We start from the raw sequence: 50,522 nt of genomic DNA, 5'->3' as shown, positions 1-50,522 counted from the left end.
AAACACTTCAATTTAAAAATGTCGACTACGCCACTCTGATTTCTTGCGGAGTCAGAGAACTCAGTCCACAGAACGTTTGGACTAATTTTCTGTATAAATTATGCTCCCAAATCTATCATCTGCTAGGAGTTAAGGGAATAAAGACCAACCCATACCACCCACAGAATGATGGGCTAGTGGAACATTTTAATCAGACTTTAAAGAACATGCTGTGGAAATACGTGTCTGCAACGGGAGGTGATTGGTATCTATGACTCCCATTTCTACTCGTTACCTACAGAGATGTTGCTCAGGCTTCCACTAGCTATTCTCCATTTGAACTTTTATATGTTTGCCAGGTGAGAGATCCTTTGGATGTAAGAATGGGAAGGAGATCAGGCGCAGCAGCCTCAAGGAGTATGAGAGACAGATTGCAACAATTAACCATGTTAGTAAGGCACAGAAAGAACAGAAGGGTTGGTATGACCATTCTGCTATGAGTCGTAGTTTTATGCCTGGAGAGAAAGTGCTGTTACTTTTATCCACACGCGAAAGCAGTCTATAAGGCAAATGGCAGGGCACCTATAAAGTGCTGCGTAGGTTGGCACCTGTAACGTATGAAATGTATAGACCAGACAGATGTAATAAGAGACGCGAAAATCAAGTGAATTTGTTGAAGTCTTGGGTGCCCAGGGAGGAGGCACCAATGGATCACTTGCTGGTGAGAGCCATAGCTGAAGAAGAGGATGTGACTGAGCAATACTTCCTGACGTCTTTGGTAAGACAACCAGAGGTGGACTCATCACATATCTCTGACAATCAGAGGAAAGAGTCAACAGACTGTATACCACTGGGGTTGTTTAGTGATGTCGTGGGACGTACCAATCTCACACAACATAATTTTGTGATTAAATCGACAAAGCCAATCCATCAGACAAGCTCCCGAATTCCAGCTAAACTATTGCCCTCACTTGAGAATGAAGTTAAGTCCATGCTAGAGATGGGGGTCACAGAATCATCGTGGAGTGAATGGTGTAGCCCCTTCGTATTAGTTCCAAAAAAAGACGATGGTCTCCGCTTTTGCATCGATTTAACTGAGATAAATGCTATATCCACTTTTGACACTTATCCAATGTCTCACGTGGATGAACTTATAGAGCACCTGGGAAAAGCCAAGTATCTTACAACCTTAGAAACGAAGCCACCATGCCACAAACAGGAATCAAGGAGTCTTGCTCCCACCCAGGGCCGGCCCGAGGTACAGGCAGACTAGGTGGTTGCCTAGGGCCTTACATAAATAATAATAAAAAACAAACAAACAATCAATATATATACACTCACCTAAAGGATTATTAGGAACACCATACTAATACTGTGTTTGACCCCCTTTCGCCTTCAGAACTGCCTTAATTCTACGTGGCATTGATTCAACAAGGTGCTGAAAGCATTCTTTAGAAATGTTGGCCCATATTGATAGGATAGCATCTTGCAGTTGATGGAGATTTGTGGGATGCACATCCAGGGCACGAAGCTCCCGTTCCACCACATCCCAAAGATGCTCTATTGGGTTGAGATCTGGTGACTGTGGGGGCCAGTTTAGTACAGTGAACTCATTGTCATGTTCAAGAAACCAATTTGAAATGATTCGACCTTTGTGACATGGTGCATTATCCTGCTGGAAGTAGCCATCAGAGGATGGGTACATGGTGGTCATAAAGGGATGGACATGGTCAGAAACAATGCTCAGGTAGGCCGTGGCATTTAAACGATGCCCAATTGGCACTAAGGGGCCTAAAGTGTGCCAAGAAAACATCCCCCACACCATTACACCACCACCACCAGCCTGCACAGTGGTAACAAGGCATGATGGATCCATGTTCTCATTCTGTTTACGACAAATTCTGACTCTACCATCTGAATGGCTCAACAGAAATCGAGATTCATCAGACCAGGCAACATTTTTCCAGTCTTCAACTGTCCAATTTTGGTGAGCTTGTGCAAATTGTAGCCTCTTTTTCCTATTTGTAGTGGAGATGAGTGGTACCCGGTGGGGTGTTCTGCTGTTGTAGCCCATCCGCCTCAAGGTTGTACGTGTTGTGGCTTCACAAATGCTTTGCTGCATACCTCGGTTGTAACGAGTGCTTATTTCAGTCAAAGTTGCTCTTCTATCAGCTTGAATCAGTCGGCCCATTCTCCTCTGACCTCTAGCATCAACAAGGCATTTTCGCCCACAGGACTGCCGCATACTGGATGTTTTTCCCTTTTCACACCATTCTTTGTAAACCCTAGAAATGGTTGTGCGTGAAAATCCCAGTAACTGAGCAGTATTGTGAAATACTCAGACCGGCCCGTCTGGCACCAACAACCATGCCACGCTCAAAATTGCTTAAATCACCTTTCTTTCCCATTCAGACATTCAGTTTGCAGTTCAGGAGATTGTCTTGACCAGGACCACACCCCTAAATGCATTGAAGCAACTGCCATGTGATTGGTTGGTTAGATAATTGCATTAATGAGAAATTGAACGGGTGTTCCTAATAATCCTTTAGGTGAGTGTATATATATATATATATATATATATATGGCACAATATGCCGGCTGCTAGCGGAGTGACTGAGATGCAGAGCAAACTGCCTAAAACGTGCACAAGTGCGGGAGGGGTGGAGGTTACAGCACTGCTGCTGAGGCGAGCGCTGGATGGATGGATGAGTTTCTAGTAGTGTTCAAATCTCCCTTATGATACACATGCAGCTCCTATAGTCTCTAAATACATTGAGCTGGGAGGGTTTATTTTGTCAACATTATTTTTTCATTGCAATTTTTATCTCATGTCTTTATTTCCAGTTGCTGTACTGACTCAGTTTACATGACCATGTATACATAATTTGTTTCCTATTACTGTTTTGCCATGATATGATATATGATTTAGTGTGTTGTGCTTTCTTTAACCCATGTATGTGATAACAAATGGTAGGCCAGGGGTGGAGTTACTTACCCCCTCTCCTATACTGTTCATTGTGGTCATTGTGCCGTGAGCTAGAAAGGTCTGCCTTTCTGAAACATTGAAACTAACAAGTCCATAGTGCAGCACTGTTAGGTATTCTGTTTTTGTTTTCATTTTGTGTACTTGGTGTGATTTGAAGACCTCAGTACAGTTAGACATTTTTTTTCTGTGCTGGAATGAAAGAAGACTGTCACCCGTGACACCTAGTGAACAATTTAATCAGTGATAAAATGAACTTCTGTCAGTCTGTGACATTTACTATATGGAGGAAATCTAGATTCATAGGTTTTACTAAATTCGTTTTCTTCAGTTGTTTCTTTGTATTATTAGGGTGTGTTTTTATAGCATATTTTATTCCCCATAATTGTAAACAGTTTTAGCTTTGTTTTAAGTGTCAGTGTGTCTCTCCCTTCACAATGGTCATTCTCCCAAGTTACTTTGTGACAACCCTGACAATCACATTTTTTGTAAAATTAATTTATTCATGCTTCTAAAGAACCTTATGTTGCAGGGGGTGCAGGGCAGTGTGGCTGTGTGTAATATTAGGTGTGTGTGGGGGGACTTCTTTTATACTGATTATTTAATTTATTGGTTTGGTTTATTATTTTGTTTTCACTGATTGTATCTTTATTTCTTGTATTATACATTCTTTTACTTTCAATGAGCACGTTTTGCATTCACTATGCACATTCCACGCTGTGGCATGCACACATCCCAGCACACCTCACCTCATTGGACGATCCCCTCCTGAGCAATCATCCAAACACTTTCCAACCAATCACCTCCCTGCTCCAGACTAAAGAACTTGGCTTAAAAGTAGCCAACCTGCATTGTGAGAGGGAGACTGAGGAGAGCATGCAGGGACCAGGGTATATAAGTTGAGTATTTGGACTGATTGCTAACTTATTCAGAATGCACCGTTCAGCCTCTGTTGGCTGCCGGGGTCAGAGCCTTGTCCTGTTCACCTGCAAGGGAAATGCTTAATCACAGGAGAATTATTATTTTGGAGACTGCTGCTGTGCTGTCCTATTTTGCAGGGTCGGTAGAGAAGGGAGGGTCCTGCAGAGCAGTGCTGGTGACGAGAATGGGCCTGTGATGTTGTGCCTATGGGAGGGAGACCGGCTGGGAGAAAGGAGAGCTGAGGGACGTACATCATAAGCTCAGCTGGTGGTGTACGTTTCTACTCATCCAGCTTTATCCGTGTAACAGTCCCTCTGAGTCTCCATGGTCTCTCTCCCTTTCCTTGAGGGTCGTGGTGCCCCCGTAGTGGACCTACATCGCAGCAGGGACCCACTCCCCTACGGAAGCCGAGGAGTGTAAAAGCAAAACAAACTCGTTAATGGGACGTTGCAGAAACCAGAGAAGAGAAAGGGGTGGTAACTTTTGAAAAACATCCGCAACCAGTGGAGATCGAGGGGTGGTAACATTTGAAAAATGTCAACAGCATTAATAAAAAAACAGATGAATCCCAGAGAAAACCGCAGCAACACTTGGAAAACGCGTGGTGGAAATGGAGTCCTGTGGCAGGCAAAGCAACAGTAAAAAAAACAACAAAACAAAGAGGACTTGTTTTAAACTTGCTTTTGATAGATGCATAAATATTCGTAAGCATTACAAATGCAACCCCTGACAAATTGCAAATTGTGCAATGGTGGTCAAAAATGTTCCCCTCAGTTTGCGAATTTACTGTGTGGCGTGTTACCCAGACAGACTTCATGCAAGCACATGGTGATGGTTCAATACATTCACATGCCACATCAGTACATTTTGGGTGTTCTGTAGCATCCATAGACTACTAAACAATACAGTCTAATAGGCTAAAGTAGTGAATTTGAAACTTTAAAATGTGTATGTGTTACAAAGTTTCTGGCGGGATGAATATAAAGAAAGCTTTGTATATAATGTATGTATTTTACTGTTATTTCCATATGTTTTAAACGGTTCGAAGCATTTTGAATGGTTCTGAAGTAATTTCCAAATTTGTCAGAGGTTGCATTTGTAATGCTTACTAATAGGTGTGTATCTATCAATATACAACTTTAAAACAAGTCCTCTTTGTTTTTTTTACTGTTGCTTTGCCCGCCACAGAATCCTCCACACGTTTTCTAAGTGTTGCTGCGGTTCTCTCTGAGATGTCTGTTGTTTTTTAATGCCGTTAACATGTTTCAGGTGTTTCCACCCCTTTCTCTCCACTGCTTGATGTTTTTTAAGTTACCGCCCCTCCCTCTCCTGGTTGCAGCAACTCCTTTTTCTGATGCTGCTGATGTGTTTCAAATGTTTCCACACCTTTCTCTTCTCTGGTTGCTGCAACGTCCTGATAACGAGTTTGTTTTGCTTTTGCACCTCTCGGCTTCTGTACTCCACAGTCCCGGGAGGGACATTTATTGGGACACAGTGGAACCTGAGGACTTTTGTTGGCCTGAGTGTGGGAAACCGGACAGTACCTGCTTTGTTCTTTCCTTGGACTTGGTAGATGGAACCCTGTTTTTATATAAGCCACCTGTAGGGATGGGATTAGTTTAGTGTTTTAGTGGGTTTTAATTAGCTTTTATTAGTTTTAGAATAGAGGTTGGGTGGACCCATTTTTGTCCCTTTTGTTTTTAGTTGCGTAAAACGCAACCTGTAACTAGCAGAGGGTGTGGACTGTGTGGACTTTGTGCCCCATCCCTCTGGATTTGTGTACTGTGTACAATAAACTTTTGTAACTGTGAAGTGGTGCCTGTGCTGTGTGTGTCTGGGGTTGTCTGCCAGACCTGTGTGGGGAGAGTGAGAGAGGGGTTTAGTGAGTTCCTACCCATCACTTTAAAGTAAATGGGGAGCGGTGTATGTGGATCCTGGTGGTTGCCTCTTGCTGCCAGTGCCACACTTGTATATCATGTCTATGTTGCAAACTACCAGGTAAATATGAAGGTAACATTAAAAAAGGAATGTAATTATATATGTAAATGTCTACCAATTAAGAAAATATTGAATTTGAAAACCAATTCAAAGTGCCATCTACAATATAAACATATATTTATTTTTTAAAGCGGTATGCCTTCAATTTGCAAATAACGTTTCAGTCTTTATTACATTTTAACTTTGTATATTTAATTAAAATTGCTGCCAACTCGCCAACGGGCAAAACAAACCTAAAAATCTTTCACCATGGCTAAACACTTAATGTAACTGCACAGGACACCGTAGTCAGTGCTACGTTCAATTAAATGTTTACTACCAATATGGACCCTAGCAACAATTTATAAGAATCTGGGCTGGATGCGCTAGGAAGGCAAATCAGAGTTTTGTAAATACAGGCTAGTTCCGTTCAGTCCAGACCCTCCCCACACTCTAGCAAATAAAATGCAAGGTGTTTAATTAACTGTAAACATTTAAAAATACAAACCGTTTGAAATTCCCCTTTAAAAAAACATGATGTCGCCACATAGTTGGATGCACTTGGAATCAAACCAGTTCAATTAAATGAAATGACAAAGATGGAAAATAAGAACACCAATATATATATATATATATATATATATATATATATATATATATATATATATATATATATATATTCCTGTTTTATTACAGATTCTTTTAGGCAGACATTCAGGAAAAGGCATTTAAAAATGGGAGCAGAAATAAGTCAGATCTGGGGACGCCATGAGTGGTGGGCCCAAGTGCAAGGTGCAGCGGATAGTCAGGATGGACAAGATGTTAAAGCCGGTGAACAGGAGCAATTGGGGTAAGACAGTTTGTAGTCAAAAAGCAGGCAGGTGGTCAAGAGATTAGGCAAACAGGCTGATCTGGGGAATCCATGAATTGTAGTCAAAAAGGAATGCAAGGGACTGGTACACGACAAGGCAAACACTGAAAATCAGGCCCGGACAGTATTCTAGCCACCAGGATGGACTGCTGCAGCAGCTCCATGTGCTTCTGCCACACCTTGGAGGTCCAGAACCCCTTCTCCTCCTCCTCCGTCAAGCCCTCTGGCTGAGCCTCCAGCAGCACAGCCTCGGGGATGGAGGAGAGGGATGAGCAGCTGGGCCTTAACGGCGTTGGTATGGGCACAGTCTGTGGCTCCATCTTCTCCTGGACTTGTACTTGTGTGGAATCATCAGGGGGGCCACAGTCACCATTTCCATATCATTGGTAACAACAAAACCAACCTCCATGGGTTCGTGAACTACCACTTCATCAACCTCCATTGGTTCTTCTTTCTGGGCATCGGTTGTTTTGAATTGTCCAAAAAAGGTCCTAATTTTCTGGGTTACAAGAACACCACTCATCTTGGCACTCTCAGTAAGTTCGGACTTGTTGACAATGAGAAGATGTGTCTCTCAATGTAAGTTCGCTGTACAGAGTGGTCGACAATAAGAAGACATTGGAAGCTTAGTAAAGTTGTTGCCATGCCATGTAACTCCGCCATGTTAGAATAAGGAAGTGATGTCACACAGTTTCGCTCTGGACAATGACAATGCAGGATTTAGATCATTCCTACCTTCATCTGTATGGCATATTACAACTAACTTTATTAACCCTAGAATACCGAATTTGTAATCCTAGCCAATGCCAAAATGTCAAACTGATCTGGAAAAGCTCCTCTGGTTTGATGTGGTTGATGCCTTTCATGATTTTGAAGACTTGAATCAAGCCCCCACGTAGTCTCCCAAGTCCCAAGTGGACTTTTGTGTTACCTGCATGTATTACCTTGCACTTGTCCTCATTGAATTTCATCTGCCAGGTGTCGGCCCACAACTGAATATTATCTAAGTCCCTTTGAATAGCCTGTGCTGCCGAGATTGTATCTGCTGAGCCGCCTATTTTAGTATCATCTGCAAATTTGATAGCATAATAAATGTTTGTCCTTTGAGTGCATTTATTCATATATATACACTCACCTAAAGGATTATTAGGAACACCTGTTCAATTTCTCATGAATGCAATTATCTAATCAACCAATCACATGGCAGTTGCTTCAATGCATTTAGGGGTGTGGTCCTGGTCAAGACAATCTCCTGAACTCCAAACTGAATGTCTGAATGGGAAAGAAAGGTGATTTAAGCAATTTTGAGCGTGGCATGGTTGTTGGTGCCAGACGGGCCGGTCTGAGTATTTCACAATGTGCTCAGTTACTGGGATTTTCACGCACAACCATTTCTAGGGTTTACAAAGAATGGTGTGAAAAGGGAAAAACATCCAGTATGCGGCAGTCCTGTGGGCGAAAATGCCTTGTTGATGCTAGAGGTCAGAGGAGAATGGGCCGACTGATTCAAGCTGATAGAAGAGCAACTTTGACTGAAATAACCACTCGTTACAACCGAGGTATGCAGCAAAGCATTTGTGAAGCCACAACACGTACAACCTTGAGGCGGATGGGCTACAACAGCAGAAGACCCCACCGGGTACCACTCATCTCCACTACAAATAGGAAAAAGAGGCTACAATTTGCACAAGCTCACCAAAATGGGACAGTTGAAGACTGGAAAAATGTTGCCTGGTCTGATGAGTCTCGATTTCTGTTGAGACATTCAGATGGTAGAGTCAGATTTTGGCGTAAAAAGAATGAGAACATGGATCCATCATGCCTTGTTACCACTGTGCAGGCTGGTGGTGGTGGTGTAATGGTGTGGGGGATGTTTTCTTGGCACACTTTAGGCCCCTTAGTGCCAATTGGGCATCGTTTAAATGCCACGGCCTACCTGAGCATTGTTTCTGACCATGTCCATCCCTTTATGACCACCATGTACCCATCCTCTGATGGCTACTTCCAGCAGGATAATGCACCATGTCACAAAGGTCGAATCATTTCAAATTGGTTTCTTGAACATGACAATGAGTTCACTGTACTAAACTGGCCCCCACAGTCACCAGATCTCAACCCAATAGAGCATCTTTGGGATGTGATGGAACGGGAGCTTCGTGCCCTGGATGTGCATCCCAAAAATCTCCATCAACTGCAAGATGCTATCCTATCAATATGGGCCAACATTTCTAAAGAATGCTTTCAGCACCTTGTTGAATCAATGCCACGTAGAATTAAGGCAGTTCTGAAGGCGGAAGGGGGTCAAACACAGTATTAGTATGGAGTTCCTAATAATCCTTTAGGTGAGTGTACACACTAATTTGAATTGCTACATTCATATATGTATATATTGTATTTGTATATGTATATATTCTAGTCTGGATAATATATGTCTGTGCGGTCGGGTACAAACCTAAACCACAGACCACGAGCTCTGAGCAGGTGTTCCTGCCACCGACACAGACACAGCACTGCACTTACACAATACAACAATCTTAAAAAAAAAAAACATATGATAATCATAAGAATTAAAATTTGAATGTTTTCATATTTGTAATGTAAAATACTAAACCCAATAAACAGTTTTATTAAAGCACTAATTTACAGCTCATTTTAAATACGTTTGATGAATCAGTTACATAAAATATCATAGCATGGGACTGACTTCACAACAAATCATTAAGAACAAGACAAATAATAAAAAGATACAATATATGTCACTATTTTGACACTTCTTCATTGACATTGTGGGGGTGTGTGTCGGTTCATGTGAGTGTGTATGTGAGACCAGGTCTGTTTCTAGCCTTTTGGGGGCCCTCCTCACTATAGCCCACTTGGCACAACATCAAACTAACACAGGCTTAAGCCTACCGTCTTGTAAACATTTGTATGAGCACACATATGTATGAACAAACATACAATGTACAAATATACATGTGAAGACTGAGGAGGGACCTGTTAGCAGCAACATCTTCATGTTAACAAAAGTCTGGAACACAATTGGACAAGCACAATTGCATTATGATATCTGACCAATAGATGGCACTGTATGGAACTGTAACACAATACAAACACTGATCTGAAGAACTGACAAGGTAACACAAAGTTATTAAAAGCTTAATAGTTTAATATCTTAATAGATGTTTATTACACACTTTGCAGGTTTAAATAAGTCCAGATCCTTGATGCTGCAGAACTAGGTAGCAGTGTTATAGCAGAGATATACAGTCAGGCAAAACAAATGAAAAGACTGTGACCCTACATCTTGACAGCACTTAGCTTTCACCGTCCAGGATGTATGAAGTCACTTACTGTACTTGTGTAAATTGTAAATTGGAATTTGTAAAATGTATTATTTTGAATTGCTGTTTTAGCTAAATTCAATTTGTAATGATTGATGCCTTGTACTTCACTGTATTTTTGCACTTTGTTTGCACTTATGTTGTAAGTCGCCCTGGATAAGGACGTCTGCTAAGAAATAAAAATAATAATAAAAAAGAAAAAAGCTCTTGCAGATCCTATTCTAGGTAAAAGTCAATATAGATGCAAATACACAGCCACCATGTTATAATAAAACACTATATGGTGGCAGGTAAGGTGAACTGTCCTGTTAAAGAAATGCAAAAAAAAACATACAGCCAGCCAGCTATCTAATGTAGCGACACATTTAATGTCATGGTCATTACTCAAACATGTTGTGTTATGTTCTTGGGAGACACATTATCTTCCTTAAAACACAGAAGTTACACAAGTTCTTTAACCCATTTAAACATTGGTAGCTTTCTAAACATGAAGCTACAGAGAAACAACATACTACATGCAACTATAACTAAAATAAATGTTTCCTTTGCCTCCTTTCAGCTGTATTTTACCCACTGCGAGAAAAACAGAAGTTTGCACTAGACAAACGTTCATACTGCCTAGGAGATTCACAACATATTTTACAGTGTTTCACATTTTACAATGCGTTCTTACAGTTTATTCAACATTCAATGATTCGTTTAGCAGAATGAATAGACCTTTTTGTTTGTTAAACTATTCCGATCAGTGATATTTCAGTGGAATGTATAGACTTGTTCGTAATGGATATTATTTGTGAATTTCACAATGGAGTTTTTTTCAGTAGTATTAAACAGGATTCCCCCACTGTCTGAATAAACAGTAAGTGGCAGCGCTCTCAGATGTGTCTTAGAATATAAGGATTGTATTACAGCAAAAAATAAAGCACTTTGTTGTAATGGTCTTTAGAGGGCAGTCTCCTATCAGAAAGACAACAAAAACACTGATGTAGGATCTGTCACTCACAAAGTCAGATCCAGGACAACTCGGGAAGAATGTGATCGACAAGCTTGAATAGCAGTGTTTGTCAGGCAAGCGGTTCACAATGTTTAGATTTGGGAGGAGGCTGTCTCACTGTTGTTGGACCATTGGGAACCCAAGAATATACACCATACAATCAAATAGAGAAACAGAAACAATATATGGTCACAGAATTAATCCAGCTGTGCATTTTCACTCTCCTGTCCAAAGAGTTGAACTATTTTAACCCCAAAACACCCAATACCTTCAATCTGCCCCACATTGCGCTTTTTGGAGTCAAAATGAATTATTCTATGCAATACAAACAAACTCCGATAGATGGTGCTGAAGCCTAGCAGCCTACACTCTGTGCTGAATACGCTGCTGTACTTCAGCATTTCTCAGAGAGGTCCTAACCTGATCTGCTGTGTACGGGCCGGCTCCATCGTGCCTGTCCCATCTAGCACAAGCCTTTAGTAGAAGCCACGCTTATTTAGGGATAGGGGGAACTACGGGACCTTATTATATTATGGCATATCATGGTATTACATGCTAGATATTATTGTCATGACTTGTTCTATTATACGTTAATCTTGTGGAAAGGAAAAGGGCTGATTATGTAGCTCAATTAAGTTAATTGATTATGGAAATAAATGGATGTCCTTGTGGCTGGGGCAGAGTATACAGAAGAGTGGCTTTTCCTCTCAGGGGGCAGACGGACGTGGCTAGATAGGCAGTAGGAACACAGGGCTTTTTCAGGTGTGCCTTAATGATCTATATATTTGCACATAATGTTTGTTCTTTCAGTTTTGGGAAGCCTTTAATAATGTATATTTCTTTTACAAAAGTATTTTGTGACTATGACATTTACTTGCGAATATGTTATTGAGCTGGGGGACTCCCCACACAACTTCCCCAGAGCAGGATCGCTTTATCTCAGCACACCAACACAGCAGGCATAAGTAAGAAATAACACCCGTTTATTTTTACAATGCTTTAACACATCACTCAATATGGAGCCCAGGGCAGGAAGTCTGAAGCTGCCACACTTACACAAAGGGGGCACAATAAAAAGAATAACTAGACTTTCCCAGTAGCAAAAGATTAAGAAATCAATTAGAAAAGTATTTAAAATATCAATAAAATATGCCTTTAATATTCGCTGGGCTAAGCTAAAATGAATAAAAAATACTTCTCTTTTTCTTCCCCCCGCGTATCACCCCGTCCAATAATAACTCCGGGAGTTTCATGCAGGGGCTGAACCCGGTCACACTGGGGAGACACAAACACAGACAGGTCAGTAACACTAACAGATTATAAAACTTTGGTCCAGTATTTCTGACTCCAGTAGACTGGCTTCTTCCACAGGTACTACGCAGCAAACAGGTAAGTAAGATGACGTATTTAATGAGAACTTTCTTTCCAGATACACGACAGCAGCAACGTCCAGTGTGCCAGTCCCCGCCCACAGGTAAGTAGTTCAGTGAATTATATATAATACACCGAACTAAAGTCAGGCAGTAGGCTGGACAATAAGCACAAGTGTCCCAACACTGCAGGTGGAAACAAGACAAAAGGGTAATACTGGTGTTGGGACGATTGCTGTAGGGAACTCTGTCCTGTACGCCACTTACATCTACCTGCTCTGGAGGCACGTCGCTCTCTTGATTACCACACTACTGCGGCTTAGACAGCTCTGTGCTGCGCCACAGTAAAGCAATAATGCCAAGCTCTGCTTCCCCGGGTAGACTTTACTGCCCTGCTCTCCACTCCCCCTGCTCTGGCCATGCTGTTTCAATGACCTTGAACAAATGGATGGGATCTGTCGAACAGATCTGTAGATCTGCTGCTATCTGTTTATAAAGCCCTTCAAAGAGAGGCAAATCATTATACAAGTTGGGCTGGTAAAATTAGGCAACCAACCAGGTGGGTTTCTGTCGCAGGCGGTGCTGACTCTGCAAATCACCAAAAACCCACGTGCAAATGTAATTATATACTCAGTGCAACTGCAATAAGGAAACTGAAATCAAAAGTAAACAATTAAGTGAAGAAAAAACATACAATTGAAAGAAAGTATAACAACCAATACTTATAAGAAATGGAAACACACAATGTAATAAGAAGTTTGAAAACCCTGAGTTGTGCCGTCTGTGACACCCACTCCATAACTCCATGAAAAAGTACAGGTCCGAGGACTGAGCCCTGTGGTTCTCTGTAACCTCAGTTCAGTTTGAGTGGTTTTCATTGATCTGTACATATTGGATCTGTTTGACAGATATGATTTAAACCAGGACAGCACATTGTGAGACAGGCCAACAATGTTTTCTAAGTGGTGTATCAAGATTTGGTGGTCAAGCCACATTGAAGTCTAGTAAAATAATAATCATGGTTTGTTTGATACTGCTCAATTTTGTGCTCAGTGATTTTGTTGTTACGATATATGAATAGTATCTCTGTGCCAAGCTTGTTTGGCACAATAAAGCAGGGCTCTGTAACATGACACGTGCTCTTTGTAGCACTGAACATACTGAGTGCTCTCTGACCTTTACTGTTTACTGTGATTTGTGCATATTGTTTTATGCTGTTGCCCTTGTGATATCTTGTTTAAGAGGCACTTTCCATGATGGCTTGCTGTCCTGTCTGGGATGTGCCCTGCCTTGCACCCCATGTCTGCCAGGTTAGTCTTATTTATTATTTTATTGTCCAGGATGTATTTTATTGTATTCACTTGTGTAAATTGGAATTTGTAAAATGTATTATGCTTTGAATTGCTTTGTATTATGTCAATCTGATTTTGTAATGTTTGATGCCTTGTATTGAACTGTATTATTGCACTGGATAAGGGTGTCTGCCAATAAATAATAATAATTATGGAAAGGAACCTACTCCTTCTTCTCCACATCTTCCAGGCGACTATGACCGCAGCCCCCAGCAGGAGCACAAGTCCACATGCTATTAGGAGTCCGAGCAAGATTTGACCGCTGCAATGGCAGGAGAAATAGCGATCAGTGACCTTCTGGATGGGTCTCTATGGGTCATTACTGGGTCTTTGTCACATTTGCTGCAGAAGAAGCTTTCCACATGGCAATTGCCCCCCATGACATATTGTTAACATATTGGTAACTATAACAAAGTGTCGTCCCCATGACAGATTGTCCGCCTTATATCCCCCCACCCCATCTCCCTCCTGTGACATTTTGGAACCATACATATATTTTCCACTGGCTTAGTTATATTCATTTATTTTTCTATCCCGTTATTCCAAGCATACAGCTTTCCATGCTTCTCTGCATCTTCCACAGTTATATATATATTTTGTTCTGACAGATAGGTGTGCAATAGCCCTGCACCTGAACAGTGAAGAACAAACAGAAATATTTGTACCTGCTGGCATTGTGCTTCTCACCTCCTTCATCTCCGTTGTCTTTATCTTCAGGAGGCAGGCTGGAGGACTGGCCTGTAGGTGGAGCTGTGTGAACAGCTGAAGAGGTTTGCTGTGATGTAGTTGCTGGCGTTGCTGTTGTTTTTGCTGTAATAGAGCGGTCCACAATCTATGTGCAGTGTTTTTCTATGCCTTTCAAAAACATTTTTTAAGATAGCACCACAACGTATACAACCTGAACTTACAAAGATGTGTACTTAAAACATGTAATTTTATGTATAATGGCATTTTACTAAATAATAATTTTACAGAGTTAGAGACCTCACAAATATTTTGAAGCCGAGGTCATTATATCCCCCTACTTGTTTCTTTACAGACCCGCCTGCTGTCCCTGTCCCCTATACTTTGTCCTTGGATCTGGCTCCTTATTTTTTCACACAATAAAACAATGATATTTACATTTCTACACGGGTTTACAGTTTGTGTCTGTCCCAGCTGGGGGTTATTTAGTTTTGTCAGGGCAGGCATTGTGGCTCCTAAGCATCAGTAACAGAGGAGGCGATGATAGAGCCCCCATCACTGGGAACCAAGCAGGAGAAAGTACACAAGAGTCACAGGACATGGAAACACACAAGAGACTGATGCTTGTTGTGTCTTTACTGTATTGGCCACGTGACCTTTGCATTTATACTAGGGCTAGCACCAAATAGTCCAATACTCGACTAATTACAGGTGTTGTTGACCTCAGCACTTGTATTTGACTTACTGGAAATGTCCATTCACACTATTTGCTAAAGTGGCAAATGTTACATCAACATCAAAAGAAGCGCAGATTTCTGTATCTTATCCATTGTTTTGAGCCCAATTACACAATGCCATCCTGCGTTATCATCTGGAAACAATCCATGCCACTATGACAATGTGAAACCAGCTGCAGAACCTAAAACATGATCTCAGGACATCAGCGATTTCAGATAACAGTCACAGCCCACTGCAGTTTGTCCACCTTGTTTACTTTAATTAGATGCACGTTTTACACACTTGCACTTCATGTGTGTTCTCCCTCTCCAGTCCACTTTAATTTTAATGGACATTTTAATCTTTGTTAAAAATCCTCACTGCCTCCTCTCGCCTGTACTGCTCACTGGTTCTGTGTATGTCTGTGTTTGTGATTTTATGTATTTTAAACCTTTTAAATTATTTGTATTTCAATTGATAAAACTAAATAACAGAAAATAAACCGTTTTGGTCTGGCTGCGCCGCTCCACTCCTTCTCATCCCGCAGAAGCCCTGCCGAGGTCCCGGCTGCTACACAGTGCAACTGCACACCGGGGCATTGCTGTTCTGTGTGGTTCATGACAATGCCAGCAAAATAATAGTGTGTTTCTTATACGAGGCTTTGATTTGTTACTCAAGGAAAAAAATAATTTGGTATTTTTTGTATGTATTTTTTTATTTCCCTGGTGAGCTATGTAAATGCACATTAATTGTTTTCTGTAAGGAATGAGCATATTGTTTGAAATAATGATTCTTAATTTTGTTATTTGTTTTTTAAAGTAAATCAATAACGTGAATATGAATAAATAATTATAATCATATGCTAAATAATTCTAAAGACCCCAGTTTAACAGCAATGCATTTGGTTTTCTTTTAACTTATTGCATCTGTTGCTTTTCACTAGGTCCGTGCGGTAGGCCTACTTCAGCGGTTGTTTATACTATGAAGCAGAAATTAATTTGTTATAAAACTACATGATTCCGTTTTCTCCGCTTTAATAATCAAAATGGAAGTAATCGTTTTTGGTAAAGAGATTTTATCTAACATTATAAATCTCCATCCATCAAAGAAATACAAAACAAATTGTGAAATTATGCGTTTTATTTTTTATATATTTTTGTGCTACAATCCCCACTATTCAACTAGTTTGACTACTTTACCCTCAACTATTCAACTACATGAAGTTAGTAGTCGTTTATACACAAACTAGTTATTATCACTTACTGATGTTCATGCTAAATATTGCTGATCCTTACCTTCAGTGACTTTAAGGTAAACAGGAAGCTGTTGGTCAGATATATCACACCAGTACCAGCCTTGGTCCTCCGGCCGCAGTCCGCTCACAGTCACACTGAAGAGTCCCTCCGCTGTGTGGTCAGTGATCAGGACAGAGCCGTGTCCTGCAGTCCCAGGGCCTCCTGCTCTCTGACAGGAGCTCCAGTCTCCACTCCTGCACCACTGTTTCTGTCTGGACCGGTATGGGTTTCCATATCGACACTGGACACTGACCTCCCCTCCTATCTGTCCTGTTACTGTGGCATTGACCACATACGGCACCCCAGCGTCTGCAGACAGAGACATTAGAGCAGCTTTACAATACAATCATGAAATCATTTTATAGGTAAACTGAAATATGTTTCTATAAATAAAATATGGGGAAAAATCATTAACAATTTTTAAGAAGTTCTACACGATTTCACAAGATAAACCTTCAGTTTACTGTTCAAAGTATGGATTCTGTAAACTTCTTACGTGGAGACAGTAGATACTTACTGTAGCGCCGTCTCCTGGCCTGCGGCCGGCATTAGCATATTGGGGCTGATGCATGCTGGGAGTGCCACCCCCATCCTGACCCATTAGTGCACTGTGGACAATAGGGAGGGAGTGACCCATATGTAAATAGTTGTATGTGTGAGGGAGGGTCTGTGTTGTCCTGTTCCCTATTTCACTCTGTGTAAAATGGAGAGGCTGAAAACAGTGCAAATGGTGAAGGGTGCCCTGGATGGAAGCTGGGGGGTCCCGGACGTTGTGTGGCTTATTAAGGCGCCTCCAGGCTGCTGGCAAGAAAGTGAGTTTCATTAACCGCTTTTATTTTGCCAGCAGCCTGAGACCATTTGGCCTCTGCGCCATGGACAGCAGGCCGCACTCGTGGGATCCCCTGCCGTTCTACAGGGCGCTCCGAGCCTCCACAAAGTCGCGCTGGTCGAATAGAAGATTTCCCTCCCGAAACCTGACGGTTTATCTGGGCTAACACTACGCATGTTTGCCTTCTCAAACACACAGAAAGATGTCTCCCCATCCGAGTGTTCATGCACAAAAGGGGCCTGGCCCTTTTTGACACCTGCCCCTACAAGGATTGCCTGGGAAGGGAGACAGAGGCTCATATCTTTAGGGATTAACCCTCCGCTTGCAGAGTCTGGCTCCTGTTTTTCCCGTTCCTCCACAGGTTTGCCGTTCTTGTGCGGGCGACCGCCCAGCGAATCCTTTATGGACCAGCCAAGGGAATTACATCTCCAACCTTGAGGTGCTGGTGGCATGTCGTCTGTGCAGTGAAACAGGCCCTGTGGGAGGGACGGAACATCTGTCTGTTCAACAAGCAGGAGATGGACCCGAAAGTCATCGCGCGGGAGGGGCATGGTCCTATTTAGGGACTAAGTCAATCTGGAGGTCCATCAGAGGGGCAAGGAGGAAGCCTTCAAGAACTGGCACATTCACGATCTGGGGGAGCTCAGAATCCCATGATGGGACCCACCTCCGGGGACGGCCATCTCCCCCTGCTGGAGCCCGAGTCCGAGATCTTTTATTCTTTACTGATTAATTATTGTTTTTAAAAAATGATTTTTAATTGTTTTTAATGAAATGTGTTGATTTTAAAAGCTTGTTTGTTTTTGATTGTTTGGTTGTTTTGGTTTGTTTCTTTGTCAAATGCATTGACTGTTATGATTTTAATTTTAAATGCATCAGATTTTGTTTTTGTTTTTATTTTATTGTTTTAATTGTTTTTTGATTTATCTGGTGCATTTTCAGTTAATTCCAATGCATTTGACTCTTTTGTTAAATTGTTTTTTTTTTGGCAGTTTGCCATTTATTCACAAGTTTATTGTTTAATTGATTTAATGCACAAGTATAGAGTTCATGTATATTTTGCTTTATTTTAAATCACGTTAAGATTTTTAAAAGTTTTAAGTGATTTTAGTATTTCATCATAAGTATTACAATTTTGTACGTTTTAAATTCTGCAAATGTAAAATACATATTTTAAATAAACAGTATTCACTGTTTCATTCTGTGTGGACCCTGAACCCTCTGTACTGTGAACAGTAATTCAGCAATTATGTACAAAGCGAGTCTGTTCTTATGCCCTTTGTTTACCGCAGTAGCAGCGGCCTCCAGCTCTACTAGCACCACTAGGAGCGGGGCCACAGCTCTACATATACAGAACACATACAGCATGGGGCAACGGGATTTGGCCTGGGACAACCGTGGTCGGCCTGGTGGTGACCCGGCGGAGGTCAGTGGGGGGGCGCGCTGCTGTCTGGGAGCCTGCCCTCTTGTTCCCCAGCTCTGCCTGTGAGGCGCGTCGGGGGGGTGGAATCTTTGCCAGCTGTCTGGAGTGATCTCTCTCTCCCGAGCTGCTGCCTGGACCCACACCGAGGCACACCAGCAGCTGTGACGTTTCTACAACAAGTGGAGCGCCTAGCGGGACTGGCCGCTGAAACCCGGCAATGATACTCAGACAGCAAGGGGGCAACTGCACCGGGACGCTGGGTGGAACCAAGGGACACGTCACCGGGCCGGGCCACAGCACCGACGCAGGAGATCCAGAGGAACGACGCTGAACAAATGCTGTGGAGAAAAAATACCTAAAAGGCAAAAACCAACACAGCGACTAGTTTTACAGTTAATATATGTACCTAAATACATATATTAAAAGTGTAAGTCTTTTGTGTTTAAAACCAAAAGTGAGCATGGACAGCACAGGACGGTCTAGTTAAATAAATAACTGTAGAAATACACAAAGACTACAATAATTGACTCCCCCAATCACGGCACGACCCGTGATCCCGCGCTGGGCCAACCCCTGACCCCTGGAACTAACTAAGCCCAGTTACATAAACATACAGGAAGTAACACAAGTATACCCCAATGACCACCCCAGATCGCTACAATATGTTCAATACATCTCTTTTTTTTAATCCACAAGTTGCAGTTTTAGTGTTATTTAAACACCAGTTTGTCAGATAATAAAACTGCCCCCAAAAATATGATATACATTTTTCTTCAACACATATAAAATCTGTTAGTGTCGTAATTTAGTTTGTCTAAACATGATCAATTATGCAGACAATTACAGTTTGTCTGCTTTCAAATGAAAGGCCCCACATACTTACATCCTGTATAATGCAATGGCTGTACATACACAGCATTAAACTATAATAACCCATTATAACCCCAGTTCCCTAAAAGAAAGACAGCCAGGAGCCTTTTCACAGACATCGGGGGCGGGTCTTCCTCCTGCCAGCTGGGCCCCTATTGGGCAGCTTTGGTACATGTTTTCACTGATTGGCAGGTCAGAAGGCTCTTCCCATTCGGTAATGGCCTTCTTTCCATTTGAAAGAGAACTAATGGTTTACAAATGCAGTAAACCATTTGATTTACACAAGTTTAAACTGTCATGGTATTTTTTTAATTAGTATTGTTGAGAGAAAATTTACTGTAGTTAAGTTACAATAGTTAACTATTTGAAAACCTTATATTTACAATAGATTTACTTATAACTTTTTTTGTACTTAGTTTACACAAAGTTTGCAGATGCATTTCAAATACCTTGTAAAAAAATGTTTAAATACTATTAAAATTAAGCTTTAAAACTACTACTACTACTACGACTAATAATAATAATAATAATAATAATAATAATAATAATAATAATAATATATAGTTTGTGTACCAATACAATGTTTTAACCATGCTTACATGCATATTACTTATTAAGAAAACTTTGTTTCCTGAAGTTTACACATTATTTGCTAAACTGTGTACAGATATACATGAAGAGCTACAAGGTAAGCAGATCTTTGTAAACTCTGTGCAAACTTAGTTTACAAAGCAGTTTCACTGTGTAAATTTAGTACACTTGTAGGTTCCTGTAGTTTACAAAGAGTTTGCAGGTTTTGTAAGCAATTTCATGCAGTGATATGTGGACACTGTCAGAACACAATTACTCAAAGTTGCTCAGAAAAGGCTGGGTTTTTTTACAAATGCTAATAACTCCTTCATTTTCTATCCCAATTTCACCCAATCACTTCTACATGTTCCAACTTGAGTGGCATTTCAACACATTTCAGCTAAAAAACTCCAAAAGACTATAATGGAGATTGAAATTTGTTTGGGAATAAAGTATGATAGTGTTGTAATTCTATTTGTCGAATCATAATCAACCATACAGAACATTATTCTACAGTCTGTCTGCTTCAGTGTATATATCTTAATTATTTGCTCATTTGCACATCTGTGCATTTGCACTGTCCATTTGCATTTCCCTTTATTTATGTGATTTTGATGGGTTTCTTATATATATATTTATTGTTGTATATTGAGTTTAATATTATTGCATCTCACTGCCATTGTGGATGTGACAAATAAACTTTGATGTTTTAACTAAGTGAGTGGAAGATGATTTTAAGGTCTTACCTGCAGTAACTGTGATGCGCAGGTCTGCTCTGTCATCACGTGTCCTGGGCCCCTCTGTCTCCACAGCACAATAGTAATGGCCTGAGTCCCCCGTCTCCAGTCCCCTCATGGTCACAGTGAAGACCCCCTGGGATGGATCGTCAGAGATGGACACTTTATCACTGTCTGTGATTGGAGAGTCAGTCCTTATAAGAGTATTGAATTTGCCCCACTTATCGAGAAGGAGCCAGGTTTTCACACGGCTTTTGTGTTTGTCCTCGTAGTGACAAGGGATGGTGACTGATGCTCCTGTCCGGACGATGGTCTCTCTCAGTGTTGACACGGCATCAGCACCTGCAACAGCAGCGCGACGGGAAAGGATTAAAACCTGACCATGTGTTTTATATAGAACCACAGAATACATACAGATACAGGAGGACTATGATATTTTCAGAACTTGCTTTATTGTCACCATTTGAAGAACGGAATTTTACATTTCTAGAGTTTTAAAGCTGACTCTGTTTCTCTGTTACTCTTTGGACCTGGCAAGGGCTGACACAGCCTCTCAACAGTACAGATTCTTTCTATCATTTCACATATATCTCTTTTATCTCTAAGGCTCTGGATTCTGTTGTTGCCCTGCATCTTGTTGTTTAACAAAACATGCTGAGTCAGCATCCTTGACCAAGAGGTTATTCATTCATAAAGTCTATGTCAGGGGTCTCAAACTCAATTCCTGGAGGGCCGTGTGTATGATGCTGGTTTTCATTCCACCCGAGTCCTCAATTACTTAATTTGTCAAATTAATTTTTCAATTATATTAAAAAATAAATAAATGTGGAAGGTATTTTAGAGTTGATGGTCTTAAAAGTGCATTTGATTCAAGGTACAGTTGCTTATAACATTTCCAGAGGCCTGGATAGGTGTTTAAATGTATCTAGCTAATTAAAACAATTAGAGCAATTAAGTAATTGACAAGTCTGTTGGAACGAAAACCAGTGACATACACACGGCCCTCCCGGGATTGAGTTTGAGACCACTGGTCTATGTAGTAGTAGTTGAAATGTCTCTTGTTAATTAGAATATTGTAAACCACCTTCCTCTACTTGGCTAATATAACTACTAATTCATTAAATAATCCAACATGTGTGATTACTGTTTTAGTTTTTATTATAAAAGCACGCCAGTTGCCCAAAGCTTTAGTTTTAGTTTAAATAATAAAGCAGACCCATTAAAGTTATGTCTGAATTATAACACAAAAGCTTTAGTTTTAGTTTAAATAAAAAAGATAATCTGTCTCCCATCTTGGCTGGAATACACGGTTCTCATGATCAATTGTTATTTTGTCAGAAGTCATTGTATCCCGGCTGCTCTACTCCTGGCTACAGTACTTGTGTCAGGATTAAAAGTGCTTTTAATATCATTATTAGCCTAATGCTTCTCAAGCGAGCGCCCTCTAGTGGTTGACTGTAATAATGAACTGAGCGAGCAATTATTGCATTGAACTGCGTTTGCTGCTGCCTGTCTGCTGGGAGGATGAAGCGCAACTCCACCTCAATCAGGCTGTCCAAAATATTTCCGAGTTGCCCATCCCTGATTTAAAATATGACATATAATCAAATATGTTTTACTCTGCTGAAAATACATGTTGATGTTATTTTCTGAAATATATTTTCAACATATAATACAAGGATTACAGACTATATTTATATCATATATTCAAATGCATTTAAGGGCAGGCACTCGTACTGCATGTGAGAACAGAAACACAGCTATTTCTGTATTTGGTCTAAGCATGTGGTTATGCAAGACATACAATACAATTGAGCAAATAAACTTTTCGCAAGTTTGGAAAATGTATAAAGCATTCTCTCACATTTTATTTTGTTTTAGTTTCTTTCTGTTTGAGTTTTGTAAAATGGACAAAGTTTCAGAAATTGTGTTTTAGAAATCGTGAAAAACTGTAGTACACGAATGATCTGTTATCCAATTCGGATTCCTGTAATAAAATGTAATTACAGTAACAAATATGGTCTATTAGGACTGAAATATTGTAATTACATTGCAAATGGTAAAGTTTAATTTAGTCTATTGTACATGTGCAGCTAATTTGTAAATACAATATTTGACATTTATGTCTTTTGCTGTAATTGTATTATACATCACAATAGAAAAAGAACCAACAAATAAAATACGAACACAATAGACATTGGATTTATACTCTTACATACAATGTTGCCATGCTGAATCATATGTAACAATGTGCTGTTTCGATATTTGTGTTCACTAGGTGTGTTGGGAATTTTTTGGTTTGCATGAGCAAGCTGTGTGAGGCTCTATCTGGAAAGAGAAACTGGCTTAAAATGACAAATTGTACTGAACACACAGAATGAGTAACAGTCAGCTCAGTTTCTGCAACACGTGTTGGGAGCTCATTGCACAGATACTCAAATTACTGCAAAAGAGCCAAACTATTCCTCACAGTTCAAGAATGTTCTGGTTTCCACCGATCTCAGTTTTCTACAAGGCTGTTTACTTGCTTTAGTCCTTTCACTCCAGGGCCGGATTAAATCAAGACTGTGACCCCCCGCTATAGAAACTGCACAGCTGTGCTCAGTTGCGGCTGCACTGTCAGTAAGATGACACTTTCTTCTATCAGAAATGTCTCCGCTATGATGTGCAGGTGTGTAGTCTGCCATTAGCTCTGATTTCATCCGGCAATAGACCTCATGTACAGTTTAAATCCCTCAGCAGACCCCCTGGCTCTACAGATTGCAAATCTGGTAAAAGTACAGAAATACTTGTTTTAACAACCCTAGACCAAGGCAGGGGATAAATCCAGCGTTAAATCTCTGCCTTTCCTTACAATTGTTTCAATAGGAAAAAGGACACTGTCGCAAATGCCCGATTGCACAAGAATAACTGAACAAGAGGCCGTGAAAGAAAGACTGCAGTGAACATTGTGATGTGAAGTGTAAAGTGTAAAGTGAGAAACCCCTGCAAACGGGTCTCCACACACGCAGGAGCGACTGACAGTGTTTTACCTGGGAGTGGAGAGAGGAGCGGCAGCAGCAGGAGCAGAGCAGCAGCCATTGCTGTGAGGACAGCGGCTGCGCAGAGAGGCTGTGAGTCGCTGCCCTGGAGAGACAGCAGCGGCTCTCAGTGTCAGCAGATCCTCCACCGCAGAGCTAATTACAGCCAAAAGAGGAAAGGGTTGAGCTGTGTGTGAAACAGCTGGTCCCTCGGGGTCACAGTGCAGCAGAGGCGAGCGGACTGGACACCTGGCCACTCCAGCACATGCCACATGGGCCGTCGAGGTCGTAAAAAACCCGGCTTTCTGATGGGTTGAGGGAGGCTGAGCTCATGGTTTTCAAATTCACGTTCAAAGTCAAACCCGTATGAGACCCGATTTCACTCCTTCTTTAGAGACGGATCGGAGGAAAAGACGAGGTGGTGCTGAAAAAAGGCTCTTGAGGCAGAAGCTGCTAAATGAGCCAAATGAACGAACATGAATGAACATGAATGAAAAGAGCTGTATCTGCCCAACCACCACAGCTAGTGTCTTCAAATCAACTTTCACAGTGCTATTTTTTTCAATGATTCCATGAGTTTGGTTGCATATATGTGATGTTATTGATTTTCACAATTTATTCTTCTGATTCACAAGTAAAACAAAGGCTGTGAAGCAATTCACAATTGGTCTTCTTCATGTGAAAGTTGATTTGAAAACTCTAGCTGTAGTGGTTGGGGAGATACAGCTTTTTTCATTCAAATCAGGTAGTGCGAGTCGAAAATCAAACTAGTATCAAACGTCAAGATAACTTTACCGCGGTAGGCTGATTAATGTGTAGAAGTGTTCACAAATGCACGCATTGTAAGGCACGGTCATGAAACTCACCTGGTCCTTCTAGGTGTGAAGCGATGGTTTCACATCCCTTACCATCCTCAGAGTAGCGGTCTGGTGGAACATGCCAATCGCACTCTTAAGGAAAGCCTGACCTCTCCCCTCCACCAGCAAGGGCTGGACAGTGGCTCTTCCTGCTGTTTTATATAAGCTCTGTGCATCTCCTTCCCCTCAAACACATCTCTCCCCTTATGAACTTATAACAGGGCGGGCAATGCAACTTCCCGCTGATCTTTGGGGCCCTATTGACTCCTCTGCCCCGTTTAAAGACTACCTTCTTGACTATGCCCGTGCCCTCTCTACACACCTCTCTTCCCTTCTTCAAGATGCTCAGGACCAACTATGTATTGGTGATCTAGAATCCTCTCTTTCTTCTCTCACACGGTCCTTCTCACTACAGCCTCATCTGTCTGTGTGGACGGCTGGTGGGGGGGCGCTGGAAACACTGGTCTCAAGTAAAGCTATATGACAAGAGTGTTAACCCTATCTCTTCAGTGTAAAACCACTTCTTCTTAAGATTTAAGATGTGTCCCGACCCGAAGGATATAACCATTTCCTTTTAAAATTTCAGGTGTTCTATTTTTATACTTCGGCGTCGTCCTATGGCCGTCCACATCGGACGGCCAAACCAATAGCACATCTTTCCCAGATGATCTGCACGACAGACATAGTTCACAGGACGAACGGAACTCCTTCCATCAGATCACTGCAGCATACGGACAAGCATTAAATGTGTCAAAATGTTGGGTTTGTATGTACGTACCTGCAGCGGTTGACAGTGGTGCTCCATTAATAGCACAACCTGTCAAGTGTGGCTTTACGCGGGTCATGACAGCATTTGGTGGATTTAGAGACAATCTTACGCCACTGGATGTAAAACCGAAATTCAACTTGGCCCATCCGCCTAACCAAAACGAGGACCGATACGGGGAGATGGTACATCCACAAAGAGGAGAAGTACTCTCTGAAGCTAGCATATTCTCTTCCCCCTGATACCTGTATATGTCAGAATCCTTCCCGTAAATGGAGGCTAGACTTTAGAAATTGTTCTATCATTGGATCCTAGGTCCTCGCAACATGTGACACATACATACAGCTTCCGCCCACGTACCACATCTCAGAGCCACACGGTGCCATTACTCATCTGCAGGGACAGCAATGGCACATATTGGATTTGTGGCCTCAGAGCCTATTGGGTCCTTCCAGCAAATTTCACAGGTTGCTGTTATTTGGGATATGTATATCCTGCCTTACGCAATTTTCCATGCTCCCAGGCATCCCTGTCAGCCACCTGCATGTATCCACATGAGAAATGTATGAAAGTACTAGATTCTTTATGATTTTGTTTCCTAATCTTGGTGTTGCTCGAAATACTAAAGAAATTTGCTCGGTTTCATCTGTAGTGGAATCTGTTGCTAATAATACTGCTGCAGCGCAGCCTAATATCACTACCGAAATGGTGGCTATACGTACTGTTGCCCTCCAGAATCGCATGGCCCTCAATTATTTACTCGCTGCCCAAGGGGGGATTTGTGCTATTATAGGCAAAGAATGTTGTACATACATCCCTGATTCTTCCGAACATATTTATGACTTAGCAGTTCACATACAGAAGGAAGCTCAAAAAACTCAGGGACTCATCCACCACCAAAGGAGGGTGGTGGTCCTGGCTAACTTATACTTTCGGAAGCTCTGTATTGCTATTTGTTGTTTATATTGTAGTACTCCTCATCTGTATCTATATTGTTATTCAGTGCAGTCAGTGCCTGTTTCGAAAAGTCTCTGATACCCTCTTTCCTGTCTCCTCTACTTCAGCCCGACCACTTTCCAGCACCCCTGGGAATTGCAAGGACCCAGCTCCTTTTCTTTAATTGCTTATCACATGACTAGTGTCCCATCCCAGCCCATATAAAACATGTATTACTCACCTTGAATACATACAGAGCTGTGGAGTTGTGGCTAGTCTGCAAAAGTCTGGATTAAACAAATGCTGTGGCTGATATAGAGAAGAATCACTTTGTTTCAATTAATATTTTGGTTTCTAATCATATCTATACAAGGGTGTCTGCTAAGAAATTAGTAATAATAATAATAATAATAATAATAATAATAATAATAATAATAATAATAATAAAAATCAGCATGAAGCGAGTGAAAGTTCCTGTTGATAGAAACTCATAGAAACTGAACCCTCAGACCAGCACACCGGTGTGCCACGTCAATAAACAGTAATGGAAGCTGTGGAGGCAGCCATGGCATAATCAAAAACAAAACATGACAATTGATTGAATGCTTTAGATCAGTGGTTCTCAAACTTTTTTAACCAAGTACCACCCCTGATCAAACCAAAGCATCCAAGTACCACCTACAAGTGACCTTCTCATAGGAACCACAGAAAATCTCAATGACCAACATGAGCGCACGCACGCACATGGACAAATAATAAAAAGAGCACTGAGCTCTTACCATTTTAGTTAGAGGGGTGAGCCTGTTTAGCTGAGGAAAGCCTTGCAATGTCATCAAAAACCGCACAGCCTTTAATGAGAGGGATGGGTAGTCGCTGTCTTTGGATCCAGAGGTTCAACAGTGACAGTTGTTTAAATTCTGACTTCAAAGTATCGTCAAATGTTAACTCAAGCAACTTCTCCTGCACAGGACAGATCCTCGGGTATTCCCATGACATCAACAGTAAAGGGGTTCCTGATCCACTTTGGGGTGGCCTCTACTGGAAAATACTCTGAGAACTGTTCTTCCAATGACAATCACGAACTGCAGCATCAAGTGCCACACCATTTGTGTGCAGATGGGTCTTCAGAGTTGGGAAAGAGACATTGCCTGCCTTGATTTTATTAACAAAAAGCTGCAGCTTTTTCTTCATAGCAGTGATCTTGTCAAACACATCAACAATTGTTAAAGAGAGCCCCTGCAGTACCATATTCAGCTCATTCAAAAGTGAGAATATATCAGCCAGGTAGACTTGCCAAAGGAGATTTCTGGACACGCAGAAACATCTGGACCTTGGAGTGCAGTTCAAAGAGCCTCGTGAGCCTTGTAAGCAAAAGCTGCACATGTTCACTGCCCATTTCATTACAAGGCACACTGAACAGACGTGAATTAATTGGCTGGGCTTTGATCAAATTCACTACTTTGACAGCAGAGTCTAGCGCAGATTTTAAATCAGGTATTTTGTTGACTGCCAGTGCCTCGCCGCAGTGGATGCTGCAGTGCATCCACTTCATATCCAGAGCGACCTCTCTAATCCATGCAACTACACCACTGTGTCGGCTTGTCATGTCTCTGGCACCGTCTGTACAAACTCGGACACATTTTTTCCAGTCGATGCCATTCTCTTCGATAAATTAATTCATTCAGAAGAAAAATATGCTCCCCTGTATAGTTCTTGTTGGTAGCGGCTTACAGGCTTACAGAACCTGCAAACTGGCCAAATCAGGAACATCAGTAGATTCATCTAATTGTAGTGAAAAGCATCTGCTCATCTTAATGCGCTCTATCAGCGCACTTCTCACATCATCTGCCATGTCAATAATTCTGCGAGTGACTGTCATTGGAAAGGGGCACCAGGTCTAGCAGTTTAGCAGCTTTTTCTCCACACATAATGCGTCAGCTCTCTTGCCAATGGTAAACAAAGTTCTTCACCAAAAGTCTGGGGCTTTCCTGCTTTAGCAATGCGCAGACTGGAAACTGGAGTAGCACTGTTCCATATGGTGGACTTGCGCTGCTTCAGATCTTTGAAGTTTCCTCTGAAAAAATCAACATGCTTATCCTTCAAGATCGCATGTTTCATGGTTAAGTGCCGCCTCAGATGCGCTGCTTCATGCTCTCATTGCTGAGCGTCTCACAGCACACGACACACTGTGGTCTTGACTCATCCTCCTTCCTGGTGTAAGTGAATCCCAAACTTAGATCATTTTGGATCGCACTGCCTTGTTGCCGTTTTCCGACGCTTGCTAACACCAGCGGTGCTGTCCGTATCGGGTTCAGCAGCAGAGCTAGTGTCCATTTATTATTCTCCTCGTTCTCAACATGCGTGTCTGATCTATCGGAGCTGGCATCAGTGCTCTTGGAGTCTTGTCCTTTCAGCCATGATATAACAGTTGATTTTTGCGAGGTATTAATTTTAATTGTTCTATTGGCGGATGTAGTGCTAAACTGTCTCTCTGAGTGCTCTCTGAGTGGTATAAATATGTATTAGCGCACGCAGTACCGGTGTAGCTAACAGGAACTTAATAGACGTAATAAACAATTTTTACTAAAATAGAAAATATGAAAACCCGTCTCAAGTTTTGTTAAACAAATTCAATACATTACAAATAAAGAACTTGCATAGATTTGATTATTTTTATTATTATTTTAATTACTCATTTTTCTGTGCACACAACAAATTACAGGGTAGTCTGGCATACCACCTGGGGGCGCTCCGCATACCACTGATTGAGAACCAAAGGATTAGAACATTTGCAAACGAGATGAGGCCATTTTTGTTTTGTTTTATTTTAAAACTAGTTATATGACTTATATATGATCCCAGATCCCCCCGACTCTGCATGGAGGAGGAAGGTTTTCTTCAATTTGTTCATCCCATTGAAGTGTTTAATAATAGCATCCACAGCTCTCTGCTGGTGGAGGGGACTCTGCCCCTCAGTGGGGTCCAGCAGCGCCCCGGCAGTGAGCAGCAGCACAGGCAGCAGGCGGCTCATCTTCCTCTCAGCGCTGGGGGAGCAGCAGGTCTGAGGACTGGGCTCTGTGGCTCCTCAGTTCCCTGCCCCTCAGACACTCCCCCCTGGCACTGAGCCCCTAATGATGCAACAGGATGTCGTGGGTTTCCAAACGAGAAACTTCTCTGAAGGATTGTAGTATTCCTGCGGTTTGTCTTTGGTTTTGTCACTCGCTTGTTTGCCAGCACTGGAAAACAAGAATGGCTTTTATTTTTTCTGTCACTAACGAAGAAACACTGGTTAGATGCAAGTGGCTCTAAGTGACATGTTTAAATGCTTCATAATTTGTGTCTTATTACTAAAGTATTATCAGATTTGATATTAACTAGGTAATATTTGCATCCGCCAAGGATTAACTATGAATTAACAAATCAAACAATGTTCCTGCATGTCCAAACTTTATAAAAGCATGCTGTGCTGTGATATTTGCATCTGTTAACACTAAAAGCTCACAGAAATTTTCCAAAAAGCAATACATTCGATACATAATGCAATACTTTTGAATCCTACATGTTGAGTTTTCTTTGAGAGCCACAGCTGTATTCACATTGTAGCTTTGCTTCGAATGGTTGCACTTCTTATAAATTCACAGGCTTCCTTTTAAGTGTAAAGGACTTCACTGCAGCGAATTCTGAGATGGATGTTTCCTTTTCATTATTGTTAAAATGATCGCTGGGGTCAGAGAGTATAGCAGCTGAGCTCCAGCACCAGGGCTGGACACCCCTGCTATACAGGAGTTTCATATAGTATAGGGTGAACGTCATAGTGACTGTATATAGAAAGAATTGTATTTTTTGTATTTATCTTTGTGGGAATATGAGAGCTCTGTGCCATTTTTTTTTTTTAAATGTGGGACTTTTTCTGCAGAAAGGTGCATGTAGAATGCAATCAGATTCTCTTCTGAACTTTGCCACGACTCAGCCACCTGATGTCGCTGTGATATGGCATTTCACTGTATAAAGTATTCACTTCGTCCAAGTAACTTTGAAGTTGCTGATGGTTCAGTGTATGCAAATTAATGAAGTTTACTGTTAAAACCACAACTTTCATAACCTCTGTTCACCCTCTGAACTGAGAGAAGTGAGGCTGGACAAAGTGAGAAACTGAAACAAGTGTCACGAGCAGGGTGTGACGTGCTAAATTCACCTTAATTAATTATTATTACTTAATTACTTTTTGCTTTAGATATGTGCACTTATTGGTTTATTGTGATTATTGTCTTTTTATAATTGTAAGGGTTGCTTCTTTTCTTTCTTTTTGTGTGGTTTTATTGTTATTTCTTCTAAATTGGGTTTATTCTATTATTGTTCCTTTGCCAAGTGCAAGCCACCGACCCGCATTCTCACCTGGACTCACCTGTATTCTCTCTGCACATTATCATCACCTGTGCCCCTGACTCTCTGCCTGACTACTTAAGCTGGGGGTTTCTTTAGTTTCGGAGCAGACAAACACAGAGCGAGGCACTGGATGGAGCGCAATGGTGTTCTCCATGAAACAACGAGGGGTTTGAGGGGTAAGGAGTTTAAGATGGTGGTCCTGGGGAAGATGGTGAAAGCTTTCTGGATTGACGATTACAATTATTAAAGAAGAAACCTGGAACTAGGGATGGGGAACAAGGAAACAAGCGGACTTGACAGCTAGAGTCAACAGTGAGGACTTCGGAGTGCTAAGTACCATACGTTTCTATTAAATGGGGATTAGTCTCTTAGCCCTTTAAAGACACTTTACCTGGACTCTAGTGGTTTTGAACTTTATTTGCACTTTATCTTTGAGAACTGTTGCCATGTTACTGCCTCCCCTCCGGCATCTCGCAATGGAGCCGCACCTGTGTGGAATTAAGGACCTGCAACACTAGTTAGTTGAGACTTTGAATTGTGAAACAATTATTGCATCCTCCTTACTTGCAGTTCCGTTGAAGCCCGGCTGGGCTGAAGAGGGAGCCGATAAAGGAGTGAAACATAGATTACTTGGAAACTATTCTGGAGTTGAATAAGGAACTCTAAAATCTCTCACCTGCAGCCTCGCTAGGATCCTGTTTTGCCAACGGGGTGCTGGTCTGGGTTGCCATGAAGGAAGAAAGGATATAAAGATTAGGAGATTCTAGGGGAGGGGGTCTCTGCTGTGATCCGTGTGCAGTCCACCGGCCTAATATTGAGTAGGTCCCCCTTTTGCCACCGAAACAGCCCTGACCCGTCGAGGCATGGACTCCACTAGACCTCTGAAGGTGTGCTGTGGTATCTGGCACCAAGACGTTAGCAGCAGATCCTTTAAGTCCTGTAAGTTGCGAGGTGGGGCCTCCATGGATCGAACTTGTTTGTCCAGCACATTTCAGTTTGTGGTCTGTTATCTTCAGGCACTCGATCCTTTGCTTTATTCAGGGCGCTCTCCCGCAGATTCAGTGAAGTGTGCGCGTTATCAGGAACCCCCGGATTTGAGCCCTGAGAGATTGTTGTTGCAGGTTCAAGTCCTAGCCCGCCTCTGTGCAAAGCTGCTGCTGTTCGTGAGAGATGCTGCTTGTCTGGGCATTGCTCGTCAACTGTGATGCCACATGACAGGTGACAAAGATGGCCGCAGCCAGGAGATCCCAGCCCGCGCTTCCCTTATGTTTGCCAATGTGAAACATCTGGCTTCGCAGCTCAAAGTAGTGTGGTTCCCCTGTAGAGACCCCGGGGCAAATTTGAACGCTCCCCAGATCTCAGCTGTGGTGCTCGACAGTATTACTTGTACTGTAATGGTTTTTAAAAATATATAGATATATTCCTGGCCTGTATGAAGCATTCAGGGTTCTGCAGTGTGTGAAGGTATTTAAAAATATACATGATATTTTTTTAGTTTTAGAATTCAAGTTTAGCCATTGTTTTCTAATTGTGTAAAAGACAGAGAAAGACATTATCATGGTTATGGCTGTAGAAAGGCGATTTCAATCAAACTCACCCCTATACCACCTACTCCTCTATCTAATTGGCTATGCTATAGCAACACTATCTTCAGTTACTTTACCATATTTATACTATGTATTCAGAGTTAAATCATTAATTATCACTATTATGCAAGGACAATGAAATCAATCGATTCCCAAATTAATTTTGTAATCTGTTATATTTTATAGCAGGTGTCACATGTGTCATTTTGAATAATTTAGTTTATTGGTGAAGACCCCATCAACAAAAATGCAAAACTTCAGTTGTCTTAATTGCTACTACAATATCAACTTCAAACCGTCATACTGCAAACATGTGTTTCAGATCACCTGAATCTCAAACACATTCTGTGAAAAACAATTAAAATTGTTTCAGTTTGTTCATTTTTAATTGCGTATTTGGATGGCATTTAAATATAATAAAGAATTAGATTGAGAACATCAGAATATAAGAAGAACATAAGACAGTGTCCAATCGAGAGGAGGCTGTTCGACCATCATGCTCGTTTGGTGTCCATTAATCACTGAGTGATCCAAGGATCCAATCCAGTCTGTTTTTAAATGTTTAAGACTGGCTTGAACTGGTATGTCTGTTAATAATTGCGAACAGCTGGACTAGCACTAGAAATGAGAGGAAGGCATTTGACCTGTACTCGTCTTGGAAGCTGCAGAACTAAATCGTTCTAGAATCGCGGCCAGTCCGTGTTTAAATGATCCCAAGGAGTCGGCTTCAGCACGATGCTTGGCCAGTCTGTGTCCGTCCACCTCAATCTGTGTGAATAAGTGCTTCCTGTTTCCTGTCCTCACCTCAATTAAACCCGGTCTCTCTTTGCGTTCCTCTGTCCTCGTGCCACTGTTCATGTTGAAGTGATGCTCTGGACTCTTATGGTCAAGCCCTGTCTTGATTTTGAAGACCTGAATCAAGTTTCCATGTAATCTTCTCTGTTCGAGCCTAAAAGGACTCTGTTTGTGTGACAGAGATCACCGGTGTAACGTGAGAGCTGTTTAAACGCTCACAGCGGTACCATGCAGGGCTGCCAGGCTGCTGTTCAGGACGCCACACTGGCTGCTCAGGAATGCTGTGGGCCCTTCCTGCCGGGTTTAAAAGAAAATGGGAACATCCTTTTGGCTATATGTTTCAGAAAACAACTAAAATTGGAGTTTTACCTCATTCAGTTTAAATTGAGTCTTTAGTACACTGGCTGAACTTCCATAATGAATGTCGAAAATTAAAGGAGAAAATCTTGCCACTCTTCACAAGCAATATATTGTATTGTATGTTATATATAAATTGTATGGATTAAATCACACCAGATGATTAAGGTTTAATTTGCAAAGCACACTTGGCTCTGGCAGAAAAGAGAAATGCAGAAAGATACTTTATAACAATTCATTAAAACAATGACAAAGACTTTCCAATTACTTTGAAGAAAGGTGAACGAATCTAGCTTAAACTTGGACTCAACTGTCAGTGCTCTCCAATAAAGCACCAATTCCCAGGCCCAACAATGGCTTTGTTTCGTGTAAGTCATGTGATCCCGAAACAAAGGCAACAATTTGAAGAGGGTGAGTTTTATGAAGCAGCTCTTCTGTAGCTGCGGATGGATGTGCCGTTTCAAAATCACAAAGGAAATCGTGTCTGCCATCTTCAACGCACTGGCTGGTGACATGCGATGATGCCAATATTGAAATTATTAGAATCTGTAGGCAGATCACAAGACTCTGGGTAAACGTGAATCATACAAATCAGAAACAAAGGTTGCATGTGTTGACGTGAGTGATGCCAAAGAATTGGAAAGAAAGCCCTGGCTAAGATCTGTTCAAAAATGTTACCCCATTTTCACTCTTCTCTCCCATATTTACATTCATTTCATCATGTATGATTTTCAATGTTTACAGCTCAACGTTTTTTTACAGAACACTTAAGACCATTTTGCTAGAAATAAAACAAAACGTAAGCTTATGTTTGAATTGGCATATTAAATATAAAGTTAGGTCCATAAATATTTGGACAGTGACACAATTATCATCATTTTGTCTCTGTACGCCGCCACAATGGTTTTGAAAGGAAACAAACAAGATGTGCTTAAAGTGTAGATGTTCATCTTTAATTTGAGGGTAGTTACATCCAAATTGCTTGAACGTTGTAGGAATTACACAATTTGTATAGGTGGTCCCCCCAATTGTAGGGTCTCAAAAGTATTTGCACAAACTAATGTAGCCTTTGTTTTAAAAGAGATAATAATAATAATAATAATAATAATAATAATAATAATAATAATAATAATAATAATAATGTGTAAAACAGTTGTGTCAGCACACAAACAGTTAACTGCCTCAGCAACTGGCAGTTCAGGGGCCTTACAAATAAATGCATCTTTTTATTTTTAAAAAAGCAGAAAAGCAAGAGAAGCTTCCAGAGCACACCTAGCACAGACGAGAGTAAGAAACTAGAGCTAAAATACTTAGGTTTATTGTTCCCTAAAATAAAAAGATACATATATATATATATATATATATATATATATATATATATATATATATATATATATATATATATATATATATATATAAATTACTAAAGTTACAGATCATTTTGAAGCAACCGGTGGAACGAGGTGATCGATCCTGGGCGCTGTGAAACGATTTTGTGGTGAGTTATATTATTTTATATATTATTATAATATTGAAACGAAATAAGTTGTAATATGTGTTTACTGTTGTAAAAAAACAACCAGAATTAATTCAAAGTATTGCGGATTGAGTTATTATATTATATTTGATTCATCGTGTGTTTAAGTTTGCATGTGCTTTGAACAAAGGTAGAGAATCCGCCATTTTGTGGTGATTCAATGTGTGTGAAGAAAACCCGCGCTAATGATCTCTCTGGTATACAGATGTTGACAAGCGAGTCTAGAGTTAAGAGGGATCTTTGAAAGGGAGTAAGGAAAATAGTTTTGATTACAAGTAATTAGATTCACGGACGTTTCTTTTATGTTATGATCTGAAAGGGAGACGAGGTGCAGTGTTGTATGGTTTTGCAAAGGGGTGGACAGATCTGTAAAAAGCAATGTCAATCGCTGTGCAACGTGTTAAAATGTAACATTGAAAAGGAATAGGGAAAGCAAATGTTTAATTGTAATGTAAGTTATTTAGACTGCATAGTAATAATGATTCCTGTATGCAGGTTGTTTTTTCGTGTGCTGTTGTGTTGTCTTGTGGAAAGCTCGTCGCACTTCGCTGCGTGTCCGCCATTGCAGCTGGGATTGAACTCGCTGCCATTAGGACGCGCTACGCCGCTCTGCGTGTATCCACACTGCGCATGTGCGCTGCACATACACACTGACAGAGAACCCAGTGACACAGAGTTTATTATCTTGTGTTTTTTCTTTCTCTTTGTTCCTTTTGTATTGGTATGGGAATTAACTGATTGGAAATCATTTCTAAAACTAGACACAACAAAGCCAAGTAAAATACCATTCAGGAAAGTAATAACACTGGTATCTTTTTATTCAGGAGTTACTGTTGCACTATGCCACAACTTGCACAACCAGTCACCTATCAAACCTCAGATTATTGCCAGATTATGATGCGATGAATCCAGATATTCAGGCTATAGGAAGAGGATGGTCCAAGACTCAAACTGTCTGAAAAGATGCGTCTTGAGTAAGCGCCAGAAGGAGGTCAAGGACTCTGCTGTTTTGACTTCGGTGGGAAGGTTGTTCCACCATTTAGGGGCCAGGGATGAGAAGGAGCGGGCATTATGACAATTAATGACATGACAGTTTACTCTCTGTAGGAATTCAATTTGGTTTAATTTATAAAAGGAGCATTTTCTATTAAATTAAGTTTTGATTCCAGTTAAGGATGTTCACTTTGTGCTGTAGCTTTGTAATTGTATAATATTCACATAGTCTGTCAATATGTGAACATTGGATGTGGAAAAATTGGAATAGGGAACATTTTAACTCTGTATTCAGCACTCAACATTTTGTGAAGAAACTAAATTATGTTGAAAACCAAATCAGAGCCAGGAAGACTAAACTAAAAATAAAGGTTAATTTTTTTAAAACAATAAAAAGTAGAGACTTGGGGAAAGGGGTTTGTGTTAGTTCTTGCACAAATGCATTTTAATCAAACATGTTGTGTTATGTTCTTGGGAGACACATTATCTTCCTTAAAACACAGAAGTTACACAAGTTCTTTAACCCATTTAAACATTGGTAGCTTTCTAAACATGAAGCTACAGAGAAACAACATACTACATGCAACTATAACTAAAATAAATGTTTCCTTTGCCTCCTTTCAGCTGTATTTTACCCACTGCGAGAAAAACAGAAGTTTGCACTAGACAAACGTTCATACTGCCTAGGAGATTCACAACATATTTTACAGTGTTTCACATTTTACAATGCGTTCTTACAGTTTATTCAACATTCAATGATTCGTTTAGCAGAATGAATAGACCTTTTTGTTTGTTAAACTATTCCGATCAGTGATATTTCAGTGGAATGTATAGACTTGTTCGTAATGGATATTTTTTGTGAATTTCACAATGGAGTTTTTTTCAGTAGTATTAAACAGGATTCCCCCACTGTCTGAATAAACAGTAAGTGGCAGCGCTCTCAGATGTGTCTTAGAATATAAGGATTGTATTACAGCAAAAAATAAAGCACTTTGTTGTAATGGTCTTTAGAGGGCAGTCTCCTATCAGAAAGACAACAAAAACACTGATGTAGGATCTGTCACTCACAAAGTCAGATCCAGGACAACTCGGGAAGAATGTGATCGACAAGCTTGAATAGCAGTGTTTGTCAGGCAAGCGGTTCACAATGTTTAGATTTGGGAGGAGGCTGTCTCACTGTTGTTGGACCATTGGGAACCCAAGAATATACACCATACAATCAAATAGAGAAACAGAAACAATATATGGTCACAGAATTAATCCAGCTGTGCATTTTCACTCTCCTGTCCAAAGAGTTGAACTATTTTAACCCCAAAACACCCAATACCTTCAATCTGCCCCACATTGCGCTTTTTGGAGTCAAAATGAATTATTCTATGCAATACAAACAAACTCCGATAGATGGTGCTGAAGCCTAGCAGCCTACACTCTGTGCTGAATACGCTGCTGTACTTCAGCATTTCTCAGAGAGGTCCTAACCTGATCTGCTGTGTACGGGCCGGCTCCATCGTGCCTGTCCCATCTAGCACAAGCCTTTAGTAGAAGCCACGCTTATTTAGGGATAGGAGGAACTACGGGAACCTTATTATATTATGGCATATCATGGTATTACATGCTAGATATTATTGTCATGACTTGTTCTATTATACGTTAATCTTGTGGAAAGGAAAAGGGCTGATTATGTATCTCAATAAAGTTAATTGATTATAGAAATAAATGGATGTCCTTGTGGCTGGGGCAGAGTATACAGAAGAGTGGCTTTTCCTCTCAGGGGGCAGACGGACGTGGCTAGATAGGCAGTAGGAACACAGGGCTTTTTCAGGTGTGCCTTAATGATCTATATATTTGCACATAATGTTTGTTCTTTCAGTTTTGGGAAGCCTTTAATAATGTATATTTCTTTTACAAAAGTATTTTGTGACTATGACATTTACTTGCGAATATGTTATTGAGCTGGGGGACTCCCCACACAACTTCCCCAGAGCAGGATCGCTTTATCTCAGCACACCAACACAACAGGCATAAGTAAGAAATAACACCCGTTTATTTTTACAATGCTTTAACACATCACTCAATATGGAGCCCAGGGCAGGAAGTCTGAAGCTGCCACACTTACACAAAGGGGGCACAATAAAAAGAATAACTAGACTTTCCCAGTAGCAAAAGATTAAGAAATCAATTAGAAAAGTATTTAAAATATCAATAAAATATGCCTTTAATATTCGCTGGGCTAAGCTAAAATGAATAAAAAATACTTCTCTTTTTCTTCCCCCCGCGTATCACCCCGTCCAATAATAACTCCGGGAGTTTCATGCAGGGGCTGAACCCGGTCACACTGGGGAGACACAAACACAGACAGGTCAGTAACACTAACAAATTATAAAACTTTGGTCCAGTATTTCTGACTCCAGTAGACTGGCTTCTTCCACAGGTACTACGCAGCAAACAGGTAAGTAAGATGACGTATTTAATGAGAACTTTCTTTCCAGATACACGACGGCAGCAACGTCCAGTGTGCCAGTCCCCGCCCACAGGTAAGTAGTTCAGTGAATTATATATAATACACCGAACTAAAGTCAGGCAGTAGGCTGGACAATAAGCACAAGTGTCCCAACACTGCAGGTGGAAACAAGACAAAAGGGTAATACTGGTGTTGGGACGATTGCTGTAGGGAACTCTGTCCTGTACGCCACTTACATCTACCTGCTCTGGAGGCACGTCGCTCTCTTGATTACCACACTACTGCGGCTTAGACAGCTCTGTGCTGCGCCACAGTAAAGCAATAATGCCAAGCTCTGCTTCCCCGGGTAGACTTTACTGCCCTGCTCTCCACTCCCCCTGCTCTGGCCATGCTGTTTCAATGACCTTGAACAAATGGATGGGATCTGTCGAACAGATCTGTAGATCTGCTGCTATCTGTTTATAAAGCCCTTCAAAGAGAGGCGAATCATTATACAAGTTGGGCTGGTAAAATTAGGCAACCAACCAGGTGGGTTTCTGTCGCAGGCGGTGCTGCCTCGCAAATCACCAAAAACCCACGTGCAAATGTAATTATATACTCAGTGCAACTGCAATAAGGAAACTGAAATCAAAAGTAAACAATTAAGTGAAGAAAAAACATACAATTGAAAGAAAGTATAACAACCAATACTTATAAGAAATGGAAACACACAATGTAATAAGAAGTTTGAAAACCCTGAGTTGTGCCGTCTGTGACACCCACTCCATAACTCCATGAAAAAGTACAGGTCCGAGGACTGAGCCCTGTGGTTCTCTGTAACCTCAGTTCAGTTTGAGTTGTTTTCATTGATCTGTACATATTGGATCTGTTTGACAGATATGATTTAAACCAGGACAGCACATTGTGAGACAGGCCAACAATGTTTTCTAAGTGGTGTATCAAGATTTGGTGGTCAAGCCACATTGAAGTCTAGTAAAATAATAATCATGGTTTGTTTGATACTGCTCAATTTTGTGCTCAGTGATTTTGTTGTTACGATATATGAATAGTATCTCTGTGCCAAGCTTGTTTGGCACAATAAAGCAGGGCTCTGTAACATGACACGTGCTCTTTGTAGCACTGAACATACTGAGTGCTCTCTGACCTTTACTGTTTACTGTGATTTGTGCATATTGTTTTATGCTGTTGCCCTTGTGATATCTTGTTTAAGAGGCACTTTCCATGATGGCTTGCTGTCCTGTCTGGGATGCGCCCAGCCTTGCACCCCATGTCTGCCAGGTTAGTCTTATTTATTATTTTATTGTCCAGGATGTATTTTATTGTATTCACTTGTGTAAATTGGAATTTGTAAAATGTATTATGCTTTGAATTGCTTTGTATTATGTCAATCTGATTTTGTAATGTTTGATGCCTTGTATTGAACTGTATTATTGCACTGGATAAGGGTGTCTGCCAATAAATAATAATAATAATAATAATTATGGAAAGGAACCTACTCCTTCTTCTCCACATCTTCCAGGCGACTATGACCGCAGCCCCCAGCAGGAGCACAAGTCCACATGCTATTAGGAGTCCGAGCAAGATTTGTCCACTGCAATGGCAGGAGAAATAGCGATCAGTGACCTTCTGGATGGGTCTCTATGGGTCATTACTGGGTCTTTGTCACATTTGCTGCAGAAGAAGCTTTCCACATGGCAATTGCCCCCCATGACATATTGTCCCTTTGACAGTTGGTAACTATAACAAAGTGTCGTCCCCATGACAGATTGTCCGCCTTATATCCCCCCACCCCATCTCCCTCCTGTGACATTTTGGAACCATACATATATTTTCCACTGGCTTAGTTATATTCATTTATTTTTCTATCCCGTTATTCCAAGCATACAGCTTTCCATGCTTCTCTGCATCTTCCACAGTTATATATATATTTTGTTCTGACAGATAGGTGTGCAATAGCCCTGCCCCTGAACAGTGAAGACGATTTCACATACCATGAATGAGAACAAACAGAAATATTTGTACCTGCTGGCGTTGTGCTTCTCACCTCCTTCATCTCCGTTGTCTTTATCTTCAGGAGGCAGGCTGGAGGACTGGCCTGTAGGTGGAGCTGTGTGAACAGCTGAAGAGGTTTGCTGTGACGTAGTTGCTGGCGTTGCTGTTGTTTTTGCTGTAATAGAGCGGTTCACAATCTATGTGCAGTGTTTTTCTATGCCTTTCAAAAACATTTTTTAAGATAGCACCACAACGTATACAACCTGAACTTACAAAGATGTGTACTTAAAACATGTAATTTTATGTATAATGGCATTTTACTAAATAATAATTTTACAGAGTTAGAGACCTCACAAATATTTTGAAGCCGAGGTCATTATATCCCCCTACTTGTTTCTTTACAGACCCGCCTGCTGTCCCTGTCCCCTATACTTTGTCCTTGGATCTGGCTCCTTATTTTTTCACACAATAAAACAATGATATTTACATTTCTACACGGGTTTACAGTTTGTGTCTGTCCCAGCTGGGGGTTATTTAGTTTTGTCAGGGCAGGCATTGTGGCTCCTAAGCATCAGTAACAGAGGAGGCGATGATAGAGCCCCCATCACTGGGAACCAAGCAGGAGAAAGTACACAAGAGTCACAGGACATGGAAACACACAAGAGACTGATGCTTGTTGTGTCTTTACTGTATTGGCCACGTGACCTTTGCATTTATACTAGGGCTAGCACCAAATAGTCCAATACTCGACTAATTACAGGTGTTGTTGACCTCAGCACTTGTATTTGACTTACTGGAAATGTCCATTCACACTATTTGCTAAAGTGGCGAATGTTACATCAACATCAAAAGAAGCGCAGATTTCTGTATCCTATCCATTGTTTTGAGCCCAAGTACACAATGCCATCCCGCGTTATCATCTGGAAACAATCCATGCCACTATGACAATGTGAAACCAGCTGCAGAACCTAAAACATGATCTCAGGACATCAGCGATTTCAGATAACAGTCTCAGCCCACTGCAGCTTGTCCACCTTGTTTACTTTAATTAGATGCACGTTTTACACACTTGCACTTCATTTGTGTTCTCCCTCTCCAGTCCACTTTAATTTTAATGGACATTTTAATCTTTGTTAAAAATCCTCACTGCCTCCTCTCGCCTGTACTGCTCACTGGTTCTGTGTATGTCTGTGTTTGTGATTTTATGTATTTTAAACCTTTTAAATTATTTGTATTTCAATTGATAAAACAAAAGAACAGAAAATAAACCGTTTTGGTCTGGCTGCGCCGCTCCACTCCTTCTCATCCCGCAGAAGCCCTGCCGAGGTCCCGGCTGCTACACAGTGCAACTGCACACCGGGGCATTGCTGTTCTGTGTGGTTCATGACAATGCCAGCAAAATAATAGTGTGTTTCTTATACGAGGCTTTGATTTGTTACTCAAGGAAAAAAATAATTTGGTATTTGTTGTATGTATTTTTTTATTTCCCTGGTGAGCTATGTAAATGCACATTAATTGTTTTCTGTAAGGAATGAGCATATTGTTTGAAATAATGATTCTTAATTTTGTTATTTGTTTTTTAAAGTAAATCAATAACGTGAATATGAATAAATAATTATAATCATATGCTAAATAATTCTAAAGACCCCAGTTTAACAGCAATGCATTTGGTTTTCTTTTAACTTATTGCATCTGTTGCTTTTCACTAGGTCCGTGCGGTAGGCCTACTTCAGCGGTTGTTTATACTATGAAGAAGAAATTAATTTGTTATAAAACTACATGATTCCGTTTTCTCCGCTTTAATAATCAAAATGGAAGTAATCGTTTTTGGTAAAGAGATTTTATCTAACATTATAAATCTCCATCCATCAAAGAAATACAAAACAAATTGTGAAATTATGCGTTTTATTTTTTATATATTTTTGTGCTACAATCCCCACTATTCAACTAGTTTGACTGCTTTACCCTCAACTATTCAACTACATAAAGTTAGTAGTCGTTTATACACAAACTAGTTATTATCACTTACTGATGTTCATGCTAAATATTGCTGATCCTTACCTTCAGTGACTTTAAGGTAAACAGGAAGCTGTTGGTCAGATATATCACACCAGTACCAGCCTTGGTCCTCCGGCCGCAGTCCGCTCACAGTCACACTGAAGAGTCCCTCCGCTGTGTGGTCAGTGATCAGGACAGAGCCGTGTCCTGCAGTCCCAGGGCTTCCTGCTGTCTGACAGGAGCTCCAGTCTCCACTCCTGCACCACTGTTTCTGTCTGGACCGGTATGGGTTTCCATATCGACACTGGACACTGACCTCCCCTCCTATCTGTCCTGTTACTGTGGCATTGACCACATACAGCACCCCAGCGTCTGCAGACAGAGACATTAGAGCAGCTTTACAATACAATCATGAAATCATTTTATAGGTAAACTGAAATATGTTTCTATGAATAAAATATGTGGAAAAGGATGAACCATTTTTAAGAAGTTCTACACTCGATTTCACAAGATAAATGTTCAGTTTACTGTTCAAAGTATGGATTCTGTAAACTTCTTACGTGGAGACAGTAGATACTTACTGTAGCGCCGTCTCCTGGCCTGCGGCCGGCATTAGCATATTGGGGCGGATGCATGCTGGGAGTGCCACCCCCATCCTGACCCATTAGTGCACTGTGGACAATAGGGAGGGAGTGACCCATATGTAAATAGTTGTATGTGTGAGGGAGGGTCTGTGTTGTCCTGTTCCCTATTTCACTCTGTGTAAAATGGAGAGGCTGAAAACAGTGCAAATGGTGAAGGGTGCCCTGGATGGAGGCAGGGGGGTCCCGGACGTTGTGTGGCTTATTAAGGCACATCCAGGCTGCTGGCAAGAAAGTGAGTTTCATTAACCGCTTTTATTTTGCCAGCAGCCTGAGACCATTTGGCCTCTGCGCCATGGACAGCAGGCCGCACTCGTGGGATCCCCTGCCGTTCTACAGGGCGCTCCGAGCCTCCACAAAGTCGCGCTGGTCGAATAGAAGATTTCCCTCCCGAAACCTGACGGTTTATCTGGGCTAACGCTACGCACGATTGCCTTCTCAAACACACAGAAAGATGTCTCCCCATCCGAGTGTTCATGCACAAAAGGGGCCTGGCCCTTTTTGACACCTGCCCCTACAAGGATTGCCTGGGAAGGGAGACAGAGGCTCATATCTTTAGGGATTGACCCTCCGCTTGCAGAGTCTGGCTCCTGTTTTTCCCGTTCCTCCACAGGTTTGCCGTTCTTGTGCGGGCGACCGCCCAGCGAATCCTTTATGGACCAGCCAAGGGAATTACATCTCCAACCTTGAGGTGCTGGTGGCATGTCGTCTGTGCAGTGAAACAGGCCCTGTGGGAGGGACGGAACATCTGTCTGTTCAACAAGCAGGAGATGGACCGAAAGTCATCGCGCGGGAGGGGCATGGTCCTATTTAGGGACTAAGTCAATCTGGAGGTCCATCAGAGGGGCAAGGAGGAAGCCTTCAAGAACTGGCACATTCACGATCTGGGGGAGCTCAGAATCCCATGATGGGACCCACCTCCGGGGACGGCCATCTCCCCCTGCTGGAGCCCGAGTCCGAGATCTTTTATTCTTTACTGATTAATGATTGTTTTTAAAAAATGATTTTTAATTGTTTTTAATGAAATGTGTTGATTTTAAAAGCTTGTTTGTTTTTGATTGTTTGGTTGTTTTGGTTTGTTTCTTTGTCAAATGCATTGACTGTTATGATTTTAATTTTAAATGCATCAGATTTTGTTTTTGTTTTTATTTTATTGTTTTAATTGTTTTTTGATTTATCTGGTGCATTTTCAGTTAATTCCAATGCATTTGACTCTTTTGGCAGTTTGCCATTTATTCACAAGTTTATTGTTTAATTGATTTAATGCACAAGTATAGAGTTCATGTATATTTTGCTTTATTTTAAATCACGTTAAGATTTTTAAAAGTTTTAAGTGATTTTAGTATTTCATCATAAGTATTACAATTTTGTACGTTTTAAATTCTGCAAATGTAAAATACATATTTTAAATAAACAGTATTCACTGTTTCATTCTGTGTGGACCCTGAACCCTCTGTACTGTGAACAGTAATTCAGCAATTATGTACAAAGCGAGTCTGGTCTTATGCCCTTTGTTTACCGCAGTAGCAGCGGCCTCCAGCTCTACTAGCACCACTAGGAGCGGGGCCACAGCTCTACATATACAGAACACATACAGCATGGGGCAACGGGATTTGGCCTGGGACAACCGTGGTCGGCCTGGTGGTGACCCGGCGGAGGTCAGTGGGGGGGCGCGCTGCTGTCTGGGAGCCTGCCCTCTTGTTCCCCAGCTCTGCCTGTGAGGCGCGTCGGGGGGGTGGAATCTTTGCCAGCTGTCTGGAGTGATCTCTCTCTCCCGAGCTGCTGCCTGGACCCACACCGAGGCACACCAGCAGCTGTGACGTTTTTACAACAAGTGGAGCGCCTAGCGGGACTGGCCGCTGAAACCCGGCAATGATACTCAGACAGCAAGGGGGCAACTGCACCGGGACGCTGGGTGGAACCAAGGGACACGTCACCGGGCCGGGCCACAGCACCGACGCAGGAGATCCAGAGGAACGACGCTGAACAAATGCTGTGGAGAAAAAATACCTAAAAGGCAAAAACCAACACAGCGACTAGTTTTACAGTTAATATATGTACCTAAATACATATATTAAAAGTGTAAGTCTTTTGTGTTTAAAACCAAAAGTGAGCATGGACAGCACAGGACGGTCTAGTTAAATTAATAACTGTAGAAATACACAAAGACTACAATAATTGACTCCCCCAATCATGGCACGACCCGTGATCCCGCGCTGGGCCAACCCCTGACCCCTGGAACTAACTAAGCCCAGTTACATAAACATACAGGAAGTAACACAAGTATACCCCAATGACCCCCCCAGATCGCTACAATATGTTCAATACATCTATTTTTTTTAATCCACAAGTTGCAGTTTTAGTGTTATTTAAACACCAGTTTGTCAGATAATAAAACTGCCCCCAAAAATATGATATCAATTTTTCTTCAACACATATAAAATCTGTTAGTGTCGTAATTTAGTTTGTCTAAACATGATCAATTATGCAGACAATTACAGTTTGTCTGCTTTCAAATGAAAGGCCCCACATACTTACATCCTGTATAATGCAATGGCTGTACATACACAGCATTAAACTATAATAACCCATTATAACCCCAGTTCCCTAAAAGAAAGACAGCCAGGAGCCTTTTCACAGACATCGGGGGCGGGTCTTCCTCCTGCCAGCTGGGCCCCTATTGGGCAGCTTTGGTACATGTTTTCACTGATTGGCAGGTCAGAAGGCTCTTCCCATTCGGTAATGGCCTTCTTTCCATTTGAAAGAGAACTAATGGTTTACAAATGCAGTAAACCATTTGATTTACACAAGTTTAAACTGTCATGGTATTTTTTTAATTAGTATTGTTGAGAGAAAATTTACTGTAGTTAAGTTACAATAGTTAACTATTTGAAAACCTTATATTTACAATAGATTTACTTATAACTGTTTTTTTTTACTTAGTTTACACAAAGTTTGCAGATGCATTTCAAATACCTTGTAAAAAATGTTTAAATACTATTAAAATTAAGCTTTAAAACTAATAATAATAATAATAATAGTAATAATAATAATAATAATAATAATAATAATAATAATAATAATAATAATATATAGTTTGTGTACCAATACAATGTTTTAACCATGCTTACATGCATATTACTTATTAAGAAAACTTTGTTTCCTGAAGTTTACACATTATTTGCTAAACTGTGTACAGATATACATGAAGAGCTACAAGGTAAGCAGATCTTTGTAAACTCTGTGCAAAAAGCAGTTTCACTGTGTAAATTTAGTACACTTGTAGGTTCCTGTAGTTTACAAAGAGTTTGCAGGTTTTGTAAGCAATTTCATGCAGTGATATGTGGACACTGTCAGAACACAATTACTCAAAGTTGCTCAGAAAAGGCTGGGTTTTTTACAAATGCTAATAACTCCTTCATTTTCTATCCCAATTTCACCCAATCACTTCTACATGTTCCAACTTGAGTGGCATTTCAACACATTTCAGCAAAAAAACTCCAAAAGACTATAATGGAGATTGAAATTTGTTTGGGAATAAAGTATGATAGTGTTGTAATTCTATTTGTCGAATCATAATCAACCATACAGAACATTATTCTACAGTCTGTCTGCTTCAGTGTATATATCTTAATTATTTGCTCATTTGCACTGTCCATTTGCATTTCCCTGTATTTATGTGATTTTGTTGAGTTTCTTATATATATTTATTGTTGTATATTGAGTTTAATATTATTGCATCTCACTGCCATTGTGGATGTGACAAATAAACTTTGATGTTTTAACTAAGTGAGTGGAAGATGATTTTAAGGTCTTACCTGCAGTAACTGTGATTTGCAGCTCTGCTCTGTCATCACGTGTCCTGGGCCCCTCTGTCTCCACAGCACAATAGTAATCGCCTGTGTCCCCCGTCTCCAGTCCCCTCATGGTCACAGTGAAGACCCCCTGGGCTGGATCGTCAGAGATGGACACTTTATCACTGTCTGTGATTGGAGAGTCAGTCCTTATAAGAGTTTTCAATTTGCCCCACTTATCGTAAAAGCCCCAGGTTTTCACACGGCTTTTGTATTTGTCCTCGTAGAGACAAGGGATGGTGACTGATGCTCCTGTCCGGACGATGGTGTGTCTCAGTGTTGACACGGCATCAGCACCTGCAACAGCAGCGCGACGGGAAAGGATTAAAACCTGACCATGTGTTTTATATAGAACCACAGAATACATACAGATACAGGAGGACTATGATATTTTCAGAACTTGCTTTATTGTCACCATTTGAAGAACGGAATTTTACATTTCTAGAGTTTTAAAGCTGAATCTGTTTCTCTGTTACTCTTTGGACCTGGCAAGGGCTGACACAGCCTCTCAACAGTACAGATTCTTTCTATCATTTCACATATATCTCTTATCTCTAAGGCTCTGGATTCTGTTGTTGCCCTGCATCTTGTTGTTTAACAAAACATGCTGAGTCAGCATCCTTGACCAAGAGGTTATTCATTCATAAAGTCTATGTCAGGGGTCTCAAACTCAATTCCTGGAGGGCCGTGTGTATGATGCTGGTTTTCATTCCAACCGAGTCCTCAATTACTTAATTTGTCAAATTAATTTTTCAATTATATTAAAAAAAAAAAAAATGTGGAAGGTATTTTAGAGTTGATGGTCTTAAAAGTGCATTTGATTCAAGGTACAGTTGCTTATAACATTTCCAGAGGCCTGGATAGGTGTTTAAATGTATCTAGCTAATTAAAACAATTAGAGCAATTAAGTCATTGACAAGTCTGTTGGAACGAAAACCAGTGTCATACACACGGCCCTCCCGGGATTGAGTTTGAGACCACTGGTCTATGTAGTAGTAGTTGAAATGTCTCTTGTTAATTAGAATATTGTAAACCACCTTCCTCTACTTGGCTAATATAACTACTAATTCATTAAATAATCCAACATGTGTGATTACTGTTTTAGTTTTTATTATAAAAGCACGCCAGTTGCCCAAAGCTTTAGTTTTAGTTTAAATAATAAAGCAGACCCATTAAAGTTATGTCTGAATTATAACACAAAAGCTTTAGTTTTAGTTTAAATAAAAAAGATAATCTGTCTCCCATCTTGGCTGGAATACACGGTTCTCGTGATCAATTGTTATTTTGTCAGAAGTCATTGTATCCCGGCTGCTCTACTCCTGGCTACAGTACTTGTGTCAGGATTAAAAGTGCTTTTAATATCATTATTAGCCTAATGCTTCTCAAGCGAGCGCCCTCTAGTGGTTGACTGTAGTAATGAACTGAGCGAGCAATTATTGCATTGAACTGCGTTTGCTGCTGCCTGTCTGCTGGGAGGATGAAGCGCAACTCCACCTCAATCAGGCTGTCCAAAATATTTCAGAGTTGCCCATCCCTGATTTAAAATATGACATATAATCAAATATGTTTTACTCTGCTGAAAATACATGTTGATGTTATTTTCTGAAATATATTTTCAACATATAATACAAGGATTACAGACTATATTTATATCATATATTCAAATGCATTTAAGGGCAGGCACTCGTACTGCATGTGAGAACAGAAACACAGCTATTTCTGTATTTGGTCTAAGCATGTGGTTATGCAAGACATACAATACAATTGAGCAAATAAACTTTTCGCAAGTTTGGAAAATGTATAAAGCATTCTCTCACATTTTATTTTGTTTTAGTTTCTTTCTGTTTGAGTTTTGTAAAATGGACAAAGTTTCAGAAATTGTGTTTTAGAAATCGTGAAAAACTGTAGTACACGAATGATCTGTTATCCAATTCGGATTCCTGTAATAAAATGTAATTACAGTAACAAATATGGTCTATTACGACTGAAATATTGTAATTACATTGCAAATGGTAAAGTTTAAGTTAGTCTATTGTACATGTGCAGCTAATTTGTAAATACAATATTTGACATTTATGTCTTTTGCTGTAATTGTATTATACATCACAATAGAAAAAGAACCAACAAATAAAATACGAACACAATAGACATTGGATTTATACTCTTACATACAATGTTGCCATGCTGAATCATATGTAACAATGTGCTGTTTCGATATTTGTGTTCACTAGGTGTGTTGGGAATTTTTTGGTTTGCATGAGCAAGCTGTGTGAGGCTCTATCTGGAAAGAGAAACTGGCTTAAAATGACAAATTGTACTGAACACACAGAATGAGTAACAGTCAGCTCAGTTTCTGCAACACGTGTTGGGAGCTCATTGCACAGATACTCAAATTACTGCAAAAGAGCCAAACTATTCCTCACAGTTCAAGAATGTTCTGGTTTCCACCGATCTCAGTTTTCTACAAGGCTGTTTACTTGCTTTAGTCCTTTCACTCCAGGGCCGGATTAAATCAAGACTGTGACCCCCCGCTATAGAAACTGCACAGCTGTGCTCAGTTGCGGCTGCACTGTCAGTAAGATGACACTTTCTTCTATCAGAAATGTCTCCGCTATGATGTGCAGGTGTGTAGTCTGCCATTAGCTCTGATTTCATCCGGCAATAGACCTCATGTACAGTTTAAATCCCTCAGCAGACCCCCTGGCTCTACAGATTGCAAATCTGGTAAAAGTACAGAAATACTTGTTTTAACAACCCTAGACCAAGGCAGGGGATAAATCCAGCGTTAAATCTGTGCCTTTCCTTACACTTGTTTCAATAGGAAAAAGGACACTGTCGCAAATGCCCGATTGCACAAGAATAACTGAACAAGAGGCCGTGAAAGAAAGACTGCAGTGAACATTGTGATGTGAAGTGTAAAGTGTAAAGTGAGAAACCCCTGCAAACGGGTCTCCACACACGCAGGAGCGACTGACAGTGTTTTACCTGGGAGTGGAGAGAGGAGCGGCAGCAGCAGGAGCAGAGCAGCAGCCATTGCTGTGAGGACAGCGGCTGCGCAGAGAGGCTGTGAGTCGCTGCCCTGGAGAGACAGCAGCGGCTCTCAGTGTCAGCAGATCCTCCACCGCAGAGCTAATTACAGCCAAAAGAGGAAAGGGTTGAGCTGTGTGTGAAACAGCTGGTCCCTCGGGGTCACAGTGCAGCAGAGGCGAGCGGACTGGACACCTGGCCACTCCAGCACATGCCACATGGGCCGTCGAGGTCGTAAAAAACCCGGCTTTCTGATGGGTTGAGGGAGGCTGAGCTCATGGTTTTCAAATTCACGTTCAAAGTCAAACCCGTATGAGACCCGATTTCACTCCTTCTTTAGAGACGGATAGGAGGAAAAGACGAGGTGGTGCTGAAAAAAGGCTCTTGAGGCAGAAGCTGCTAA

At 41.0% G+C, this 50,522-nt stretch overlaps 2 protein-coding genes and 2 long non-coding RNA genes across 4 annotated transcripts; all 4 read right to left on the bottom strand.

Moving 5' to 3' along the window:
* Window positions 1-12,032: 12,032 nt before the first annotated feature.
* LOC136762814 (uncharacterized) lies at window positions 12,033-14,047 on the bottom strand. Its single transcript, XR_010820908.1, has 2 exons — window positions 13,956-14,047; window positions 12,033-12,341 (listed from the first exon to the last, which is right to left on the bottom strand). It is a non-coding gene; the product is annotated as an uncharacterized LOC136762814 (long non-coding RNA).
* Window positions 14,048-14,107: 60 nt separating this feature from the next.
* Window positions 14,108-24,076, bottom strand: LOC136712248 (polymeric immunoglobulin receptor-like). The gene is made up of 5 exons (XM_066688706.1): window positions 23,946-24,076; window positions 20,923-21,255; window positions 16,485-16,793; window positions 14,454-14,598; window positions 14,108-14,192 (listed from the first exon to the last, which is right to left on the bottom strand). Exons 1-5 carry the CDS (start codon window positions 23,992-23,994, stop codon window positions 14,108-14,110), a joined length of 921 nt encoding a protein of 306 aa, XP_066544803.1. The 5' UTR covers window positions 23,995-24,076.
* Window positions 24,077-38,172: 14,096 nt separating this feature from the next.
* LOC136712435 (uncharacterized) lies at window positions 38,173-40,191 on the bottom strand. Its single transcript, XR_010804830.1, has 2 exons — window positions 40,104-40,191; window positions 38,173-38,481 (listed from the first exon to the last, which is right to left on the bottom strand). It is a non-coding gene; the product is annotated as an uncharacterized LOC136712435 (long non-coding RNA).
* Window positions 40,192-40,508: 317 nt separating this feature from the next.
* On the bottom strand, window positions 40,509-50,194 carry LOC136712232 (polymeric immunoglobulin receptor-like). The gene is made up of 6 exons (XM_066688704.1): window positions 50,078-50,194; window positions 46,985-47,389; window positions 44,834-45,231; window positions 43,663-43,888; window positions 42,661-42,969; window positions 40,509-40,774 (listed from the first exon to the last, which is right to left on the bottom strand). Exons 1-6 carry the CDS (start codon window positions 50,124-50,126, stop codon window positions 40,524-40,526), a joined length of 1,638 nt encoding a protein of 545 aa, XP_066544801.1. The 5' UTR covers window positions 50,127-50,194; the 3' UTR covers window positions 40,509-40,523.
* Between the last annotated feature and the right edge of the window lie 328 nt (window positions 50,195-50,522).

This window comes from Amia ocellicauda, chromosome 2 (genome assembly GCF_036373705.1).
Source record: "Amia ocellicauda isolate fAmiCal2 chromosome 2, fAmiCal2.hap1, whole genome shotgun sequence".
NCBI lineage: Eukaryota > Metazoa > Chordata > Actinopteri > Amiiformes > Amiidae > Amia > Amia ocellicauda.
This window is presented reverse-complemented; position numbering and strand designations above follow the sequence as displayed.

Bases quoted from the DNA above. Each gene is read 5' to 3' on its own strand.
- LOC136712248 (XM_066688706.1), bottom strand. From the start codon at position 23,994: ATGGCTGCTGCTCTGCTCCTGCTGCTGCCGCTCCTCTCTCCACTCCCA. The intron at 14,599-16,484 runs GTAAGGATCAGC...GCTCTATTACAG, and splicing joins TTACCTTAAAGTCACTGAAG to CAAAAACAACAGCAACGCCA. The intron at 14,193-14,453 runs GTACAAATATTT...ACTTTGTTATAG, and splicing joins GAGAAGCACAATGCCAGCAG to TTACCAATATGTTAACAATA.
- LOC136712232 (XM_066688704.1), bottom strand. From the start codon at position 50,126: ATGGCTGCTGCTCTGCTCCTGCTGCTGCCGCTCCTCTCTCCACTCCCA. The intron at 42,970-43,662 runs GTAGCGTTAGCC...CTCTGTCTGCAG, and splicing joins GTTTGAGAAGGCAATCGTGC to ACGCTGGGGTGCTGTATGTG. The intron at 40,775-42,660 runs GTAAGGATCAGC...GCTCTATTACAG, and splicing joins TTACCTTAAAGTCACTGAAG to CAAAAACAACAGCAACGCCA.